Source organism: Bufo bufo, chromosome 1, assembly GCF_905171765.1.
Source record: "Bufo bufo chromosome 1, aBufBuf1.1, whole genome shotgun sequence".
Classification (NCBI taxonomy): domain Eukaryota; kingdom Metazoa; phylum Chordata; class Amphibia; order Anura; family Bufonidae; genus Bufo; species Bufo bufo.
In genome coordinates this window covers 526,660,652-526,732,740 of record NC_053389.1, presented here as the reverse complement: position 1 = coordinate 526,732,740, position 72,089 = coordinate 526,660,652, and the positions used below count along the sequence as shown (strand labels likewise).

General features: G+C 44.0%; 2 protein-coding genes across 2 annotated transcripts; one reads left to right on the top strand and one right to left on the bottom strand.

Moving 5' to 3' along the window:
* The first annotated feature begins 3,322 nt into the window (after positions 1-3,322).
* TMEM229A (transmembrane protein 229A) lies at positions 3,323-4,575 on the top strand. Its single transcript, XM_040411878.1, has one exon. The coding sequence runs from the start codon at positions 3,374-3,376 to the stop codon at positions 4,271-4,273; it is 900 nt and encodes a 299-aa protein (XP_040267812.1). The 5' UTR covers positions 3,323-3,373; the 3' UTR covers positions 4,274-4,575.
* A 35,392-nt stretch (positions 4,576-39,967) lies between these two features.
* LOC120982011 (ADP-ribosylation factor-like protein 8B-A) lies at positions 39,968-63,185 on the bottom strand. The gene is made up of 7 exons (XM_040411865.1): positions 62,894-63,185; positions 62,645-62,725; positions 51,587-51,660; positions 50,359-50,452; positions 47,347-47,414; positions 42,388-42,458; positions 39,968-40,861 (listed from the first exon to the last, which is right to left on the bottom strand). The coding sequence occupies exons 1-7, from the start codon at positions 63,014-63,016 to the stop codon at positions 40,812-40,814; spliced, it is 561 nt and encodes a 186-aa protein (XP_040267799.1). The 5' UTR covers positions 63,017-63,185; the 3' UTR covers positions 39,968-40,811.
* Between the last annotated feature and the right edge of the window lie 8,904 nt (positions 63,186-72,089).

Below are 72,089 nucleotides of genomic sequence, written 5' to 3'. Positions count from 1 at the left end.
GCACATCTTACTGCAGATTATTTAGGGGCATCTACTGAGGCTAAAAAGAAGATATTTTATATGGGGGGCTCTGTATAGGGGCATTTTATACTGGGACACATTATGGTGGGTACTATGGGGAAGGGGGGAGCACTATGGGGGTCATCTACGGGGGCACTGAGAAGGGGTATTTTATGTTGGCACATTATGGGAACATTAGCTCAACTGGGGGCATTACAAAGGGGTATGTTTTGCATATTATAAGGAGAATTATTACTACTGGGGGGGGCATTATGGTGGGCTTTATTACTCCCCCATGGTATGACCCCCTAGTAGCAGCACCAGCCTCTCCCTGCTCTGCTATTCCTCTGCCCCTTCTCCAAATCCTTATTATGAAATCTTTCTCATTAGGATAAAGCACAACATCAGCTCCGCCGAGCCCCCGGCCAAGTGTTGAAGTGGCGTCCGAGATCCCCAAGGGCCAAGTCAAGTAACTGTAAGTTTTTATGGGGGTTCTACAAAAGAGCTATCGTGGGGCAAAGTTCATATTCGTGTTTACACACGTGTTTTAAAATGAATACTTTCAAAGTCCCACAGTCCTTTGTTCTATTGCTTTAAGTATATTCTTGTTTTGAAACAACATTGATTCTTTCTTAAAAACGGGGGGGGCGCAGTTTGCCATCTTCGCCCTGGGCACCAAATGGCCTTGTCCCAGCCCTGACTGTATGTATAAACACCAGCAGAGGTCGCACTACATTTTTTTAAAAAGAGTAAAAATACTCCTCTTAACAATGTTGAGGAGTATTTTTAGCCGAGAAGGAGTAGGAATTTTGCGGTAATTCACATATATAATGCATAGGCCCAGATAACGTTATGAGGCTGATATTTCTGCAGGAAACCAATGCTAGTCTCCCATGCAGAAATAAATGTAGACAATTTTACATTTATCCAACATCATACAATAAACATAAGACCACGGCTGCCATGCACAGTGCCCACCTGACGCTGCCATACACAGCGCCCACCTGACGCTGCCATACACAGCGCCCACCCAACGCTGCCATACACAGCGCCCACCCGACGCTGCCATACACAGCGCCCACCTGACGCTGCCATACACAGTTCCCACCTGATGCTGCCATACACAGCACCCACCCGACGCTGCCATACACAGCGCCCACCTGACGCTGCCATACACAATTCCCACCTGACGCTGCCATACACAGCACCCACCTGACACTGCCATACACAGCTCCCACCTGATGCTGCCATACACAACACCCACCCGACGCTGCCATACACAGCGCCCACCCGACGCTGCTATACACAGCGCCCACCCGACGCTGCCATACACAGGGCCCGTCTGACGCTGCCATACACAGTGCCCACCCGACGCTGCCATACACAGGGCCCACCTGACGCTGCCATACACAGTGCCTGCCTGACGCTGACATACACAGCGCCCGCCTGATGCTGCAATACACAATGCCCCCCTGACGCTGCTGTACAATAGACTGGTTACACTGGCATAGCCCTACTTTAGGCCTCTGTCACACGGGCGTCATGGATTTGGGCCGGATAAGATGCGGGTGCGTCGCGGGAAAATGCACGATTTTTCCGCGCAAGTGCCAAATATTAATGCGTTTTGCGCGCGCCTGAGAAAAATCGGCATGTTTGGTACCCAAATAAAAAAACTAATAAAAAATATAACATGGTTATTAGGGAAAATAACAGGATCTTCCCCCTACCTTCTTGTGCAATGCTCTCTCTAGTCCGTCAGCTCCAGTGCCCAGTATTGTCTCCTCACTGCTGCAGATACCCAGTGTGTGCAGCTGAAGGGGTTAAGAATCCTAGGAGAGAGTCGGCAGTGAAGGGGGCGTGGCCAGCACAGTGACAGACTTGTAATCGACCTTTATCAGAGCAGGGAGAGAAGCTGACATCACAGGTCATGTGACCCTCAGTCAAATCTGAGAAACCAACCACTGGAGATAAAGTGAGTTAATTGGAAAGCTGTTACATTTGCCTAGTTAGGAACATAGAAAGAACAAAAAAGTAACTCGGACAACCCCTTTAATACAGAATACTTAGTAAAATAGGGCTGAAGGGGTTAAAAAAAATAATAATAATTTAACTCACCTTAATCCACTTGCTCGCGCAGCCCGGCTTCTCTCCTTTCTTCTTCTTTGAGGAAAAGGACCTGTGGTGACGTCACTGCGCTCATCACATGGTCCGTCACATGATCCATGTGATGAGTGCAGTGACATCACTACAGGTCCTTTTCCTCCTGGTCATCAAAGAAGAAGACAGAAGAGAAGCCCTATTTTACTAAGCATTCTGTATTAAAGGGAACCTGTCACCGGGATTTTGGATATAGAGCTGAGGACATGGGTTGCTAGATGGCCACTAGCACATCCGCAATACCCAGTCCCCATAGCTCTGTGTGCTTTTATTGTGTCAAAAAAACAATTCTCCACCAGCACAGTCCTATAGGGAGCCTGTGTTCTCCTAACTCCTCCCTTACACATGCCTGATCACATGACCGTGACATCACCACAGGTCCTGTAACCACAATGTGATCTGGATCTGCTCCTGGTGAGAGAGATGTCCGTGAGGGGCGGGGTTTCTTGGGAGAGGGGCGGGGCTTCGTATCTGCCGGACTTGGCATGTTACATGGGGTGTTACATAGGACTGCAGGTAACATCTATTAAATCTGGCACCCCCGCCAATCCGCTGTTTGAGGAGACCGCGATGTCCCAGTGAGCGCCGCAGCCTCTTTGCTCAGCGCTGTCATTTGATAGCACTGTGCTTGGTACTGCCGCTCAGCCCCAATCACTCAGAGCTGCACCTAGACCATGTGAACGATGTCATATGGCCTAGGAAGAGACTTTGGCGCTTACAAAGCACCGCAGCCTCTTCATATAGAAGAAAAAACTAAAACTAAAATGGAGGGTAGACAGTCCCGGGCCTATCATGCACTTAATCTGCCCCTGCTGCCCACCAGTGGCAGAGAGGAGGGCCCTGATGGCTCCCTGGGCAACGGCCAATCCACCCCTGCCGATGAGGATACATTTTGCTTGTGATCTAATTTGTATTGGCAGACATGAGGCCCATTATCGGTAGCAGACCGGTTCCCCTCACCTGAAGGACTAGATGAGACCATTAGGTGACACTAGCATGTCACATCCCTTTAATTAGCTTCTCAGGCTGCTGTAGGTCAACCTGCAACATGATCCCAGATGCAGTAAGAGGCAGAGACTGAGAACAAAGCAGGGTGGTCTGATGGCAGATCCTGGGCTGGAGGTGACTGTGGTGGGGGGTGGGCTTCCTATGAGGAGGAGCGCTGAATGCAGTGCCAGGCGCCGGGTAGCACTATGCGGCTCTGACACTGGGCAGTATGGGCAGGAGGCGGCAGGTGGCGAGAGGCCGGGTGAAGGCTCCTGCAGTGCCCCTGCCAGTATGGATGAGGCTGTATTTCTATGGCATGCACGGCCTGACCCTGGACGTGCTGAGCTCCTGTATCCGCCGCTTCCTTCACAGCCAGGACTACCAACTGCTGGGCTTCTCCTCGCCATACCGCTGCCTGCTGCATGCCCTCGCCCACCTGGCCCTGGAGAAGATCTACCTGCAGAGGAAGAGCTTCCCGGACAATGCCCTGGCGTTCCACTTCGTCTTCTACCCCTCGGTCTTCGTGGGCCTGCAGATCCTGCTCCGGAAGACGCTGCTGCAGGGCTGCCCCCCGGAGCGGGCACTGAGTGCGGCAGAGCTGGGGCTGCAGTATGCCCTGGCCATCTACTTCTCCCAGCTCTTCCTCCGGAGCTTCCTCCGGCTGCAGTACCCGGGAGGAGCGGGGCCCCATGCTGCCGGGCACCGGCTGCCCCTCGTCCTGCGCTTCACCTTCTACGGGATGCACGGCTTCATGGATGAAGTCTTCTTCACGTCCGCCTTCAACCTGCTGGAGAAGCCGGGCAGCCCGGTGAGCGGGCACACGTCCCTGTGGTCCTTCCTCATGTACGGCAGCTGCAGCCTGATCGTGGAGAGGCTCTTCTTCCACCTGTGCTATGGCCGAGGCTGGGGGGCTTGGAGAAGACTCCCTGTCTACATCCTCTTCGTCTACACTTGGGAGTTCTCCTGGGGCTTGGGGCTTCGCACATGTAATGCTTGTTCCTGGGATTATTCTCATTACCCTCTGAACTTCATGGGCCTGGTGACCCTCATGTACCTTCCAGGGTGGATATTCCTTAGCTTCTACCAGGACCTGCTGTCCAAGGTGCTGCTCCGAATACGTTATGTATGAAGCCTGCTGAGGGATCTTGTGGAATGTGCTGGTGGTGGAGACATCAGGTTACAAAACCTCACTTTCTAGGAGTGATAGGCTGTGGAACCTAAGAAACTTCTCCATTTTCATATGGAAGTTTCAGCTAACCAAGTGTTTTCTAATTCTCTGCAGTTGTAAGTAGAAGACCAGAAGACCATGGCAGCTTCTAGCAGCTGGGCCAATGCAGTGGACCACTTTGTCATCTACCAATTCCTATTTTCTTACACAGAAAACTGCTTTATAATGGAAAGTGTTTCCTTCTACATTAAAAGTGGACCAATTCTAAAGGTTGTTTTATTCTTGTGCATAGAATGGGGTGGGATTTTGTTCTTTCTAGGTCACATCCTCTCAGTTTTCAAGACCTCTGCTTGCTGTCATTCTATAGGAATCATCAGTGGGTACGTCCAGGAGATAATCTATCCTGTTCATATGATGGACGTGGGTCTATTGTCCAGTACTCACAATGACGTCTACGATCTGATAGGATATGCAGACAGTTTGGGTCTGGGGAGTCGCGGTGGTCCGGGAGATGCGGCCGACACACGGGCTGAGTTTCCTGGACCGAGTGCGCTTTGTGTGAATCAGGACTAAGGGATTGTTATGGACCCACACAAGAATTAGCCCAATTGTCCTTCAGTATGACTAATCTTTGTGTTGTTCTCCTGGAAAAAGGGGTCATGTCCATTATTTCTGTGGTGGTTTTTCTTTACCTGCTTCACAGAAATCGGTGCGGAAATTTTCCGATGCACAGGGTTGTGGAAACCCCATTCACATGTATGGGATGCAGAATATTTCACGGATTTTGTGAGTGGAACTAGCCTTACAATACAGTTATTAATTGGATGTCACTTTTGTGTATCTTCTCAGAAACTCATTCTGATAGCATGCTCTATCAATATCAAAGACATATGTGAATTTTTTTAGCAAAATTGTAAATATATATATATATATCACATAAACTCTATTTCTATTAAATGTAATTATTATTCCTGCCAGAGGTTTATGAAGAAAGGTCCATGCGGGTGTTACCAGATAGGGGTGTGTCCTTGCACAGTCTGACACTATCCAATCAATGCTGCCAGTATCACCCAGTTTCAGACTTATTTATAACCTTCTAGTAGCAATAACTGAGGAATGGAACAGAATAAGGGCTCATGCACACACCGGTTGATCGGCCGTTCCGTGCATTGGGGACCGCAATGTGTGGTCCCCAATGCACGGGCAACATCCGTGCGGATTCCGCAGACAGATCCAGACCCATTCAGCTTGAATGGGTCCGTGGTCCATCCACACTGCAAAACAGTAGTGCGTGCACAATTTTGTTGCGGTGCGGAGGCACGGACAGAAACCCCATGGAAGCACTTAGGCCTCATGCACCCGTCCGTTCCCGTATTGCGGCCCGCAAACAGCGGGTGTGCAATACACGGGCAGCGGCAGTGTGCACCCCGCATCATGGATGCGGACCCATTCACTTGAATGGATCCCCAATCCTTAAGGTCGGTGTTGAACGGAGGCATGGGACCCACAAAAGCACTACAAAGTGCTTCCGTGGTGTTTCTGTCCGTGCCTCTGCACCACAAAAAAATAGAACTTGTTCTATTTTTTTGTGGTGCAGACGGATCACGGATCCATTCAAGTTGAATGGGTCTGGATCCGTCTGCGGAGCCTGCGCGGATGTTGCCCATGCATTGGGGACCGCAAATTGAGGTCCCCAATGCACGGAACGGCCGTGTGCATGAGCCCTTAGGATGAGTTCACACTTCAGTTATTTGGTCAGTGATTTCCATCAGTTATTGTGAGCCAAAACCAGGAGCGAGGCCTACTCAGAGATAAGGTGTAATGGAAAGATTTCCTCCTGTTCTGTGTCTTTGACCCGCACCTGGTTTTGTCTCACAACAACTAACGGAAATAGCATAGCAAATAACTGATGGAAATAACTGAAGTGTGAACTCAGTCTTAGGGCTCATGCACACAAATGTATTTTCTTTCTGTGTCCACTCCGTTTTTTTTGCAGACCGTTTGCGTAACCATTCATTTCAATAGGTCCACAAAAAAACGGAAGTTACTACACATGCATTCCATTTCCGTATGTCCGCATTACGGACAATGATAGGACTGTTCTATTAGGGTCTAGCTGTTCTGTTCCGCAAAATATGGAATGCACACGGACGTCATCTGTATTTTTTGTGGACCATAGAATACATACGGTCGTGTGCATGAGGCCTTATAAGAATAGATGTTCCAGGATCATTATTACATGAGAAATGTAGTTACTAAAACGGATATGTTAGGAGAGGTGACAGGTCCTCTGTAAAAAAATAAAAATACTGTCCTTTGCTATTTGCTGCAAACCAGAAAAAGGTCAGAGGTCCCTAGTGTCATTAAACCAGGTTATTTTTTTTTAACTGAGCTTATTTTCTGTAAATATGTTAATGTACCAGTCTGTCAGCCGATAGGGTCCCTATCAACCCTATAACACTGCTAACTACACAGTCAAGTCCTACTAATCTGAGCACCAGGTAATATCCAGAGTAACCATCTTGTGCAGAACAGATAGCAGCAAGAGGGGCTGGGAGTGACTCAATGAGGTCCTGGTAGGTTGTCACAGGTATCTGGAGCCATGCTGACTGCAGTGCACCCCACAACTGCTGGAGGGTGTGTGGGGGAAGATCGATGGAGTGAACACGAAGATCAAGGTGGTCCCAATTGGGTTCAGATCTGGGAAATAAGGTTCCAAAGTAGTACTAGCAAATCTTGGTCATGCTGTTCCATCCAATGTCAGACATTTATAGACACGTGACATGTCATTGTCTTGCTGGAGGATCCCATCCACCACAGGGGAGACAATCCGCATGTATGGGTGTGCATGATCTGCAAGGATGGATTCCTACCCAAGTCAGTTGAGAGTGCCTTCTACATGGATGAATGGGCCCAGATAATGCCATGAAAACAGCCCCCAGACCATAACGCTGCTACCACCAGCTTGTGTTCTTATAGCAATGGTGGCAGGGTGTTTCTTCTCTGATGTTTCTTGCCCAGAGAAGGCAACCCCATGGCAATCAGCGGAGGTCCAATTCCAATATTGACGTGAAAATTGAAACCTTTTCTCGCAATGCTACTTTGTTAGAAGAGGTGCAGTGGCCATCTGTCTGCTCTGAGTCCCATACGCAGTAGGGTTCACCGAATTGTGGTTTTAGACACATCTGGTAGCCCTGTTTCATTTTGGGGGTGAGCTGCTTCATAGTAGCGTGTTGGTCTGCCCTCATGCACCTTCGTAGCCAACATTCACCTCTCACATCAATGGCACATGGTGCTCCACAGTTTCCACGTCACTTATTTGCAATGATGCCATTTGTCCACTCACGATACACTTTCACCAAAACAGTATGTGAACAGTTCACAAACTACAGTTTAAGAAATACTGCCTCCCATGGCCCAAAACCAATAATCGTCCCTTTTTGCAACTCTGATAACTCACCGCTTTTACAGCACCAAGGTATATGTGTGCAGACAGCCTATCACACACCTTATATACCCACCAAGCCAGCTCGTGACATGTGATTTCCTTCACGAGCTACACTCAGCCGACGTAGGTGATGAGGTATCCTCATGGAATGTTAAACCAAGCATACATGAGGAAAATATCTTTAAAGGTTATGTACAGCTTTGGAAGTTCTCATTCTGAGCTAAAAATTATTTTTTCAATTGGTCTTTATTAAAAATGTTGAGCCCTTTCTCTATGCTGCCTCGAGATTCTCTAGTAGCATGCTCTGTATTTTTACTGTTTGCCATCAGGCAGCTCAGCTGATGGCTCCTTATTAGAGATGAGCGAATCGAATCCCGCGAAGTGGAGTTCGATCCGAATTTCAGGATAAATTTGTTTCGCCTTGAAGCTGAATTTCCTCGTGCTTTGTGTTAGCGAATCCATTTAAACTGAAATAGTGTAAAAAACAAAAAAATTCTAACCGTCTCCATTTGCTCACGACGTGCCGTCACCCACCATCTTGATTGAAGATCTCGGCCGAAATCCCGTGCATGTATGACGTCGCCGCGCAAGATTTCGTGCCAGATCTTCAAGCAAGATGGAGGCGGCCAGGCCATTGCGAGGAAATGGAGGCAGTAAGTTTCCTAGAATTTTATTTTTATGTTAATCTTACACTGTTTTTACACTCAGATGCAGCGATCATGTATAAACGCGGCATCTGAGGGGTACAATGATGGAGAGCAGCGCTATCGCAGCTCCCTGGCATTGCACCCGCTACTTACAAAAAATGCGCTTCATGATGAAGTAATTCGTCACAAAGCAAATTTTTTTAAAATTTAAAATTCAGCAAATCAGCCGAATCAAACTTTTTAATAATTCGGTCATCTCTAGTTCTTATCTCATAGCTCATTTCTTATCTTACTGATAAGAATGTGGCTTAAATTAAGTGTTTATGACCTTTTAGTAATTTAGAGACACAAAGTGAAAGAACCATTCACACAGCCAGACAGTTAACGCTTTGTGACAGAACGGGTGAATATTTTAAATAAAGACCAATTGAAAAAAAGATTTTTAGTCCAAAATGAGTAAAATGCAATTATAAAAAAAATTGCACCTGTAGGTGTACATAGCCTTTAAGGACTTATTCACACAACCATACTTTCAGTTCGCGTCTGATACGCATTTTTTGCAGATTGCACACATACTCTTACATTTCTATAGTTCAGGTATCTTCTGTGTGCTGTCCGCAACCGTTTGGTCATTTTGCTAATTATAGAACGTATCCTATTCTTGTCTGCAAGATAGGCAGTTCTACTAATGGGAGTTAAACATATTGTGGAATGCACACAGCCAGTATCCAAATTTTGCTGATAAGCAATTTGCAGACTGCAAAATTCATACAGTCATGTGCATGAGCCCTAAGGCAGTGTTCACATGACTGCTATTAATTTCCATTGCTCTGCTTCATTCTAGGAGTAGAACAATGAAAATAATGGAAGTGCCGAAATCGACACCTAACTGACCCTAGTGGCACAGAAAACTTTGTCTATATGGGTTATGGTAGGGGATACAGAATTTAACCTCTTCCCGACATATGACATAATAGTACGTCATGGCGGCAGGTGCGTTCCCGCATTTTGACTGCACAAGACGATCGGCAGAAAAATAAAAAAAATATGGCTTTCAGAAAATGGAGACACAAAAACTATTTTTTTTTTTAAAATGCTTTATTATGTAAAACTGAAACAAAGTAGACATATTTGATATCACCGCGTCCGTAACAAGCTGCTCTATAAAGATAACGCATGATCTAATCTGTCAGATGAACGTCATAAAAAATAAAAACAGTGCCAAAACAGGCATTTTTTGGTTACCTTGCCTCACAAAAAAACTTAATATAGAGCAATTAAAAATGATACTGAAAGATCACGATTGCCCGGTGAACGAGTCTTTGCTCGTTCATCAGGTAATCGACGCCAGTATTAGACTGCCAGATGATCGCTAATGAACATTACTGCGAACACTCAGCGATCATCTGGCAAAAAATCTGGCAGTGTAATACAGGCGTAACCCTTTCACGCATTTTCACGTAAATGTGCATGGGGAAATGTGGTCTTTTGTCGCATCCCTACGTACATGTACGTGTTCTGATTGGATCCGATCAGCGGCACAGGCCCGGCTGTTACTGACAACCAGGCCCCTGCTGTATCCATCGGCATAGCTGAAAAAGCCAAGGCCGGTGGATTAACCCTTAACATGCCACGGTCAGCGATGACTGTGGCACGTGCAGGTTTTACAGAGGGAGAGGGCTCCCTCTTTGGCCCAATCAGCCCCACGCTCTGCATTGCTCCTAGGGGACTGGGTCTCCTAGGCAACTGTCAGGGTCTCACACTGTAATACACTGACAGTTCAATGCAGCACAATACAGCATGTATTTTCCTGCATTGAAACAGGGATTAAACCCTGAATAGCTGAAGTCCCACAGAGGGACAAAAATAAAAATTTAAAAAAGTGTCTTTTATTAACATAAAAATTAGAATTGAAAAAAGTTTCAAGTAAAAAAACAAACAAACTCCCTTTCACTTATAAAATCATGTCCAATAAAAAAAAAAAAATGCAGACATTAGGTATCGCCACATCAGTAGCGACCGGCTCTATAAAAATGTCACATGATCTACCCCTTCAGGGGTAAAAACTGTGCCAAAATAGCAATTTTTTGGTCACCTTGCCTCACACAAGGCATAATAACAAGCGATCAAAAAGTCGTATGCACCCCAAAATGGTACAAATGAAACCCTCACCATATCCCGCACACAAAAAAAAGAGCCCACACATGTCTTATGTCTTGTGATTGTCTTAATCACCATAAAAATAAAAAAAATATATGGCTTTCAGAAAATGGCAACTCAAAAATACACATATAAGGTATCACAGCGTCTGGCTCTATAAAACAGTTACATGATCTACCCCATCAGGTGAACGCTGTTAAAAAAAAAAAAAAAAAAACTGTGCCAAAATGGCCATTTTTTGGTCACCTTGCCCCCAAAAAAGTGTAATATTGAATGATCAAAAAATCATATGTATCCAAAAATGGTACCAATAAAAACATCAGCTCTTTCTGCAATAAACGAGCCCCTACACATGACAATCGGCAGAAAAAAATAAGAAATGTAGCTTTCAGAAAACGGAGACATAAAAAACATGATTTAAAAAAAAATATGTATAAAACTGAAATATCTAAAAAAAAACAGACAATTGTACAAAGGACAAAAGTATGATGACGGATTCACGTAGGTAAATGAAAGTAAAATGTTGTAAAATGACATAACATTAAAATTCTAAAGGAAAAGAATCATGTAGCAACTAATAGCACATGTCTATTTAGCACTTCAAGTAGAGTCTAGGCTGTTAACATAAGCATTCTTAGGAACTGTTTGGAATACCATTCTAAAAACAGCGCTGTGAGATACGTCTGCCCTTCTAGTAAAAATAGGGCATGACTGTATGCAAAGAAGAATGTACAAAAAGTACAATAAAAAACACAAGAATTAAAGAGAGAGAAATAAAAAAATATAACTAAGATTTATTGTATGGGGGGGGAGACAAGAGGAAGGGAACAATTGGGGGGTAGCAATACAAACAGAAGAAAGGGAAAGAGATATATAGAAAGAGATATGTATAGAGGTATACAGATCCAATCATTGAGACAGATTATAATGTCCTGTATGTCCCTGAGGTGCGAAAGTCTTCCCGGGGCCCCAAATCTTCAGGAATCGTGTGTGTTTCTGGGGGGTATGGGCTATCAGTTCCTCCATTCTTTGATATAACATTACTTCCTCAAACCATTCCTCGAGCGTTGTGGAGACCGTAAATTTCCAGTGTCAAGAAATCACTGCCTTCGCCGCTTGGATGAGAAATTTGAGCAGTGAATTTTTATATGCAGGGATAGTGAGGTCGAAAACGTATAGGAGAAAGGCTTCTGGTGTGTTTGGCATTGGGAAACCTGTTATTTTGAGAATAGCCTTAAGGACCGAGTCCCAAAACGCTCGAAGTGCCGAGCATTGCCACCAAATGTGTAGAATCGTGCCTTCCGCTGTCCCACACCTCCAACATCTGTCTGTGACCGAGGTATACCATTTATGTACCCTGTTTCCCCGAAAATAAGACATACCCAAAAATAAGCCGTAGCAGGGTTGCGGCTTATATGCTCAATATAAGACATACCCCGAAAATAAGCCATAGTGATGGGAGTGGCTATGTACCAGCTCAGAGCGGTAAAGAAGACGCGGGCAGCCCTTCTCATCTGCCGCATCGTGACAGCCGCTGTAGGTGCTGTCTCACCTACAGTACCCCATCGTGACAGCTGCTCTAGGTGCTGTCTCATCTGCCCCACATCTGTAGGTGACGGGAGAGTTGCGGGCAGCTCCATCAACATGGTCGGCTCCCTCTGTCAGGTCCCGGTCGTTCTGTGCACAGCACGCTGAGGGAGAAAGTGAAAGTAAAAGTCTCCTTAGCACCAGCATCAGTGTGCAGATTGGACCCAGTTCTCACTGGATCCCTGATAAATAAGCCATAGTGTGTTTTTTTGAGGAAAAATAAATATAAGACAGTGTATTATTTTCGGAAACACGGTAGCAGTGTCGGTACCCTGTACCACCGGGACAGGATCTTATAGCAAGTCTCTTGTGCTCTTGTGGCTAACAGTGCTTTGTGTGAAAAAATTTAACATCTTAGCCAATGAGAAGAGGACAACTGGATACTTAAATCCCGTCCCCATGCTGCACAGAACGGAGGAGGCAGGGAGGATCTCTGCTGTAGTAGTAGTTTATATATAAAGGATATGTCTCGAGACACAGCTGAGGGGCTCAGACAGGCTTGTTCGAAGACTGTAAAATTCCTTGTAAAATTATGCGAAACGAGCAAGGAAGTAAAAAAATGCTGAAGTTGGAGATATTCAAAGGTATGTTTTGGTGTGGGGGGTGTATTACCTAATATAGAGGTTAAAGGTTTCAAGGAAGTCCCCACGAGAACCTGGCAGAATCGAAAAGGGGAGGTTTTTGTGCCTGTGAGAAAGGGGTTAGGGGATGCTCCGGGAAGGGGGGGTGGAATAGATGGTGATCAGAAATGTGAGTGAGGAGTCCCTGCGGATCTATGAGAGAAAGCTCTTAGCTGATACCCCCAAGTATGGCAAATGTATGGTTCGAAGTGAAGTAGAGAGCAGATTGCCCTGTCCTCAGAAAGCTCCGCAGCCACGGGAGAGAGGTCAATGCTAAGGGCGACAAGTCCCTTGCTATGTTAACCCAAGCTTTCTGGGAAGAAAGCTGGAACATGTCCAAAAGGCTGGAGTATGCTGTGGAATGGTAGTATAACCTGCAGTCCGGGAGACCAACCCCACCCAAATCCTTAGCTCGGGTCAGTTTCCCAGCATATTCGTGGTCTATCGGGGGACAATACAAATTTCGAGAAACATTTACGAATCTGGGTCCAGAAAGTGGAGGGGATCCGGATAGGGATGGTCTGTAGGAGGTAAAGAAGTATGGGCAGAAGATTCATTTTTAATATGCTAATCCTTCCGAACCAGGAAAAACTTTCTGGTGCTATGACTCCAGATCTTTTTGGAATTGAGCCAGAAGTGGGGCAAAATTGTCATTAAACAGATGTGATAAAGTAGGACCTATATTAATCCCTTGATATGTGTAAGGCCTTTGGTGGGCCAAGAGAAAGGAAAAGAGGCCTTGAGTGAAGCAACTAAATCCTGTCCTAGAGAGACATTCAGGGCATGGAATTTGGACATGATCGAGACAGTTCCGACTGTAGGCATGGAAGAGAGATGCGGGGGTTGGTGACATACAACCATAGGTCATCCGCAAAGGCCGCACACTTGTACTCCTGGTTACCTGCCTGGATACCCTGGATATCGGGGTTATCACAAATTGTTGCCATTAGATGTTCTATAACCAGGACATATAATAAGGGAGACAGTGGGCAACCTTGGCGTGTGCCATTATGGATGGAGAAAGGGGGAGAGAGAGTCCCATTGATTTTTATCCTTACGTAGGGAGGGCCATGAGATATGGTCAATGGCCTTCTCTGCATCGAGAGATAGAACCATAAGGGGTATATTGTGAGTTTTAGCATAATGAATAATGTCCAAAGTCTTGAGGCTGTTGTCCCTGGCCTCCCTTCCCGGCACAAACCCCACCTGGTCTGAGTGAACAAGAGATGGCAAAAACACCTTCAAGCAATTTGCCAAGAGTTTAGAATATATTTTAAGATCCATGTTTAAAAGAGAAATCGGGCGATAACTCGCACACACCTGGGGGTCTTTATCAGGTTTGGGAATGACCGCTATATGAGCTGCAGTGGACTGTGCCGGAAAGGGAAGCCCAGACTACACCGTATTGAAGACCCGAAGAAGGAAAGGGGTTACTTTTTCTGAGAATACCTTGTAAAACCTTGCCGTAAACCCATCTGGGCCCGGTCTCTTACCCCCCGGAAGAGATTTAAATACTTCCTGAAGCCCCTCAACAGTATAGGGAGCCTTGAGGCTGGCCAATTGCTCTGCCGTCAGCTTTGCGGCAGAAGATAGGGGCAAGTCCCCTGGCTCAGACGAGGACGGCAAGTCATACAAAGCGGAATAAAAAGAATGGGAAGTGGATGCAATGTCTGGGGTAGTATGTACCAGTACACCCTGCGGGGTCTTAATGACCCGGATGTGAAAACTGCCATTTGACCCCTGAGGGCTCTGGCCAACATGCGCCCACTTTTGTTACCAAATTCTTACAATTTGCTACGGCAAGTCTGGATAATTTTTTGGTATGAGCGTTCTAGTAAGCGTTTAGCTTCTAGACGGGCATCCTGGAGATCTAGTAAAATAGCCTGAGTAAGTGCACACCTGTGAGCCAGCTCCAAAGAGGCGACCTTTTCTAGGGCAGTAGAAAGATTATGAGCCCTCTCCTTCTTGATGCGAGTCCCATGTTTGAACAAAACACCCCGTATCACACATTTGAGAGCCTCCCATTGCATAGGCAGAGGGGTGGCGTCTGTCAGGTCAGCCAGAAAATCAGTGATTGTCTGGGATACCTCAGCGGCACATACTGAATCAAGAAGGAGAGTAGATTCGTAGATTCTAATCAAGTGAGAGATTGATGTTGGATCAGGATATAATCTATGCGACTATAGGATGAATGCCGCGAGGAGTAAAAGGTGTAGTCCCTGTCTGCAGGGTGTTGTATATGCCAGGGATCGCTAAGCTGCAGTTGCAGGAAGGCTTTCTTATCCTTCCTTATTGCCTGGTAAGAAATGGCAGCACGTCCTGAGGAATTGTCTAGGGTGGGGTCGAGAGTGAGATTCAAGTCTCCACATAAGATAACCGTGCCTCTTAGCTTGGGGAGGACCTTGTCGACCAGGTCAACTAGGAAGGTAACCTGAATTTAATTAGGGGCATATAAGGTTAAGAAAGTGAATTCCCGGCCACCGATACCTAAGGAGAGGATCAGGTACCTGGCGCCCGGGTCGACCACACAGTCCAGCAATTGGTAAGTCAAGGATGTGTGAATTGCTATGGCAACTCCTTTGGACTTGTTGAGTTTATTATTTGCAACATGCCATGTGCAGACCCCTCCCTAAAATGCGTTTCCTGAAAGCAAACAATATGTACCTTTTGGCGATGAAAATGATGAAGAACCTGATGTAGTTTCTGAGGTGAGTTAAGGCCTTTCGCATTAAATAACGCGATTTTAAGTGACGTCATTGTAGAAATCACACACAAAACTGCAGAATGTAAGAAAGATAGTAACGACAAGAGAGGACAAACAGAGGGGAAGGGGAGATGGGGGAGGGAAAAGAAATAAACGTAAAAAGACCACTCACTCAGGAGAGAAATCCACTCAAGAGAGTGTCTCGGGCTATGTGGGGAAAGTGACAGTCAGGAAAAAGAGGTCCATCTGTCACCCCCATAGACAAATCTAACTACTGTAGAGCAGTATGGAACAGCATCACCTGTAACATAAGACTAAAAAGAAAAAGCTGTCAGGCTTTAAATAATGGGGAAATAACCAACTCCAAATGTGTAACATCTCCAGAATGTCCTCAGGTCAGGGTGGACGCCCTCTAATTTCTCAGTGGACCGTTGACTACGTCTTCTGAGGGGGCGGGGTGGAGAGCCCTGTGTGCCTCTTACAGAAGTTTGTGAACTCGAGAGTCTTTGCTGAGGAGTAGAGTTAGGTGGCGTGAAGGTAGGCCAAGGGTCAATGTCCACAAATGGTAGGTGGAGGCTGTGGAGAAATCCAGGGAGATCTTCGCTACAGCGAAGAGAAGCTGATTGACCTTTATGACCCGCTATCAAAGCAAAAGGAAAGCCCCAACGATAAGTTATTTCTCGATTCCGTAGTAGAGTGAGGAGAGGTTTCAGTGCTGCTCATTGAGCGAGCGTGTAGTGGGATAGGTCTTGGAGGATCATGATGGGCGACCCTTCAAATGACAGAGCTTGCCATTGCCTGGCTTTGAAAAGGATCTGTTCTTTAACGGCATAGAAATGAATCCAGCAAATAACATCTCTGGGCCTTGATCCCTCAGGCGCTGGTGGGCGTAGAGCACGGTGTGCCCTTTCTATTTCAATGGGGGTGGCCATAGGGTGCTCCAGAAGGTTATTGAATATTGAGAGGAGGGTGGGGAAAAAGGTCAGCAGTAGAGATAGATTCTGGGAGACCTCTAATGCGAAGATTATTGCGATGTCCACGATTCTCCAAGTCATCTAAGTGTTGTTGAAGAGCATGTTTTTGAGTCCCTTGGGTCTTAGTGACATCTTGAAGAGCTTTCACTTCAGCAGACACTGCTGTGTGGTCTTGAGCAATAGAGTCAACTTGCTTATTATAATGAAGGATCTGCTCAAGTCAGCTAAGCTGATACCTAATTCTCTTTCCCAATCTCCCAGGTAGGAAGGAACCGAGTCTCCTCTTTTTTCTAAAATCTGACGGTATATTAGTGATAGACCCTTAGTTGGTAATTTTGGTAGTAGTACCATGGTCTCCAACCAAGAGGGGTCAACCTTCTGTAGGCGATTAGAAGAATGAAACTTCCTACATGTAACTTCAAAATCCCATTTCTGTATATCCGAACCAACTCTCGGTGGTTCACTTCTGAGAGATTTATAGAAATCAGAGGTCTACTCCTCTTTCTCCCCCTTTGGGGGAGGGACAGGGTGGGTGAATTATGAGATCTTCTAGTAGGATAATAAGGGAGGAATTAGTTGAAAGGCCATATGACATATCACATACCCCTATAAGTATAAGTTTGGGCGGATGGATTGTGAACCCAAGTTAAAATATAATGCAGTGCTTCTGGCCATAAGCTACAAGTAATAGCTGCTATTGGAGTGAACTTACTCAACTTTTTTATTTTATGTTCTATGACTCAGTGTTCTATGTTTTTCCTTATTTGTGAAGCGACTTTCACTGCACAACTTTTGAATTAACAAATGTATGTAAATCGTATATCTCACAATGCGTGATAAGTCAGGTTGGAAGACCATTTGCCTAAATATGATATAGGTTATATTTGTGACTTGCGATGTAATGCTTTACTGACCAGTTGTACTGGTATGCCCCTTTTTCAAAAGTACTAAAGTATTTGTAAGTGTATGATTTACAGTTGCAAGAAAAAGTATGCGAACCCTTTGGAATGATATGGATTTCTGCACAAATTGGTCATAAAATGTGATCTGATCTTCATCTAAGTCACAACAATAGACAATCACAGTCTGCTTAAACTAATAACACACAAAGAATTAAATGTTACCATGTTTTTATTGAACACACCATGTAAACATTCACAGTGCAGGTGGAAAAAGTATGTGAACCCCTATACTAATGACATCTCCAAGAGCTAATTGGAGTGAGGTGTCAGCCAACTGGAGTCCAATCAATGAAATGAGATGAGATGAGATTGGAGGTGTTGGTTACAGCTGCCCTGCCCTATAAAAAACACACACCAGTTCTGGGTTTGCTTTTCACAAGACGCATTGCCTGATGTGAATGATGCCTCGCACAAAACAGCTCTCAGAAGACTAATGATTAAGAATTGTTGACTTGCATAAAGCTGGAAGGGTTATAAAAGTATCTCCAAAAGGCTTGCTGTTCATCAGTCCACGGGAGGACAAATTGTCTATAAATGGACAAAGTTCAGCACTGCTGCTACTCTCCCTAGGAGTGACCGTCCTGTAAAGATGACTGCAAGAGCACAGCGCAGACTGCTCAATGAGGTGAAGAAGAATCCTAGAGTGTCAGCTAAAGACTTACAAAAGTCTCTGGCATATGCTCACATCCCTGTTAGCGAATCTACGATACGTAAAACACTAAACAAGAATGGATTTCATGGGAGGATACCACAGAGGAAGCCACTGCTGTCCAAAAAAACCATTGCTGCACGTTTACAGTTTGCACAAGAGCACCTGGATGTTCCACAGCAGTACTGGCAAAATATTCTGTGGACAGATGAAACCAAAGTTGAGTTGTTTGGAAGAAACACACAACACTATGTGTGGAGGAAAAGAGGCACAGCACACCAACATCAAAACCTCATCCCAACTGTGAAGTATGGTGGTGGGGACATCATGGTTTGGGGCTGCTTGGCTGCGTCAGGGCCTGGACAGATTGCTATCATCGAAGGAAAAATAAATTCCCAAGTTTATCAAGACATTTTGCAGGAGAACTTAAGGCCATCTGTCCACCAGCTGAAGCTCAACACAAGATGGGTGTTGCAACAGGACAACGACCCAAAGCATAGAAGTAAATCAACAACAGAATGGCTTAAATAGAAGAAAATACACCTTCTGGAGTGGCCCAGTCAGAGTCCTGACCTCAACCCGATTGAGATGCTGTGGCATGACCTCAAGAAAGCGATTCACACCAGACATCCCAAGAATATTGCTGAACTGAAACAGTTCTGTAAAGAGGAATGGTCAAGAATTACTCCTGACCGTTGTGCCTGTCTGATCTGCAACTACAGGAAACGTTTGGTTGAAGTTATTGCTGCCAAAGGAGGTTCAATCAGTTATTAAATCCAAGGGTTCACATACTTTTTCCACCTGCACTGTGAATGTTTACATGGTGTGTTCAATAAAAACATGGTAACATTTAATTCTTTGTGTGTTATTAGTTTAAGCAGACTGCGATTGTCTATTGTTGTGACTTAGATGAAGATCAGATCACATTTTATGACCAATTTGTGCAGAAATCCATATCATTCCAAAGGGTTCACATACTTTTTCTTGCAACTGTATCTTGTTGATAATATAATAAAAAGAGAATTATTAAAAAAAACTTGCTTATTATAATGATTCTATTTATGATTATTATATTATAATGATTATTATAATGATTCTATTTATTTTTTAAAAAAAGCAAAGTAATATGATCGCATAGCGAATTAAACACAGCTGTCTCTATAGTCAACCTTCCTATTTGATTGCTAGAATTATCAAAATTGACGAATATGGAGCAAAACGAAGATGGAGAATACTTAGTTATCTTCGTTTTGAGGAATATGACGAATACATTCGTCATATTCCTCTTCTTCGCTAATTCTACCAAGCCAACCATAGTGAACCAGGTCTAAGTTGAAATCGCAATGCGATTAATTCAAGTTATATTAATCGCATTGCGATTACAACTTAGCACCGCTATATTCCATATTAGGCTAGAATTAACGAATATGGAATATAGCAGTGCTAAGTTGAAATCGCAATGCGATTACTTCAAGTTATATTAAACGAATTGCGATTTCAACTTAGCACTGCTATATCCCATATTCGTTAACTTCGTTAATTCTAGCAAGCAGACCCATTAGAAACCCAGCCCTCAGTTGAAATCGCAATGCAATTAATATAACTTGAAGTCATCGCATTGCGATTTCAACTTAGACCTGGTTTACTATGGTTGGCTTGGTAGAATTAGCGAAGAAGAGGAATATGACGAATATATTCGTCATATTCCTCAAAACGAAGATAACGAAATATTCCCCATCTTCGTTTTAGCTCCATATTCATCAACTTCGCTAATTCTAGCAATCAAATAGGAAAGTTGACTATAGAGACAGCTGTGTTTAATTCGCTATGCGATTATATTACTTTGCTTTTTTTAATAAATAGAATAATTATAATACTTGATAATTATTATAATTATTCTATTTATTATTTTAAAAAAAAGTTATATAATCGCATAGCGAATTAAGCACAGCTGTCTCTATAGTCAACTTTCCTATTTGATTGCTAGAATTAGTGAAGTTGACGAATAGGTAGCTAAAACGAAGATGGAGAATACTTTGTTAACTTCGTTTTGAGGAATATGACGAATACATTCGTCATATTCGCTAATTCTAGATATCAAACCAATAGGAAAGTAGCCTTAAGTCACAATCGCAATACGCGATTATTTAAATCGCATATTAATCGCGATAACTAGAATAATGACGAATATTCGATTTAGACTAATATGAAACAAATATTCTAGCGAATATTCGTGAATTTCGTCGAAATCGAATATGGCACCTCCCACTCGTCACTACTGGTGGACAGATGGCCTTAAGTTCTCCTGCAAAATGTCTTGATAAACTTGAGAATTCATTTTTCCTTCGATGATAGCAATCCATCCAGGCCCTAAAGCAGCAAAGCAGCCCCAAACCATGATGCCCCCACCACCATACTTCATGCAGCAATGTTTTTTTTGGACAGCAGTGGCTTCCTCTGTGGTATCCTCCCATGAAATCCATTCTTGTTTAGTGTTTTACGTATCGTAGATTCGCTAACAGGGATGTTAGCATATGCCAGAGACTTTATTAACTCTTTAGCTGACACTCTAGGATTCTTCTTCACCTCATTGAGCAGTCTGCGCTGTGCTCTTGCAGTCATCTTTACAGGACGGCCACTCCTAGGGAGAGTAGCAGCAGTGCTGAACTTTCTCCATTTATAGACAATTTGTCTTACCGTGGACTGATGAACAGCAAGGCTTTTGGAGATACTTTTATAACCCTTTCCAGCTTTATGCAAGTCAACAATTCTTAATTGTAGGTCCTCTGAGAGCTCTTTTGTGCAAGGCATCATTCAAATCAGGCAATGCTTCTTGTGAAAAGCAAACCCAGAACTGGTGTGTGTTTTTTACAGGGCAGGGCAGCTGTAACCAACACCTCCAATCTCATCTCATTGATTGGACTCCAGTTGGCTGACACCTCACTCCAATTAGCTCTTGGAGATGTCATTAGTCTAGAGGTTCACATACTTTTTCCACCTGCACTGTGAATGTCTACATGGTGTGTTCAATAAAAACATAGTAACATTTAATTCTTTGTGTGTTATTAGTTTAAGCAGACTGTGATTGTCTATTGTTGTGACTTAGATGAAGATCAGATCACATTTTATGACCAGTTTGTGCAGAAATCCATATCATTCCAAAGGGTTCACATACTTTTTCTTGCAACTGTATGTATGGACAGCAGAACCTATCACCCTGCACTGGATCAGGATATAACCTACACTGATTATCTCCCACTAACTATCTGTATTATACACTGCAAGTCCAAAAAAATTTCGCCACCAAAAATAGTTGGACCGCATTTAGCTTTGATTACGTCACGCATTCGCTGTGGCATCGTTTCGATAAGCTTCTGCAATGTCACAAGATTTATTTCCATCCAGTGTTGCATTACTTTTTCACCAAGATCTTGCATTGATGATGGTAGTGTCTGACCGCTGCGCAAAGCCTTCTCCAGCACATCCCAAATATTCTCACTGGGGTTAAGGTCTGGACACTGTGGTGGCCAATCCATGTGTGAAAATGATGTCTCATGCTCCCTGAACCACTCTTTCACAATTTGAGCCCGATGAATCCTGGCATTGTCATCTTATATATATATAGCCACACAGTATTAGCTTGCTAATGATAGCTTGCTGCTTTTCCAAGGCTGCTAGTTCAAGTGCTGCTGTAGAAGTGCATTGGAGATATTCAGGAGACTAACAGTCTAACTCAGAGTTTTTCCACTGTAGCAGATCTTCAGTGCTGTTTCTGGTGAATACTCAGACACTGTATTTCAAGAGGTAAGGAATTTGCTAGACACAGTATCTCTATTGTCTGATTGCAAATGAGCATAGGCAAGTAAGGTGTTAATTTGCTGTTGGGGGAGGAGCCTTTGTGGGAGTGTGTGTGTATATATAGCCACACAGTATTAGCTTGCTAATGATAGCTTGCTGCTTTTCCAAAGCTGCTAGTTCAAGTGCTGCTGTAGAAGTGCATTGGAGATACTCAGGAGGTAATCTGGAGGTGGATACAATCTAAACAAGTAAGATTTGTTTGTTTAAAATCTTTCCCCTCTTTACAATGGCAGATCTGGTTCTGTGCAGGAATTGTTGTGCTTTTATTTCAGGTTCCACTCTTCAAAGGTTTGGATACTGTCTGATCTGTAGACAGCTCTCCATAATGCAGCAGGAAATCACCTTTTTGAAATATGAGATTTTTAAATTAACCACTAAACAAACTCAGGCTAAGAACATTGCAATGCCACTGCCACTGCCACAGAGGCCCCCTAGAAATGGAAGATGGGTTACTGTAGGTTCAGGTAGACTGAGAGTTGTGGATAGAAGGCATGTCCCACAGTCTGTGGCTCTCCATAATTCATTTGCAGCACTTTCAGAGTGCAAGAGCAACATGAAGGATGGCTCAAGCACAGTGGGTGTGAAACAATCATCTCCCATGCCTAAAGTATGCAAGACTGCAGCCAAAGACAAAAAGGAGAAGGTGAGGATTGATAGTAAGCAGCTGTTGGTGGGCGATTCCATCATAAGAGGTGTGAAGTTTGAGGAGAATGGTGTTGTGAGATGTCTCCCTGGTGCTACCGCTAGCAGGGATAGACGACGGATCCTAAATATAGTTAGGCAAGCAAAGCAGGAAAGGGAAGTGGATGTTATTCTCCATCTTGGGACAAACGATCTGGCTTGCAATGAGGTTTCAAAGGTGAAAGATGCTTTTCATACACTTGGAAAGGATATATGGGAGGCTTCATCAACTGTTTCATTCTCTGCAGTTTTGCCTGTGCATAACCTTCAGCATGACAGGAAGATGCGCATTAAGGAATTCAATGTATGGCTTGGTGAATGGTGTCTGAACCAAGGGTTTGGCTTTGTGTCTCATGATAGCTCTTGTTGGAATGGAAAAGAACTGTACAAGAAAGATGGTTTGCATCTTTCTCTCAAGGGAACGAATGTCCTCGGTGAACAGTTCCAAGTATTTGCTAAGAAGCATTTAAACTAGGAAAGGGGGGCAAAAGAGTGATAATCCCGCAGTCCGACTGCCCCCGGAACAATGCCAGAAGAGGCCAGTAGCACAAAGGTTAAGAAATGACAAGCTCAGAGTCTTGTCTACAAATGCTCGCAGTCTAGGGAATAAGATCAATGAGCTTGAGGCAATAATGGCATTTGAGAATATAGATGTAGTGGCTGTTACTGAGACGTGGTTCAAGGGGAGTAATGACTGGGATATATCAATACCAGGGTTCTCTCTATACAGGAAAGACAGAGAAGGCAAGAAGGGGGGAGGGGTGGCCCTGTATGTGAAAGATAGCATAAAATCGAATTTGATACTAAAGCGAGAACAATTTAGAGTCAGTTTGGGTTACCTTGCAGCTTGATAATCATAAGGTAACTCGTGTAGGTGTTATATATAGACCACCTACCCAAGTCAAAAAATTAGATGATCTACTAGTTGAGGAAATAGCTAAAATGACATTGAAGGGGGAAGTTATCATTATGGGAGACTTCAATCTTCCAGATGTAAACTGGAAAACCAAAATAGCTAGTTCTGCCAAGAGTACAGATATTCTAAATTCCCTACTGGGATTATCTCTACAGCAAGTAGTGGAGGAGCCAACCCGGAAGGAGGCCATTTTAGATTTAGTATTCACAAATGGGAATTTGGTATCTGATATTACTGTAGGGGAAAGCTTGGGATCTAGTGATCACCAGTCAGTGTGGTTTACTATAAGTACAGTGACTGAGTCACACCACACAAAAACAAAAGTTTTAGATTTTAGAAAAACTGACTTTTCTAAAATTAGATTAGTGGTATACGAGTCCCTATCAGACTGGAACAGTTTCATTGGAGTCCAGGATAAATGGGACTACTTAAAAGTGGCACTATTGAAGGCAACAGAAGATTGCATTAGGCTTGTCAGTAAAAGCAAAAAAAAGGAAGAGACCACTGTGGTACTCAGCAGAAGTGGCCAAAATCATTAAAAACAAAAAGATAGCATTTAGGAATTATAAAAAAAATCAAATCGAGGATGACAGACAAATTTATAAGATTAGGCAGAGAGAGGCCAAACAAGTTATAAGAGCTTCTAAAGCACAGGCAGAAGAGAAATTAGCTCAGTCAGGGAAAAAAGGCGATAAGGCATTCTTCAGATACATAAATGAAAAAAGGAAACTAAAACAAGGAATTACCAAATTAAAAACTAAAGAAGGAAGGTATATGGAAGAAGATAAAGAACTAGCTGACTGCCTCAATGAATACTTCTGTTCAGTTTTTACAAAGGAAAATGAAGGAGAAGGACCTCAGTTGGGAAAGAAGACTAATGAATCTTTTGACGCATGTGTCTTTACAGAGGAAGAGGTTCTAAGTCAACTGTCTAAAATTAATACAAATAAGTCACAGGGGCCTGATGGGATACACCCAAAGCTATTAAAAGAGCTCAGCGGTGAACTAGCAAAACCATTAACAGATTTATTTAACCAATCACTGGCAACAGGAGTCGTCCCAGAAGATTGGAAATTAGCAAATGTTGTGCCCATTCACAAGAAAGGTAGTAGGGAGGAATCGGGCAACTATAGGCCAGTAAGCCTGACATCAATAGTGGGGAAATTAATGGAAACCATACTTAAGGAGAGGATTGAGGAACATCTAAAATCCCATGGATTGAAAGATGAAAAACAGCATGGGTTTACTTCAGGGAGATCATGTCAAACTAATCTTATACATTTTTTTGATTGGGTGACTAAAATAATAGATGGAGGAGGTGCAGTAGACATCGCTTATCTGGACTTTAGTAAGGCTTTTGATACTGTCCCACATAGAAGGCTTATCAATAAAGTGCAGTCATTGGGCTTGGACTCCCATATTGTTGAATGGATTAGGCAGTGGCTGAGGGACAGGCAACAGAGGGTTGTAATCAATGGAGTATATTCAGACCAAGGTCTTGTTACCAGTGGGGTACCTCAGGGATCTGTTCTGGGACCCATATTGTTTAATATCTTTGTCAGCGAAATTGCAGAAGGCCTCAATGGTAAGGTGTGTCTTTTTGCTGATGACACAAAGATTTGTAACAGGGTTGATGTTCCTAGAGGAATACACCAAACGGAAAAGGACTTAGGAAAACTAGAGGAATGGTCAAAAATCTGGCAACTAAAATTTAATGTTGATAAGTGCAAGATAATGCACCTGGGACGTAAAAACCCAAGAGCAGAATATAAAATCAGTGATACAGTCCTAACCTCAGTATCTGAGGAAAGGGATTTAGGGATCATTATTTCAGAAGACTTAAAGGTAGGCAGACAATGTCACAGAGCAGCAGGAAATGCTAGCAGAATGCTTGGGTGTATAGCAAGAGGAATTACCAGTAGAAAGAGGGAGGTGCTCATGCCGCTCTACAGAGCACTAGTGAGACCTCATTTGGAGTATTGTGCTCAGTACTGGAGACCATATCTCCAGAAGGATATTGATACTTTGGAGAGAGTTCAGAGAAGAGCTACTAAGCTGGTACATGGATTGCAGGATAAAACTTACCAGGAAAGATTAAAGGACCTTAACATGTATAGCTTGGAAGAAAGACGAGACAGAGGGGATATGATAGAAACTTTTAAATACATAAAGGGAATCAACAAGGTAAAAGAGGAAAGAATATTTAAAAGAAGAAAAACTGCTACAAGAGGACATAGTTTTAAATTAGAGGGGCAAAGGTTTAAAAGTAATATCAGGAAGTATTACTTTACTGAGAGAGTAGTGGATGCATGGAATAGCCTTCCTGCAGAAGTGGCAGCTGCAAATACAGTGGAGGAGTTTAAGCATGCATGGGATAGGCATAAGGCCATCCTTCATATAAGATAAAGCCAGGGGCTATCCATAGTATTTAGTATATTGGGCAGACTAGATGGGCCAAATGGTTCTTATCTGCCGACACATTCTATGTTTCTATGTTTCTATCTTGGAATATGCCTGTGCCATCAGGGAAGAAAAAATCCATTGATGGAATAACCTGGTCATTCAATATGTTCAGGTAGCCAGCTGACCTCATTTTTGGAGCACATACTGTTGCTGAACCTAGACCTGACCAACTGCAGCAACCCCAGATCATAGCACTGCCCCCACAGGCTTGTACAGTAGGCACTAGGCATGATGGGTGCATCACTTCATCTGCTTCTCTTCTTACCCTGATGCGCCCATCACTCTGGAACAGGGTAAATCTTGACTCATCAGACCACATGTCCTTCTTCCATTGCTCCAGAGTCCAATCTTTATGCTCCCTAGCAAATTGAAGCCTTTTTTTCTGGTTTGCCTCACTGATTAGTGGTTTTCTTATGGCTACACAGCTGTTCAGTCCCAATCCCTTGAGTTCCCTTTGCATTGTGCGTGTGGAAATGCTCTTATTTTCACTATTAAACATAGCCCTGAGTTCTACTGTTGTTTTTCTTTGATTTGATTTCACCAAACGTTTAAGTGATCGCCGATCACGATCATTCAGGATTTTTTCCCGCCACATTTCTTCCTCAAATACGATGGGTCCCCACTATCCTTCCAGTTTTTGATAATGCGTTGGACAGTTCTTAGCCCAATTTTAGTCGTTTCTGCAATCTCCTTAGATGTTTTCTCTGCTTGATGCATGCCAATGATTTAACCCTTCTTAAACAGACTAACATCTTTTCCACGACCATGTCTTTTGACATGGTTGTTTAAGAAATGAGAAGCAACTCATTGCACTAGTTGGGGTTAAATAACTTATCGCCAGCTAAAAGATAATCGCCCATGCAGTAATCATCCAATTGGAGGCTCATAACTATTTGCTTAAATCCAGGTAGCGACAGGCAGTGTATATGAGCTAACTAACTATCTAATGTAATTACACAGCAAAGCACAGAGCACAGCAATGACACTGCTGTCTCTCTCAGAACGGCAAAAAACTGCATACAAGGGCTGCTGGGGAGGTTCTTATATAGTAAGGGGTAGGCAACTTTCCTATTGGTTGCTAGGGATGTTGCTAAGCTCTGACAAAGACATTGCAGCCTTCTGATTGTCCCGCAAGCAAGAAGCAGGGAGGGATCATGGGTTCAGATGAAAAAAAAAAAATCTAGAATATTCACGAATACGAATATATAGCACTATATTCTAAATCTTCGCAAATTCTCGAAGTGGTGATATTCGCAATTAATCCTCGCAATTTGAATATTCGCGCCAAACACTACCTGTCAGAACTCAGTAAAGAACCAAAAAATAAAAACGGTGCCAGAACAGACATTTTGTGGTTACCTTGACTCACAAAAAGCGTAATATTGAGCGATCAAAAATCACATGTACAACAAAATAGTACCAATAAAATTGTGTTCTTATCCTGTAGTTTCCAAAATGGGGTCACTTTTTGGGGGTTTCCACTCTTGGGGTGCAGTAAAGATCCCATAGACTATAATATTATTCTATTGTTGTCTGTAGTACAAGCGATCAGAAGATCACATAAACAAGTACCCTAAGGGGACTAAAATTACAGTAAAGTGGTTTAAAAACAAAAAATTCCTTCTTGGATGTTTTTTTTTTTTTTTGTTACCTCATTTGCTGTTTTGTCATGTGTCTACTGTCCCATCATGCCTTAGGGCAGTGAGAAGTGTCCTGACATCAGCAGATCATGTGACACTAACTAAGCCCTTTGTTCTTACCAGTGACGCTTCCTATGTCCTACATTACAAGGCTCCAATGCAGGACGTGACCTACAGCAACTGAATCTCAAATCAGATTTGCCACTGGGTGCAATGGTAGCCTAATAATTTTTGATAAATGGTGTTATTTGGGGAAAGTGATATAACAGCAGTATCTGTTGGGCGGAACACATTTATTTTTAATGGCACAACTCCTATAACCACTTACATTTACCTGTATGGATGTCCGTTTAACCCCTTTCCAACCGCCTCACGTAAATTTACCTCAGTGGTCAGGTATTTAAAAATACTGCTCGTGAGCACAGTGGGTGCCATAGCCGCCAGGATATAACTAATCTATGCGATCGACAATTAGGTTAATCACACACATTTAATGCCTCAGATGTTGTGGTCAATGGCCTCTAGGAGGTCAAAAACCAGGAACACGCGAGAATGATCTGAGGCTGCTGAACATAAGTTCCTATGGATAGTGTCACGAGGGTGTCAAGAGCCACGCCTGACTCCGTTATACCCGGGGTCAGGAAGTCGCAGCGGGTGGCTGCGCGCTCTATGTATAAAGGTAGTGCTGATTCTTAATGGTAGCTTTCTGGGTTTGCCTTGCAACCCTTTTTGGCTCACTCAGGGATCCGTAGCTCCTTCTCCTCAGCTGTTTCTTGTGCAGCACTCCCAACCTCCTTATATTCCCCTCTCCCACTTCTCTGGTTGCCAGATATAGAGCTTCCTGCCTGGACTTCTATACTGACCCACTGGAGCTGTGTAGCTGTGTTCCCTGGTTGTTGTTCCAGAACGTTACCCTCCGGATCCCTGTTGGGCCTTGGTGGTCTGCTGTTGTCGCCCACCTGGGATTATATGTTTTGTCTGTGTTGTCTGTCCTCTCCTTGGTGTTTTCCTTTTAGTGTCAGTGGTGTGGACTTGTGTTCCCACCGCCCCGTTCACTACATAGGGCTCATCTTAGGGAAAGCAAGGGTTTAGGCATGTGATCGGCGTACGGGTGAGGAACCCGTCTAGGGACGTCAGGGCAGTCAGGTGCCAGCCTCAAGGTGAGTCAGGGGTCACCACCTTTCCCTCTCCCTTGGACAGGGCCTTCCCTTTTCCCTCCCTTTGCGTTACGCCGGTCATGACAGATAGCCTGTCTGTGGCAGGGCTCTATAGGAACATAGTGTAAGGCCTCATGCACACGACCGTTGTGTGCATCCGTGGCCGTTGTGCCGTTTTCCGTTTTTTTTCGCGGACCCATTGACTTTCAATGGGTCCGTGGAAAAATCGGAAAATGCACCGTTTTGCAGCCGCATCCGCGATCCGTGTTTCCTGTCCGTCAAAAAAATATGACCTGTCCTATTTTTTTGACGGAGAACGGTTCACGGACCCATTCAAGTCAATGGGTCCGTGAAAGAACACGGATGCACACAAGATTGGCATCCGTGGCCGTAGGTTACTTTTTATACAGACGGATTTGAAGATCCGTCTGCATAAAAGCTTTTTCAGAGATGAGTTTTCACTTCGTGAAAACTCAAATCCGACAGTATATTCTAACACAGAGGCGTTCCCATAGTGATGGGGACGCTTCTAGTTAGAATATACTACGAACTGTGTACATGACTGCCCCCTGCTGCCTGGCAGCACCCGATTTCTTACAGGGGGCTGTGATCCACACAATTAACCCCTCAGGTGCTGCACCTGAGGGGTTAATTGTGCATATCATAGCCCCCTATAAGAGATCAGGGGCTGCCAGGCAGGAGGGGGCAGACCCCCCTCCCTCCCCAGTTTGAATATCATTGGTGGCCAGTGTGCGGCCCCCCCTCGATTGTAATATCATTGGTGGCCAGTGTGCGGCCTCCGTCGCCCCCCCTCCTCTATTGTAATTTCATTGGTGGCCAGTGTGCGGCCTCCCCTTTCCCCCCTCCCCCCCCCCCCCCTGCCGGATCATTGGTGGCAGCGGAGATTCCGATCGGAGTCCCAGTTTAATCGCTCTGGGGCTCCGATCGGTAACCATGGCCATGGTTACTTAGCAATATTACAATATTGGAAGCATCATACTTACCTGCTGGCTGCTGCGATGTCTGTGTCCGGCCGGAATCTCCGCTGCCACCAATGATCCGGCAGGGGGGGAGGGGAGGCCGCACACTGGCCACCAATGAAATTACAATAGAGGGGGGGAGGGGGGCCGACGGAGGCCGCACACTGGCCACCAATGAAATTACAATAGAGGGGGGGAGGGGGGCCGACGGAGGCCACACACTGGCCACCAATGAAATTACAACAGAGGGGGGGAGGGGGGCCGACGGAGGCCGCACACTGGCCACCAATGAAATTGCAATAGAGGGGGGGAGGGGGGCCGACGGAGGCCGCACACTGGCCACCAATGAAATTACAATAGAGGGGGGCCGACGGAGGCCCCACACTGGCCACCAATGAAATTACAATAGAGGGGGGGAGGGGGGGCCGACGGAGGCCGCACACTGGCCACCAATGAAATTGCAATAGAGGGGGGGAGGGGGCCGACGGAGGCCGCACACTGGCCACCAATGAAATTGCAATAGAGGGGGGGAGGTTGGCCGACGGAGGCCGCACACTGGCCACCAATGATATTACAATAGAGGGGGGGGGGGGGGGGGGTCTGCCCCCTGCTGCCTGGCAGCCCCTGATCTCTTATAGGGGGCTATGATACGCACAATTAACCCCTTCAGGTGCGGCACCTGAAGGGTTAATTGTGCTGATCACAGCCCCCTGTAAAAGATCGGGTGCTGCCAGGCAGCAGGGGGCAGTCATGTACACAGTTCGTAGTATATTCTAACTAGAAGCATCCCCATCACTATGGGAACGCCTCTGTGTTAGAATATACTGTCGGATCTGAGTTTCACGATGTAACTCAAATCCGATGGTATATTCTAGAGGCGTTCCCATGGTGATGGGGACGCTTCAAGTTAAAATATACCATCGGATTGGAGAAAACTCCGATCCTATGGTATATTAACTCCTGACTTTACATTGAAAGTCAATGGGGGACAGATCCGTTTGAAATTGCACCATATTGTGTCAACGTCAAACGGATCCGTCCCCATTGACTTGCATTGTAATTCAGGACGGATCCGTTTGGCTCCGCACGGCCAGGCGGACACCAAAACGACTTTTTTTTCATGTCCGTGGATCCTCCAAAAATCAAGGAAGACCCACGGACGAAAAAACGGTCACAGATCACGGACCAACGGAACCCCGTTTTGCAGACCGTGAAAAAATACGGTCGTGTGCATGAGGCCTAATTCTCATATAATTTAATGCTAATGCAAAAGTGTAAAAAAAATAAAAATAAAAATATTGCATTTACCGATAATTGCTTAAGCGCATGACAGCACCCATGCGAGCAGTACCTCCCATCCAGACAGGAAACCTGAGAAGGTAAAAAGGTTCACACAGACTTAAAGGGGTTGTTCGGGTTCAGCTCATACCCACATTTTGACCCAGGCAGCCACCCGCATTTCATGCTCCGATGCTCTCCTTTGCCCTGCGCTGAATCGCGCAGGAAAAAGCAATTTTGTGGAGTTCCAGTGACGAACTGGGCTTTTTTTAGGGCTGCCAGGTGGAGGCTTCCGCCCAGCAGTGAGCCCGGTGATGTCACTGGCACTGATGGGCGGGCTTTAGCGCTGCTCTAGCCTGTAAAATGGCTAGGGCAGAACCAGAGCCCACCAATCAGAGCCGATGACGTCACCGAACACACTGCCGTGCGGAAGCCTCTGCAAATAAAAGAGAACTTTTCCTGCGCAGAGCAAGGGAGAGCATCGGAGCATGAACTATCCTGTCTTTGAGTAAAGTATTAGACAGGAAATAGGGTCCCTGCCTGGTTGATTCCTAGTTTAGTCTCGCATGAGTGCTGTCATGGGTGAGGGAAAAAGACAATTCCACTTAACCGTAATTGCTTTTCTTGAAGCCCATGGCAGCACCCCAATTTTTTTTTTAGATGATGTGGTTTTTGAGGCAGGTAGTTAAAGTGGTTGTCCGGGTTCAGAGCTGAACCCGGACATACCCATAATTTCACCAAGACAGCCCACCTGTTCCGTTATTGATTCCATCATAATAGAAGTCTATGGGCTGCAAAACGGATCTGTCCCGTTTCCGTTACGCAGGAGTGGTAACGGAATCCATGACGCAATTCACCTTTTATCATCAAACGAAGTGTGAACGAATTTCAAAATATGAAATTTGCTCATCTCTAGTAGTAACAGAACAGCAAAAAAAAAAAAAAAAGGTTTACTTACAAAGGGAATGGTTTGGTGACATATACAAGTTATGTGCAAAATAATAACAGTATGTTTAAAACAACCGACAAAAAGCTCATTCCCCATAATAGCATTTATTTCCATGTACACAAAGGCACTGGGAGCACTGCACATTCAATTCCAAATGAAAACATGAACAAATGATCAATTTATAAACTGAAAATGAATAATAGGCTGTTCAAAAATAGCAGTGTTTTCATTTTCAGTTACAAACTGGAAGATTTCTACTACAAGGGTCCATTCACACGTCCGTAAGTGTTTTGCGGATCCGCAAAACACGGACACTGACAATGTGCATTCCGCATTTCACGGACCGCACATCGCCGGCACTATAATAGAAAATGCCTTTTCTTGTCCGCAGTTGCGGACAAGAATAGGGCATTTTCTATTTTTTTCGGGAACGGAATTGCGGATCCGGAAATGCGTGCCGGCCACATTGAAAATGAATGTGTCCGCACTCGTTCCGCAAAATTGCGGAACAGATGCAGACCCATTCTGCAGACATGTGAAACTGAAATTTGATTCCAGATTTAGCTTTTCTATTAATCACTGAACTAATATTTAGTTACATAACCTTTACTTCGGATAACTGCTTTACATCTGTGGGGCATGGAGTCAACAGATATTGCAGCCCAAGCTGGCAGGACTACATTCCACAGCTCTTCTGCATTCTTTCATTTGGCAACAGAAACAGTATTTTTGATGTCACTCCACAAATTCTCAATCGGCTTGAGGTCTGGTGATTAGGCTGGCCACTTCATAACATCAATCTTGTTGGTCTGGAACCAGGATGTTGCCCCCTTGCTGGTGTGGTTGGAGTCATTATCCAGCTGAAACACATGACCTCTTCCGGTATTTTCATATATTCAAACTGGCCCATGGTGCCTTGTATGCGATAAGTGTGCCCGACTCCAGAGTATGAAAAAACATCCCCAAACCATTAGGCCGCTTTCACACAGGCGTCGCGTGTGAGGGCCGGATAGGATGCGGGTGCGTTGCGGTAAAATGCGTGATTTTTCCACACGAGCGCAAAGCGTTTTAATGCGTTTTGCACGCACGTGAGAAAAATCGGCATCTTTGGTACCCAGACCCAAACCTGGACTTCTTCACAGAAGTTCGGGATCGGTGTTGTGTCAATTTTATTATTTTCCCTTATAACATGGTTATAAGTGAAAATAATAGCATTCTTAATACAGAATGCTAAGTAAATTAGGGATGGAGGGGTTAAAAATATATATAATTTAAACTCACATCATCCACTTGTTCGCGCAGCCTGGCTTCTCTTCTTTCTTCTTCTTTGAGAACCTGGGAGAAAAGGACCTTTGGTGATGTCACTGCGCTCATCACATGGTCCATCACCATGGTGATGGACCATGTGATGAGCACAGTGATGTCACCAAAGGTCCTTTTCCTCCCAGGTCAACAAAGAAGAAGAAAAATGACGAGCCGGGCAGCGCTAACAAGTGGATGAGGTGAGTTAAATATATTTTTTTTTAACCCCTCCATCCCTAATTTACTTAGCATTCTGCATTAAGAATGCTATTATTTCCCCTTATAACCATGTTATAAGGGAAAATAATAAAGATCGGGTCCCCATCCCAATCGTCTCCTAGCAACCATGTGTGAAAATCGCACCGCATCCGCACTTGCTTGCGATTTTCACGCAGCCCCATTCACTTCTATGGGGCCTGCGTTGCGTGAAAAACACACAATATAGAGCTTGCTGCGATTTTCATGCAACGCACAAGTGATTCGTGAAAACCACCACACATGTGCACCGCGCCATAGAAACGAATGGGTCCGGTTTCCGCACGGATGCAATGCATTCGCCTCACGCATTGCGCCCGCGCGGAAAACTCGCCCGTGTGAAAGGGGCCTTAGGCTTGCACCTCACTGTTTTACTCTTCATAGTGTACTGCGGCTTGAATTCAGTGTTTATGGATCATCTCACAAACGGTCTGTGCCCTTTAGTCCTAATAAGAACAATCTTGCTCTCATCTGTCCATAGTAAGTTGTGCCACTTCTCTTTACGCCAATCAATGTGTTCTTTGGCAAACTGTGACCTACATGTCTTTTTCTCAGCACTTGTACTTTACCAGGGTTTCTTGCAAATAGTTTGGCTTCACATAGGAGTCTTCTGATCGTACTCACAAGTAACTAAAGATATTGGATTTATCTGGAACTGATCATTGGATGCTTCTTTGCCATTCTGTGATCTACGCGGATGTTAGTGTTTCTTTTCCTACTACGTCTTTCGGGTTTTGTTTACCATTTTAAAGCATTTGAGATTATTTGAGCTGAGCATCCAAATATTTTCTACACTTTTTTTTTTTATGTTTTCCCCTCTCCAATAAACATCTTGATCAAAATTCTGACTTCTTCAGTACAATGTCTGAAACGACCCATTTTACTCACTGAGCAAGGGCTAAAACCAGCAGGTCCAACATTTGCTGCCCTCCTTCTTTAAATGAGGGCCATTAGGGCTCTTTCACACGAGTGTGGAATCCACTGCGTGAATGACAGCCAAGCACCGCTCCGGACAGCAGAGACACGGAGCAGTAACATGATTGATAATGCTGTTTGCCTCTCTGTGACCTTCTTACTACAAAATGACAGTGAGATAAAGTTGTCACCGTGATTTTGTAGTAAAAAGGTCAGAGAGAGGCACGGAGCATTATCATACATGTTATTGTACCTTGTCTCTGCTGTCCGGAGCGGGGCTTGGCTCTCTTTCACGCAGCGGATTCCACGCACGGGATCCACTCGTGTGAAAGAGCCCTAATTGACACCTGTTTCTTCACAGAATGAATGACCTCTCTAATTGAACTCCACACTGCTATTAATTTGAACCACTTTCATTAAATGAGTCAATTACACCCAATTAGCAGCGTACATGTCATGATGGTTGATTCATTTGGTTGCCCATTACTCGGCTACACCTACTCATGCATTTTTTTCCCCATGTTGTATTTTCTGCCAAAAACTTTCACACTAGCGGTTTTCTTTTCCGAAACTGAGTACCGTCCTAGGGGCTCAATACCAGAAAAGAACTTATCAGGTATATCCCCATGCATTCTGAATGGAGAGTAATCCGTTCATGATGCATCAGGATGTCTTCAGTTCAGTCTTTTTGCCTTTTCAGGACGGAAATAATACCGCAGCATGCTACGGTTTTATCTCCGTCCAAAATTCCGGAAAACTTGCCGGAATGCCGGATCTGGCATTAATTTACATAAAAATGTATTTGTGCCGGATCTGTCCTTCCAGTCTGCGCAGACCTTTAAAAATTTGGAAGAAAAAAGAAACTGATCCGTTTGTCCATATGACAAACGGATCCGTTCTTGCAATGCATTTGTGAGACGGATCCGCATCAGTCTACAAATGCTGTCCGTTTGTATGCAGATTGCCTGATCCGACAGGCAGTTCCGGCGACGGAACTGCTTGCCAGATCACTCTGGCACAAGTGTGAAAGTAGCCTTAGACTGCTATTATTTTGCACATAACTGCACATGGTTTGACCAATGCTCTATAGTAAGTTTCCAGATTTTGAGATCACCTGAAGGAGGTATCAATCAACAGAAACCTGGTAATTGGAAAGATGTACATACCATAGTACAACTACAAACTACTAACCTGTTTCATCGAGTAATCAACCTCTGAACATAGAAGTAGTTGTCCATTACCAATTCAAAAACTCTCCTTAGGCTACTTTCAAACTTGCGTTGGTAATTACGGTATCGAGATCTGGCAGGGGAGCTCAATACCAGAATTAAAGAGGACCTTTCACTAGTTTAAAAACTAAAAACTAACTATATCAGTGGACAGAGCGGCGCCCAGGGGTCCCCCTGCACTTACCAGTATGTCTGGGCGCCGCTCCGTTCGCGCTGGCCAATCGTAGCGCACAGCCAATCGTAGTCCCAGGCTATGAGCTGTGCGCTACGATTGGCCAGCGCTGCAGCAAGGGACAACCCTAATACAAAAACTCTGCCCCGTACAACAGAGGGAGCTGCACACACCGGAGCCTATACCGAACGGAGCGGCGCCCAGACATACTAGTAAGTGCAGGGGGAACCCTGGGCGCCGCTTTGCCCACTGATATAGTTAGTTTTTAAACTAGTGAAAGGTCCTCTTTAAATAGATCCATTTTGATTTTACACATCAGGATGCAACCGTTCCGTTAGGATGCGGTTGTGTGAAACCAAAACGGAAAAAAATTTATTCAATGTATTTAAAGTTAATGGTTGACGGATCAGGTTTTTTAGGCTCCTAAAAAAATGGATACGTCACCATTGACTTACATTGGTTTCAGTGCCGGATCAGCTTGCAGCGGTTTTGTGTCCGGTCACAAAACGGAATGCTGCTGGAACAGAAGACATCCTGAACAGATCTCTTTCCATTCAGAATGCAAGAGGACTAAACAAACGTGTTTTTTTTCTGGTATTAAGATCCTCTGCCGGATCTCAAAACCAGAAAACAACAACGCAAGTGTGAAAGTAGCTTACTAGCAGCCAATACCTTTTATAACTGACCTGGGGACTGTAGACATCCATCCATGTACATACTGCAGAAAACTCTACTCAGATGTATGGAATATATTTTCTGCAACACATCTTCCAGAAAACAAATATGGTCCATCGGGTGTGTGAGACTCTGTACCAGCAAAGTGTAGATTTCACAAATCCCATGTACACCTTGAGTTTTTTTTTTAATGAATGAGAGGCAAAACCATCTCAAATCAAGTTTTTGGTACGGAAACACAAATCTGCACAGATTTTTTTTGGTTTACAAGCCCGCACCTGTGTGCAGGTAGGGGAAAAGCAGTAACCTCTGAATATTGTAGCCTAGGTCAGTTGTAAAAGGTGTTCCCATCAAGACCAATTTGTTGGCTACCAAAAAGGCTTTAGGCTGGGTTCAGACCTGAGCGTATTTGATATGCGCGTTTTTATCGCACATTTTTATGCACGTTTTTTGCAATAGTAAACGCGCGTTTGTGTGATTGACTGCAGTGTCCTATGGCCACAAACGCGCGTCAAAACGCCCCAAAGAAGCTCAAGAACTTGTTTGAGCGTAGGGCGTTTTTCAGCGCGTTCAAACGCGCTGTAAAACGCTCAAGTGAGAACCAGGGCCATAGGGAAGCATTGGTTTTCATGTGTTGAGCGTTTTACAGCGCGTTTGAACGCGCTGTAAAACGCTCAAGTGTGAACCCAGCCTTAGAGTTGAAAACTGACAACTACTTGTATGTTCAGAAGGTGGGTTACACATCTTCATTTGTCAATGTTGGTGGCTACACAACTGCTGATTCGGTGTTGATTATACACTGTGGGGCAAGGCGATTCATGACACATTGGAAAAACATCTGAATATGTGGTGGAAGCCATAAGCTTGAAAGCAAAAAATAAAAATCTTTTGCCCAAACAACATTTGAGGTAGATCACCATTCTAAGGCACTTCACTGTGGGCAGTGACACTTTAGAGCTGGCAAGATCCCATATAAATAGCAATTTACAGGGCGATCTCTAGCAAGCAGGGTGCAAGCTTCAGATTTCCGCCAACCACCACTTCCAACGGCACACACATAGATACCAACCGCTCCGTGGTCTTCTGTCCTGCCTGCGTATAGTGTCAGGACCTATTGCACTATGACCTGAGGCTGTGCGACATCAGGTCACAGGAAGGGTGTGCTGGATCTTCCCATAGGCAGCACTGTCCAGAGTAGGAGAGGTAAATTATTTTGTGTGATCTGATGTCCGATTAAGGTGCTATTCATATAGCCATATTTTTAGTTCATGTACAATCCACTTTTTTTTTTTTTTGCAGCTTGCATGTGGACCCATTCATTTCAACAGGGCCGCAAAAAATGTGAACAGCACATATCCATATATATGGTTGGGCAGCAATCCGTATTTTGCGGATCTGCAGCCACTAAAATGTAGTTCTGTTGTTGTGTGAATACCACCTAAAATTTGGGAGTCTGATGAAGACTGGGGGATGGGTCTTTTCTGTGGTCTGACCTAGGTGTGATTTGAGGCGCCTTATAAAGCAAGAAAAATACAGTAAATTAATTGCCTTATGTATTTCCCTATAGGGGTTGTCCACTCCTTCACAAGTGATGGCCTAGCCTGAGGATAGACTCTCACTACATTATCGCCAGGGCCCGACGGCCTGCATCCCTGCTGATCAGCTGTTGTATAGCATCTTCAGTGCCGGAACTAGACCGGTCCATCCATTGTGCAGTATATGGACGGAAGCTGTGTAGTTTGGAGCCACTGCAGAAAAACTGATAGGCAGGGGTGTGAAGGGTCGGACACCCCCGATCACAGTGAGCCTATCCTGAGGCTAAGCCACCATTTGTAAAGGAGTGGACAACCCTGTTAAAATACGCCATGAGCTACATTTAATGTAGCCTAGGTCAGGCATGCTTAACCTGCGGCCCTCCAGCTGTTGGGAGTTGTAGTTTGGCAACAGCTGGAGCATGCCTGACCTAGGTAATCCACAATAATGGATGTCTACTTACCTGTACTGTCCATGAGATCAGATGCCAAATCAATATCAGTTAGGTGTACAAAATGCTATTAGTCACCTCTGTATGCTGATCACGTCCTTTCTTTGGGGCAATGGCCAATACAACATACAGGGAGCTGGGCATTAGTATTAATGTTGGATCATGCAGTCTTAGCATTAGGATGTAGCTATTACTTACGCTCTATGGTTTCACATGTATTATTTTGTTACTGATCATTTGGATTTGTAACATTAAAGTCATTATAAAATAATATCCAGTGCACTGCAGTAAAAGTGAATAGAAAAGTTGTTTTATAGCTGTACTGTTTTCAATAGACTTTTTTTGGGGGTTGGGAGAGTCATATGCCTCTGGGCTGGTGCCAAGTGAACTTTCAAGACCCTAGCAATGCCCCTGACCATTTCTTAATATTACATTATTATGGGGGGGGGGGATTGCTTTGGCTACAGAACAATCTAGAGAATAACAAATTCCAAAGTATTAGGTCATCACCAGATATGGGCTTACAAACCTATTGACTGAATACAAACTAAGGCCGCTTTCACATGGTCAGTATTGGTAGGTTTCACTCCTGGTTTTGGCTACAGAGTGAAATTCTAATTCTATACTGATGCAACATTGATATGCCAGACGGTACCTACAAAGGAGAGAGTTACCTGCTCTTTATTTTCCTCAGATCTGGCTTTCCTGGAGCCTGTACCATGAGACAGGGGAAGTGTCTCAGACTACCCCAGCTAAAAAGCAAGCCCGAGGGGAAATACATATTGGGTAACCATATCCATTTCAGTTGTGTTCTAATGATATACATTACATATGTATTTGACACATACAACCTTTAAATGCTATTCGAGAGCAGTAGTGAAGAAACAGTATCAGTAGGGATCACAGAAAATCTCTCCACCATTTTATTGAATCAAAGTTCATCGGAACAGTTGATAGATGTTGACATGCATGGACAATACTTCATAGAGATTCTTCAGAATTTATTACCATGGTATACTTGTGCCTTAGGGCAGCTTGTTATAGGCACAATCATCTTCACTACATTCACATAATGTACTACAACAGCAATACCACAAATAGTAAACTAAAGAACGCACTATCTGGTATGTATTTCCAGGATATTCATTACTGCCTGGAGGACAAAGGAAGGGTCATGGGACATGAAACATGGCCCTCCTAAAGTGCTTATTCCATACTGGTGGCATGTCTGGTGACCCAACAGAAGCAGGTCGCTTTGTGTAGTCCACACATGATTTCATTTAGAATGTACAACAATCTGCAGGAAACAGCCGTAGATGGCAGGGAGTGATTTATAGTTAAAAAAAAGGAAAAAAAAAAAAATTAAAAAAAAATAAAGAGGAAAAAAAATAAAAAATAAAAAAAGGGAAGTGAAAGGAAATGGGCGATATCAAGAGAAAGGGCTTTTTAGAAAGAGGACATCGCTGGAACATTTGCATAGGGTATAAAAAGTTTTAAATCAAACATTTCACATGCAATACTAGTTTTTTGTTTGTTTGTTTTTTACATTTCATTAAAGAAATGTCAAATCTGAAGTTGAAACTGATACTACACCGGCTGTAAACCCAATTAGCTGTAGATTTACCAACAATGATTGAACTTCTTAAGAAAATACCTTTGGCAGACACACATTATTATGCATAATATATTTAAGGCAACCCCGATGAGTTCTAGTAATATTTACAGCAACTGAATTAAAAAGTATCCAAGGCAAATACGTACACATTCATAATCATCTCATCATTTGTTTTTACTACAAAGATAGATATCAGGATTTGGTAAATTGAAGCAAGGTCACGTGTAGCTTACATACATATGCAATACATAAATCCAGAATACATGGTTGTAATGGAGCAGTCATTGCACAAAAGAGTAAATTCAGTATGCACTGGCAGGAAAATGCACTTCTGTGTTAACCCATATTGCATAAGGGCCCTCTTACCGTCGGAGTATAGACAGAAAAAAACTGTACATGGCTAAATTTAACTGTGCATCACATACTACTGAATAGAAGTCGATACATGTCGTCCTATACACAAGTGCTAAAAGGGTCAATAATGCAGACTATAAAAAGATCCACAAACCACATTTCCAATTTTTCGAGAGAAACAAAAACAAAGCATCAAAAACCAGCAGTTAAACCTTGCATAAACTGCTCCAAATGATGTGTGAATCCCAGTAGCAGCCATCTTTCTGCCACCATGTAACAGGCAGAATGGAAAAGATATTGGGAAAGATGGTTTGGCGGTGGATCTTCAGTAATGTCTGGACTTGGAATGCTGAATAAGCCACTGCAATGTGATGTCTGAAACAGAAGACCATAAAGACCATTTTTACTCAGCAGGACAACATACCGCATTTTTCCCTTTATAAGACGCACTTCCCCCCAAAAGTGGAGGGAAAATGGCCGTGCGCCCTTATAAAGTGAATACTAGGGAGCACTTCTATACGGAAGCGCTTACTAGTATCTATTGGGAGCATTGAGCGAAGCGCCGCAAACGCTTGAAATACTCACCCTACAAGTCTTTATTCATGGGGCCGGCGCTTCACTGTCCTGACCACGTACAGCGTAGGCCGGGAAGACAGGGAAGTGCGACTTCTGCTGGAGGTAGAGAGGAGTCGCGGCGCAGGACAGGTAAGAGAAGTTTTTTATTTTAATCTGATCTGAGGTCTGATGGGGGTCTCACTATGTGGGCTGATATAAGGTCTGATGGGGTTCTGACATAAAGGGCTGATGTGATGTCCTGATATTTATGGGGGTCTGATCCGAGGATCTGATATGAGGTCTGATGAAAATTATTTTCTTATTTTCCTCCTCTTAAACCTGGGGTGCGTCTTATAAAGTGAAAAATACGGTACTTTAGCCAAGGTAAAAAATACAAACGACACACAAGGCTCATAAAGGTTAGGGATGAAGAAGATAAGCAGTAGTGCTATGTCACAGGCTTTGCTGCAACTACTTTAGTCACAAGGATAACCAACTATACCTTACATATAAATTAAATGATCATTTAAAAGGGGTTATCCAACCCCTATAATGACCCCCCTAATGCCTGGGCCCCTCGGATTATACTTACCACGCTCTCCGGCACCCGCGTCACTCCTGATGCCCGCACGGCCGCCGATGCATCTCCCACGATGCTAGGGAGGGGCTCATCCCCGTTGCGGACTGCTATTGGCTGCCCCCCACCCCAATCGCCAGATGTTTTGATCAGTGCGATAGGGAGATGCAGTATGAATGAGATACCACTGCCCACCTGAGTGTGCAATGGGTATCCCATTCATATTGGACTCTGGATTGCATCTACTCCACTTAGCACCTCAAATTTCCTTGGACACTGAGTGCAGCCCAGGGAGATGCAATGGAAGCCATGTGGGTATCAGGAGTGACACGGGTGTCAAGGAGCAGCCATTAGAACATTGTCTGAAGACAAATATGATTGGGATTGCAATTCACACCCAGACATGGTCCACAGACTAGATCTGCACAGCTTCTGGAAATGAGGAATTAAAGTAATCCATCCATTTCTTTTCGTTACATCCCCTTCAAGTATATCTGTACCCACAGAGTACCATGTGTTGACTCAATTCTTGCATGCATACATTCCACAGACGATGCCCACCAGAACACTAAAATGAATGTTGTTGGTAAAACAGCTGTGTATTTGTAAAATCGTGCAGCCATTAATCATTTGGATGCCACACAGATCTGCAGTAAAACCACACATCATGGCCTTGGTATTGTGGCCATGTTGACTACTTGGTAGGGCTGTACCCTTATGGTTGTAGGTGAAAAGTATGAAAAATTCTAATTTAATAAGCAAAAAATACCTATATTATCTTTCTCTTTACAGGAAATCGAATAACAACAGATTTCTCGATCTTGAATCGCTGAAAGGTGTCTGAGGAGAAACACAAAGCAGAATAATAAGTATCCCAGGTAAAAACAGTAGATTAGTGAAATTATTCTCTCATAGGTGGTATTGGTATGAACAAACAATATACTGAAACTATCCATCAATTGATATAAGTCTATATACTGTATAACAAGCCTAGAGATCCGAATGCAAGGGGTTGTGCCACGTTATTAAAGTTATCCCCTACCCATAGGATAGAGAATAACTGATTGCTGGGGGTTTGACCATTGGGACCCCCACCGATCTCAAGAACAGGATACCCATTTTGCATTAACCCCTTCATGCATTTGGACGTGACTGTACTTCCAAAATTGCAAGTGACTTAGTGCATTTGGACGTACAGTCACATCCAATCTGCTTACCGGGGCTGTGACACTATAAAGTGTCACAGCCGCAATCTCCGTTCTCCTGGAGAGCAGAGACACGGGGGAAGCCGGCAAGGGACCAATCGAAGCGCTCTCATTGGTTAGTCTCTGCAGAAAGAAAATGCCAGTTTCAGGCTGTGATTTCCACAATGGAGATCACTGCCTGAAATCAGCCATAACCCCCACTGTGCCCCCATTCCCCTGATATCTTCACTGCCCACCATACGCCCACAGATGCTGCAATTTAGCCTCTGATTGCCCCCATTGTCCCCCTGCACCCTGTTCCCTATGTGCCAGCTATAATGGCAGCGGCTCGGAAACAGAGCCTCTGCCATCAGCAGAGAGTATCAGCTGTAACTTATAGCTGACACTCTGCTGCAATGGCCAAAATTGGTGCTGGCACCAATCTCAGCCATTTAACTCCATAGATGCCGTGGTCAGTAGCCACCCGCGGCATCCATGGGGTTGAGAGGGAGGGATCTCCCTCTCTTCCAGCAGGCCGCCGCGGCTGCGATGGCAGCGGCCGGATGGTTAACATGGCAACTGGACGTCTTACAAAGGTGTCCGGGTTGCCATGTACCTAAGGCTGACCAGACCCTAGAAGAGGAAGAAAAAATAAAAATTATGAAATTGCTGTTTTTGTTAACTCACCTCCACAAACAAACAAATAGTTTTCAAAAAGTCACATGTACCCCAAAATGATACAAATAAAAAAAAAAAAAAAAAAAAAAAAAAAAAAGACAGCCTGCCCGCAAAAAAGAGCCCCCTGGATACTTTAGTATATGGTGATGCAAAAATATAAAAAAAATATATATTATATTATACTATACACACACACACAGAATAAAATAATCATAATATTTACCACAAGAGAGACCCAATAAAAAAATTAAACTGACAGAATTGCAATTTTTGCCAACTTTACAAAAAAAAAAAAGCCTTCACACAGCTACATTGGTGAAAAAAAAAAAAAGTTATGGGCCCTAGAAAATCCCAATGATGCTCCTTCCCTTCGGAATGCTGCTGTGACCCCAAACAGCGGTTTATGACCACTTATGAGGTGTTGCCAAATTCAGGAAAAATGCATAAAAAAAAAAAAAATTGTGGGGTGTATTTTCTCCTGTTACCCCTTGTGAAAATAAAAAATTTGCATCTAAAAAGGAACTTTATATTGGAAATAAAAATGTAATTTTCATTTTTACAGCCATGTTTCTAAATTCTATGAAACACTTGTTGGGTCAAAGCATTCACTTCACCCCTAGATTTATTCCTTGAGGGTGTAGTTTCCAAAATGGGGTCACTTTTTGGGTTCTCTTTCTAGGGGTACGTCAGAGTCTCTTCAAATGTGACATGGCACCTGAAACCCATTCCTGCAAAATCTGCCCTCCGTTAACAATATGGCGCTCCTTTCCCTTTGAGCCCTGCCGTGTGCCCATACAGCAGTTAAGACCACATATAGGGTGTTTCTGCAAACTGCAGAATAAGGGTAATAAATATTGAGGTTTCTTTGGCCGTTAACCCTTACTGTGTTACAGGAAAATTGAATTTAAATGGAAAATCTGAACAAAAAAATGAAATTTTAAAATTTCCCCTCCAATTTGCTTTAACCACTTCCAGACCGAGCCATTTACCCCCTTCCTGACCAGGCCTAATTTTGCTAATCTGACATGTGTCACTTTATGTGGTAATAACTTTGGAACGCTTTTTACTTAGGCTACATGCACACGACCGTGCCGTTTTTTGCGGTCCACAAAAAACGAAAGCCGCCCGTGCGCCTTCCGCAATTTGCGGAACGGGCGGCGCATTGTAGAAATGCCTATTATTGACCGCAAAACGGACAAGAATAGGACATGCTATATATTTTTGCAGGGCCACGGAAGGGTGCAACGGATGCGGACCCATTGAAGTGAATGGGTCTGCATCCGAGCCGCAAAAACGGCGGCTCGGATGCGGACCAAAACAACGGTTGTGTGCATGAGGCCTTATCCAGGCCATTCAGAGATGGTTTTCTCGTGACACATTGTGCTTCATGTTAATGGTAAATTTGAGTCAATGTTTTACACACACATACATACATACATACATACATACATACATACATACATAAGAATTTTAAAGTTTTCTAAATTTGACTCTCTTTTAAGACAGATCGTGATGCCTCAAAATATTCCTTCATTAACATTACCCATGTCTACTTTATGTTGGCATAATTTTGGTAATGCAATTTAATTTTTTTAGGACGGTAGAAGGTTTAGAATTTTAGAAGACTAGCTTTTTTAGAGACTAGTTCAGTTCTGAAGTCACTTTGTGGGGCTTACATAATAGAATCAACCCATAAATGACCCCAATTTAGAAACGACACCACTCAAACTATTCAAAACTGGTTTTAGAAACGTTGTTAACCCTTTAGGTATTCCATAGGAATTAAAGCAAAATAGAGGTGAAATTTTAAAATTTCACTTTTTTTTGCAGATTTTCCATTATAATTTTTTTTTTCCTAGAACACATCAAGGGTTAACAAAACAAACCTCAATATTTGTTACCCAGAATCGGAATGCATCCATATGTCTTCCGTATCTGTTCCATTTTTGCTGAACCATCTATTGAAAATGTTATGCCCAGCCCAATTTTTTTAATTACTGTATATGGCAAACGGAATGGAAACACAACACGGAACATCTGTTTTGGCTATTTTTACGGAGTTCACCTGATAGAGCTGGTTGTTACAGACACGGTGATAGCCAATGTCTTTTTTTTTCCCTTCTATTCTTAACATTTTTAAAATAACGGATTTGTGGGGAAATTTTTAATTTTTTTTCCTTCCAAAAACACTTTTATTTTACACTTTGTGTCCCCCATAAGGTCATACAAGTCCTCTGGGGGACATTTAACTTCATTTATTTTTTTATTTTTAACTATTGATTTCTCCTGTAACTGGGGCTGACATAGTAGCCCCAGTTATAGGGGAAATACACCGCCCAGAGAGGCTGTACAGCCTCAGTGCAGGGCTGATCGACAGCTTCTGCACTCTCCTGGCCGGGATAGGAAGCGGCAGATCGCTTCCTCAGCTATATACACACACAGCGCTAATTGAGTGCTGTGTATACAGCGATCTAGAGGGCAGGGGCACACAGGAACGGTCCCTACCTTCTCTCTAGGGTGCCCTGCTGTCACCGACAGCAGGCATCCCCCGCTCGGCAGCTGCAGGATTAGTGTGCAGCTGCCATCTCTGAAAGGATGTGCCAGAACATTCAGACATAAACCCATTCAGGAAGTGGTTAGTTCTTGTGGAACACCTAAAAAGGTTAGTAAAGTTTGTAAAATCAGTTTTTGAATAACTTGAGGGGTGTAGTTTCTAAAATGGGGTCATTTATGGGTGGTTTCTACTAGGCAAGTCTCAAGGTGACTCCATAACTGAGCTGCTCCTTAAAGTGGGTTTTGGAAATTTTTCTAAAAATTTTAAACATTGCTTCTAAACTTCTAAGCCTTCTAACATCCTAAAAAAACAACACATTTACAAAATGATGCCAACATAAAGTAGACATATATGTGAAGCAATTCTAATTTTGAAAATAGCAAATTTTCATCAAATTTTGGATTATTTTTATGCATAAAAGGTAAAACGTATCAACTCAAATTCACCACTAACATGAAGTAAGATGTGTCACGAGAAAACTCAGAACGGCTTGGATAAGTAAAAAAGTGTTCCAGATAAAAAGTTATTACCAGATAAACTGACACATGTAAGATTTTAAAAATAGGGCTCTGGCATTTGGTCCAAATTGGCCACTTGAAGGGGTTAATGCTCTATGGGACTGCTGGAAATAGAGTACATCACTCTGCTATTTCAGTCAGTCGCATAGAGAATAAATGAAGTGGCAGGGTGCATGCTCGGCCTGCGGGACACCCGTTGTCACAATTGGTAGGGGTCCCAGCAGTCAGTTATCCCCTACCCTGTGGATAGGGGATAACTATATAACTTGGAACACCCCCTTTAACATTTGAATCATGTCCGTATACTGCACCTGGAGTCACAGTAAGCATTGTAAAAGTGTACTAGTCATGATAAGATCTTGTGGTAAGAATTTTTTGCACACCAGTATGAAACTAGTAACACAATGCAAATAAAAAGGTCTTCACAATACAGTTGCAGAGAAAAGTGTAAGTTGTACATAAAGGCTGGGCATTACCTTAATGCAGTGCGCCCAGCCTTTCCCTGTGCTGTACACAAAGGATATAACTAGAGATGAGCGAATTTCAGGTTATGAAATTCGTTCACGCTTAGTTTGGTGGTAAAAGGTGAATTGCGTTAGAGGCATTCCGTCATAATAGAAGTCTATGGGCTGCAAAACGGAGCCGTCCCGTTTCCGTTATGCAGGGGATTCCTCTCTTGCATAACTAAGCGTGAACGAATTTCATAACATGAAATTCGCTCATCACTAGATATAACATAGTAAAGTAAATGAGTCTTCTAAACACTTGCACCAATTACCCCGCCATGAACTTACAGCTTCTCAATAAGTTGTTTTTCATCCAGTGCGCCAGGCAGGTCTCTCTTGTTTCCCAACACTAAAACCTGTTAAGGAGAACCGGAAACCTATTAATTAAAAATAAAGTTATACAAGGCGAAAAAAAAACCCGTTCATTTATCAAACTGGTGTAAAGTAGAACTGGCTCAGTTGCCCATAGCGACCAATCATATTCCACCTTTCATTTTACAAAGGAGCTGTCAAAAATGAAAGGTGGAATCAGATTGGTTGCTATGGGCAACTGAGCCAGTTCTACTTTACCCCAGTTTGATAAATCCCGATAATATAACACGATGATGGATTAACTGCTTGGAGAGTATACCTGGAGGCGAATGGGATCGTCTCAGAGTCTGTACTACAACTGACCAAATTCATCCTTACCCATAACCATTTCTCTTTTGACAAGGAGATATATATACAGTGCACTGGGACCGCCATGGATAGTAAAATGGCACAGCAATATGCAAATCTGGAAAATGACTTTTTGGTATCCCACCCCAAAAAACCCTTGGCCTACTTCAGCTTCATTGATGACATCCTAATAATCTGGACCGACTCTGAACATGAACTGATAAAATTTCATGAACAATTCAATAAATTCCATCCCATAAACCTGACCCTTAACTATTCACACACAGAAGTCAGCTTTCTGGACACCACCATAATACTTCAAGACGGCTCAATACAGACATCCCTGTATCGAAAACCTATTGATTGGCCTACATAACTCAAATGGGACAGCTTCCACCCCAAACATATTAAAAAGTCCATCATCTATAGTCAAGCCATCAGATATAACCGAATCTGTTCCAGCCCATCAGACAGGGATGAGCATTTACAACATCTAAAAAGGACATTTTTACACCAGGGCTATCAATCCTGCTTCAATTGAAGATCAGATAACAAGAGCCACCAAGATCCCCAGAAGTCAACTTCTCCAAAACAATAAAAAGAAACAGAACCAGTGTGTACCTCTGGTTGTGACCTACAACTAGAGGTACTGAGGAAAACTGCCAAAAAACTACACCATGTCCTACATAAGGATGACCGACTAAAAACAATCTTCCCAGATCCCCTCTTCCCATGTTCTACATCTAATGTTGTTATCTGATTCTCTGCACTAAATGTCCTGTTGGAGGCCTCTACATTGGAGAAACAGGACAGAAACTCAATACAAGGATAAGGTCCCACCACCACACATTTAAAGAGAAGAAGCTACACTTTCCTGTGGCTAAGTATTTCTGTAGCCCAGGACACAATGAAGAACACATGAAAGTTCTCATATTAAAAAGGTAACTTCAAATCCCAAAGAGCTAGAAGAATTTGGGAATACAAATTTATAACTCTGCTTGACACTTTGAATACTGGACTGAATTTGTCCCCGGGATTTATGACACACTACAAGATCTAAAGAGTCTTCTATAGATATAGTCGGGCACCAGGTCTCTGAGATAACATCAATTTAGAGACCATAAAACTTTCACACCCCTTAACTGTAAGATAATTAAGGACTCATTCTCAAGATCTTTGATATGTTGTTCTGTTGTTTTTCAAATGTCCATTCATCCCCCCCCCCCCCCCCCCATGTCTCTGTTCTTATTGTTTATAACCTGCTGTTTCTTCATATATTCTTGTAGTACGCCTGATGAGGTCTGGAAAGCTCGCTATGTAACATCATTACTTCTATTTTGGTTAGTCATTAAAAGGTATCAAACCTGCAACACTCTTATTTGGTTTCTCTTAATGAGAGCACTGAAATAAAAGTGCCATGGTGTTCTATAAAGCACAACTATGCTTAGTTTTAGTAAACAGCAGGGCTCACAACCTATTGCAGTGCCAAAATTGCAGCACAACCCATCTCCAAATTCTGACATGGTGCCTGGTCACTATAGACCAGGGATGCCCAAACTGCGACCCTCCAGCTGTTGCAAAACTACTCTCAACATGCTTGGGCAGCCTACAGCTATATTAGGACATGCTGGCAGTTGTACTTTTGCAACAGCTGGAGGGCCACAGGTTGAGCATTCCTGCTATAGACCATATTTTCTAGCTATTGGTGGGGTGACCAGCGGTCATTCCCCGCTTGAACAGCCATTAAAGGTGCATTCTTATCTGAGACATTCATGACATATCCACAGCATATGCCATAAATTTCCCCAACCTGCATCTATCATCTGTCCCATTTCTCTCCATCTCACTGGCGACCACATCCAGGAAGTGAGAGGTGGCTGGGTTTATGGAAACAGCCAAGCTCACTAGAATATACCGTTTCTGAAGTGAATAGGAGTTACAGGAACCATGTACAAGAGCAAAATCGGTTGTTTTTGCATTTCCCGAGTTACAGAAACAGCACAGTACACGGACCAGAACTAGAGTTCAGTACACTGCAGTTTCCATAAACTAGGCCACTTCCTGAAGCCTGCATGCCGCAGGAACTTGCATTCAAGAGACGCGAATTGCATCAATCCGAAATTTATGGCATATCCTGTGAATATGAATAACCCTTTAATGACATTAAGGCTCTAGTGACTATAGGAAGAGAATGTTTAACTATAAAACAATAAATGCTTTTATTATACATACGTCTCTCTGGTGTCATCCAGAAAAACGGATCTGGAATACATTTTTTATTCATTTTTTATGATGGATCCGGCACTAATACACTTCAATGTAAATTAATGCCGGATACGGCATTCCGGCAAGTGTTCAGTCTTTTTGGCCGGAGAGAAAACTGCAGCATGCTGCGGTATTTTCTCCGTCCTGAAATGGCAAAAAGACTGAACTGATGCATCCTGAACGGATTTCTCTCCATTCAGAATGCATTAGGATAAAACTGATCAGTCATTTTCCGGTATTGAGCCCCCAGGACGGAAATTAATGCTGGAAAAGAATAACGCTAGTGTGAAAGTACCCTTACTTTAAAAAGGTGGCATAAAGCAGATTTAAAAATAAATAAATAGCATTACCACTATTACATATATACGCACTTACAGGGATTCCATGCAACTGTGGTTTATCGAGCAAGTTGTGCAATTCATATTTTGATGCTTCCACTTTTTCCAAGTCTGCTGCATCTACCATGTACCTAGTGAGAAAAAAAAATAAAAAAAATAAATTACAGCAATTGTAATGTACTGAATGTACTGTATCTGAAGTAGGAAAGGTCTTTGTCAGGGAATACTTGCCCTCACCAATCGCTCGCTGCTTACCGACTCCCTGCTGGTCTCTACTGGGTTCCGTCTCAACTCCCAGAAAATGTCTGGAGACGCCTGCTCAGCCAATCAGTGTGCGAGGTGGATCACCGTTGTGGCAGGATCAGGAAGTAATGACCAGCAGGAATGGCAGCAGCAGAAGATCTAGGAGGGTGGGGTATACCACGCAGAGATTAAAGGAGAAAAAAAGAAAGGGAAAAAAAAACAAAAAACACTGCATCTTGATTGCCTAAAGTAAGCAACAACCTTAAAGGGGTTACGCAGACCCATCCTCCCACCAAATTGAGCTGGAAAAGACATAACTGACCACTGGGCAACCGTCTGATGCCCACAGAGTATCTATTATACGTCTATTCCAATTGATAAGGCACATGCATGATACTAGCTGGGTGTCATGACTGTTTACCCCTCCCCCCCCCCCAAATGTAGCGGTATCTATCCACGCACCATGATAGATCAGGCAGGAAAGTATGCCTGTAAAACCACTTTTAGGCCCCTTGCAGACGAGTGTGCGGATTAGGTCCGGATGCTTTGCGAATGCGTTCTGTGAAAAATGCACGATTTCGCAAACAAAGTAATTCAGTTTTGTCTGCGATCGCATTCAGTTTTTATTGCGCGGGTGCAATGCGATTTAATGCCTTTTTGGCACACGTGATAAAAAACTGAAGTGTACAAACAACATCTCTTAGCAACCATCCGTGAAAAAACGCATCGCATCCGCACTTGCTTGCGGATGCGATTTTCACGCAGCTCTATTCACTTCTATGGTGCCAGCATGGCGTGAAAAATCGCAGAATATAGAACATGCTGTGATTTTCACGCAACGCACAAGTGATGCGTGAAAACCAACTCACATGTACACAGACCCGTTGAAATGAAGGAGTCTGGATCACGCATTGCACCCGCGCGGAATACTCACTCATGTGAAAAGGGCCTTATAGTTTCAATAGTAGCAAGCTAACAAATGAGTAATTTCAACACAACATGAAAAATACCATCTTACTTACACAACTGCATTAACACCTCGACAGTAGCGCTCCCACATACTACGAAATCTTGGCTGACCTCCAATGTCCCAAACCTACAAGAAAAAAAAAATTAAAACAATGACAAGTGTTATTCTAAGAATAGTAGATAAAACTCAGCTCGACCAGTTTAAACCAAATGGCTTCACCATCATTAGTAGGCCAAGGTAGTATTAGTGGCCTACAGAACCAAAAGGTCGAATGCAAAGCAGGTACCAATTTCATTGGGCCGCTACCTCCATCTCTTAGGCCGAATGCACACTGCCGGGAGCGGTCCGTGGTATCCCGGCCTGGCATCCTGCTGAGCATTGGTTGCTATGACGCCGTGCGCTTCATGCCGCCGCTGCACTACAGTAATACACTGGTAGGATCTATACGAGTGTATTACTGTAGTGCAGCGGCGGCGTGAAGCACACGGCGTCATAGCAACCAATGCTCAGCAGGATGCCAGGCCGGGATACCACGGACCGCTCACGTCCGTGTTCTACGGCCGTGTGCATCCAGCCTTACTTAGGAATGGAGTTGTCTCTCCATCCTAATAAAATCGGGAGGGTTAGGGGTTCCTGTCATCTACAGCTATTATTTAGCCAATTTGGCTGAACAGGCCACTGAGTGGTGGTCTCCATCCTCCCTCCAGCAATGGCTCCACATTGAAGAGCACTACACTAGGAAACATTCATTGAAAGCAGCCGCATATGCTCTGAGGCGATTTTCACGCACGCTGCCCTTAAGCACTACGCAAGCCACAGTGTTTATTTGGACTCGTCTTCTGGACTCCGAGAGGCACTTACCATGATTAATTCCTACCTTCCTCTCACTGCCCTGGGATATCACATTCCCACTAGATCTCTTGCAGGTTGGATGTCAAAAGGGATATGAACTATAGGGTGTCTATATGATCAGTCTTCTTTCGAGGATTTTGAAACACTGCATAACAAATTCTTACTCCCACACCATTTATTTTACCATGTCATGCCGGTCCGTCACATCAGGTCTTCCTTACCAGCCTGTGAGTAGACCATTAAATAGGATCTTCGAATCCCAAACAGCGACACGCTCTAAGCTTACTACATTTTATTCCTACCATCATCTGGTGTGGAGAGCAAACAGCCATTTATGTTGAAATGGGAGCAGGAGGTAGGAAAGACCTTTTCAATAGCTCAGTGGCTGTTAGCCTTATCCTGGTCCTTTAAATGCTCCGAGTGTATAAATCATGTGGAACAAGTCAGGAAAATTCAGCCGAATAGGTTGGCCCATATACTCCCCCCTATGCTAGTGTGCATCGACAGGGACTCCGGGACATATGTGGTGGTTTAGTCCATCCGTGGCCGCTTTCTGGACTGAGATCACCACTATTCTTACACAGCATCGTCTATGACTTCCTGGCCTCCCTTCATGTACTCGCTGGGTGGTAGCGCACATCCTTAACCCATCCCGTACAGTTATTGCTCGCCGTTATTGCTAAGGCCTGAGAGGAGCCCCTGTAACAAGACCCGATTCCCCTATACAAGCAGGGTTGCCAACGGTCTGTACATTTTCAGACACTCCGCAAAAACTGGGCGTTTTCTTCTACCGTCCATAACATGCTAGCAGGGGGAAAAAAAACGGATTCTGTGCCCAGAAAGCTGAATTCAGCAGTGCAGGGAGATAATGAAGCTGTTGGCCCCCACTGAGCCTAAAGTCCAGAAGAGGGACATTGTTACTTCTGGGAGCACTATGGGGGTCTTTGTCACTACTGGGGGCACTTTGAGGGAAATTTTACTGCTGGGTCGCTATGGGAGAGCTTTATCACTGTTATTATGGAGGGGGCTTTATTTCTACTGGAGGCTCCATGAGGAAAATTATTTCTAATTGGGGCATTACTACTACTTCCACCACAAGGGATACTACTGGGGGGAGGGGTGTTCTTATTTGGCACAATATAGGAGGGCACTACTGCTAACAGGGTGTACTTTCAGGGAGCATTATCACTATTGGGGTACTGTTAAATTAAATATGTTCCCAAAAAACTATACATCAATCTGCTCAGCTCCTCCTGCTCCGTAACATGCTGCCTGCAGATGAGACACCATGACAGGTTCCCTTTAAGAATGACATCACTCATTTAGTGAACTTCACAGGCCACAGAAAATCGCACACCGTGATTTTGATTAGACCAAACAATTATTTTCCGCTGATATCGTCCTTAGTATTTCTTCTGTTAGTTTCCATATTACACATAACCAGTGTCCACCTCAATTACTCCTGCTAACCTTATTGGAGGAATTATTTTTAAAATTCTTCCTTCATAAAAAGCATTTCTGGTTTTGTCCATTTTTAGATAAAGATGCCCAAAATGCACAACTGGCCTCTTTCAGGACACCAATAAAATATTGCTGATCCGGTATGCAGAAGGTAAAACAAGTAAAGAAAAAGTAAGCTGTCCACACAAAGACACAAGGATTCAAAGAACCCCAAAGAGAGAATTCATGTGTCCTGTACTGCCCCTTCAGGACCTTTATTAAAATTACGTAGGGTATTCGGATACGCAGGGGTGGCGAAACCATAGCATGGTGTAAAAACTAGGACCAACACGCTGTAGCCCCCAGCAAACTGGAAATACTCCACGCCACTTCCCCAGTGGTCAAAGCAGGCCCCTTCTTAGTAAACACAGCAAGGACTCGCCCTCTTCCTTAGCCAACGGCTGCCTACCTGAAGGCAGATCAGGTTGGAAATCTAAGGCTGGGTTCACATGGGCGTTGTGAACTCTGTTCTGGTCACTGAATCTAGCCTGTAAGGTGGCTGGGGGGCGAAAAACACACTACAAGCAGCATTTCTTGGCCCATCCGAAAGCTGCTGGATCCCCGTTCACTATAATATCGGATACCGCTTTTGGACGGACAAAAAAATAAAAATGCTGCGTGTAGTATGTATCTGGCTATGCCGGACACAGTGAACTCTGGCAGTCTGATCCTTCGCCATAACAGACTGCAGGAGTTCGCGGCCTAATGTCCATTGGTGCAGCATAAAGATACACATTCAATAGCAGTCAGCCAAATTATTTTTTGCTTGCTTAGTCTATTGTGTGTGGGCACCTTAAAGAGGTTGTCCCACAATAAAATATTCTACATTTTTCAAACCAGCACCTAGATTTGAATACTTTAGCAATTCCATGTAATGAAAAATTTTGCATAGCCACAGAGTTATTAAATAAAATGTATCTGTATAGCGCCACCTGCTGTTTGTTTTTGTTATTTCTTTGTCCTGCTCACTGAGATGGCCGCACATGCTCAGTTTTATCCTTCAGCTGCCTCCTGAGCTGTGATAGGGAGAGCTGAGACACGCCCCCTTAGCTGAAGCAGATAAGACCCTCCCCTTGAGCTGTCAGCTTGATATAAATCTACCAGAGCAATGAATGGAGAGATCTCTGGATCCATGTGAGGTACAGGGCTGGTTCTAGCTTTGTGAGAAAGAGGGTGTCATGTTCTATATGATCTCTGATTTTCATTTTTTATATTAATCATGGGATAACCCCTCTAACTGTCAAAGATCAGGCATGTTGGATTTCAAAAGATGTGTCTGGCTGCATCATATCCCAGTCTCAGTAAAAGTAGAAAAATACTGGCTTCCCGTCATGCTCCTACTATTTCTGCATACTAGGGATTATGAAGAAATGCACGTGTTGCTTGAGGAGACACTGATCTTTCCATCTGAAAATCAATACCAGGTTTCCTGTAAAAGCCTTATAAACAATAAGTAAGAGATGAGGAGTTTATCTTGGTACAGGCCACACTGCACGTCAGAGCACTGAACTAGCCGACTGCACATGATCACAGCACAATCATATGACGGCTCGCTCACGGCTTCAGATCTTGCCCTCAGCTTGGAACGGTTTCAAACTGCACAGAGCAAATCATATAAAGCTTTATAGATTACTTCATTGCCTGTGAAACATCAGATACACAGATCTTGAAAAAAAAAAATTATATATATTATTATTATTTATTTTTCAATAAAAGGGACATTAGTATCAGCACAGCCAGTGCATGCACATCTTCCACAAATCATGCTTAGTCATACACTGGGACATTCAGTTCTCGGAGGCGTCCGCATATTACAAGGCCTCTATAATCAGATATGGGTTTCTGGTTCATCTACCATAGTCATTGTTTAGCTAGGTAAACATATGCATTGGTAACCATTGTATTCCCCCCCATGCAAATGCTAGTAATACAAGATGTATGCAGTGTGACAACTGTGCAAAAAGCCCTACGGTTTCTTGGACTGTAATTTATGACCAGAAGTTTATGATAGAAGTTTAAAGGGGTTTTCCAAGATTATTATTATTATTTTTTTTTTTTTTTTACTGATGGATGGGGGTCTGACACCCAGGACCCCCGCCGTCAGCTGTTCGAGAAGGCAGCGTCGCTCCTGCGAGCACCACGGTCTTCTCTCTGCTTTGCCTAGACCAGTGACGACACGTTTATTGATCACATGGTGAATGGGACTGAGCTGCAATACCAAGCACTGTCACTATACAGCGCTGTGCTTGACGAGCTGCGAGAAGGCTGCAGCACTTACAGGAGCACCCCTGCCTTCTCAAACAGCTGATTGGCAGGAGTCCCGGGTGTCCACAAGACAGATCATCAGTCCCAAAAAAAAACAAAAAAAACTTTAATCAGATATTGTGCAGCAATACACATGAATGAAGTATACAATAACTGTAAAGATTTTCCCCATAAAAATGAATTTCCTTACAAATATTCTTTGGTGTACACCCCTTTAACAACGAAGCTACATTACACATTTGGACGGATACTCACAGGCTTGGGAGTCTCGGAGACATCACGTACACTGATACCAGGCCTCTGGTACATATCACAATCCATTTTGCAGTCTATATGGACTTGTTGTTAGGAGTATCAGTGAAACACCACATTGTTAGGCCTCATGCACACGGCCGTTGTTTTGGTCCTCATCCGAGCCGCCAAAACTGCGGCTCGGATTCAGACCCATTCACTTCAAAGGGGCCGCAAAAGATGCGGACAGCCCTCCGTGTGCTGTCCCCATCTGTTGCTCCGTTTTGTGGTCGGCAAAAAATAAAATAATAACATGTCCTATTCTTGTGCGTGCTTTGCGGACAAAAATAGGCAGTTATTTTAAAGGCTGTCCTTGCCGTTGCGCAAATTGCGGAACGCGCATGGACGCCATCCGTGCTTTGCAGATCCGCGATTTTTGGACAGCTAAAAACGGAACGGTCGTGTGCTTTACATTGTGTCAGAGCCACAAACTACCAAACCAGCCAGCAATAATGGAACAGATTACAAAGACGGAAAATACTGCCAAGCAAAAAGATGGAAAAAGCATAAGTAGGATTTACTAAAGGGACACTCCCATCAAAAACATTAACCGCCTTCATCTATGTATTTTTGTGGTAACAAAAACAGCCAGAAAACCATCAATTTTTTAAAATCATTTTTTTTAAGCTCTTAGGCTAGTTACAGATGTGTGCGTACAATGCGAAAAACACGCTGCATGTGTAATTGTGATTTCCTGTTCTGACCTCTGCTCCTCTGACAGGATAGCACGCCATTATAATGATGTTGTCCCGATCAGTGTTGGGGAAGGGGGGAAATCCACACTAAACACAGGAGGGAAGGGGAACAGTAACTGGGCCTGGAAACTAGGGAAGGAACAGGACACCTCCTATACAACCCTAATCCAGGCCCTAACTACCTATCAATATGAATAGACTTTGAAGGTAGGAATATTCATATGCTGGATACCTAGGCCCTTATATCCCTATAAGGCCCTGGAATGAGGTTAGGACCAGAGACAACCCATTCCTTTCCAGATGGGGAATGGAATTCTCTGTCTCAGTCCCAGATACAAACAGGGAATATAACAAACACATAACAATAAGAAAAGACAAGGCTTATCTGAAAGTAGAAAACTGACAACTCCAGAAGCACCACAGAGTACAACCGACCAGCTAGTTAGAAGGCAGGAATAAAATCTATAAACTGCACCTCCAAGGCTGGGTTCACACGAGCGTGTCCGGATTAGTTCCGGATGCGTCCCGGTGTGTTGCGGCAAACCCGCGCGAGTAGGAATGCAATTGCAGTCAGTTTTGACTGCGATTGCGTTCCGATGTTTAGTTTTTATCGTGCGTGTGCAATGTGTTTTGCACGCGCGTGATAAAAAACCGACTCTGGTACCCAGACCCGAACTTCTTCACAGAAGTTCAGGTTTGGGTTCGGTGTTGTGTAGATGTTATTATTTTCCCTTATAACATGGTTATAAGGGAAAATAATAGCATTCTGAATACAGAATGCTTAGTAGGTGATCAGTTGAGGGTTAAAAAAAAATTAAAAAAATTAACTCACCTTCTCCGTTTGTTCGCGTAAGTCCCGGTCTCTTCTTTACTTCTCAAAAGATGAACTATGGGCTAAAGGACCTTTGATGACGTCAGATCACATGCTCCAATCACAGGGTCCATCACCGCGGTGATGGACCATGTGATTGGAGCATGTGATCTTACGTCATCAAAGGTCCTTTAGCCCATAGTTCATCTTTTGAGAAGTAAAGAAGAGACCGGGACTTACGCGAACAAACGGAGAAGGTGAGTTAATTTTTTTTTTTTTTTTTTTAACCCTCAACTGATCACCTACTAAGCATTCTGTATTCAGAATGCTATTATTTTCCCTCATAACCATGTTATAAGGGAAAATAATACAGTGTATAGACAGTCACCTAGCAACCGTGCGTGAAAATCGCACCGCATCCGCACTTGCTTGCGGATGCATGCGATTTTCACGCAACCCCATTCACTTCTATGGGGCCTGCGTTGCGTGAAAAACGCAGAATATAGAGCATGCTGCGATTTTTACGCAACGCATAAGTGATGCGTGAAAATAATCGCTCATCTGAACAGCCCCATTGAAATGAATGGGTCCAGATTCAGTGCAGGTGCAATGCGTTCACCTACCGCATTGCACCCGCGCGGAAATCTCGCCCGTGTGAACGCAGCCTAAGAGTGAGAAGCGGCTACTTATGGGAAAAGTAAATTACCAACAAGCAACACCTGAAGCAAGGGGTGAGGCATTTACCAAAACACAGACACAATAAGGCTACGTCTACACAGCAACATTTGTCGCACCAATGTCGCGCGACAATTTTTATAATGGCAGTCTATGGTGTTGCACTGCAACATACGACATGCTGCGACGCCAGAAAAATCCATCTCTAATAGATTTTCTGCGACTGTTGCGTCGCAGTGTCGCATGTTGCAGTGCGACACCATAGACTGCCATTATAAAAATTGTTGCGTGACATTGGTGCAACAAAATGTCGCGCGACAAATGTTGCAGTGTAGTTGTGCCCTATCTGTCGCGCGACAAATGTCATCGTGTAGACCTAGCCTAAGATCCACAGTGAACTTGTCAATTTAACCCACGAGTTGCCAGTCTCTCCAATCTCCTGGTACCTGCCACGGGAATGTCCGTGACAAATGTGTTTCCCTGCGTGACCTGGAATCTACTCAACTTTTCTGACATAGTTCCGGCAATGTAATTTAGTAAATAATTACATTAAAGGAGTTATCAGAGACTAAAAAAAGTCACCCTTACGCCTGGGCCCCACACTGAATATACTTACCTGGCTCCCCGCACGCGGATGAAAACATCCGGTGTCGGGGGGGGGGGGGGGGGGGGGGAACAGCCAATGGCAGGCGGGGAAGGGGATTAGTCTCGGATAACTTCTTTAAGTGCAGTGCTCTTCTGTAGGCTTATCAAGAGAACAGTAGAGCCATCATACTGTCATCCCAATTCTACAAATACAGTTATCATGAGCACTACCTTTCAAAAAACCTCTTCCCCTCACTCTACCGGCAAACGGACAATTGGTTACCCATCTATGTAGGAGCTTTATCTCCCTGTGCTGACTGCTACAGAAAATTTTTTTTTATATATATCTCTAAAAAAATAAAAATAAAATAAATACCCCGATGGAAGTGAAGCTTTAGCTAACTGGCATTTGTCATAAATGACCTGTAAATAATACCCTAAATGGATACAGATTCACATCTATGGTCACTAGCAAGGAGGCTTGACATGTTTATGGTAGACCTACCCAGCAATAGGGCTCATTCACACGAGCATACTGTAATTCAGTGCAGAAGCAGTATATCTAGGTTTCCTTCATTCGTATGCCTGCATCCAAGCCACATTTCTTGGTATAGCTCCAGCACAGATCTGTAAAGTATAGCTTATTAACCCTCTCTTGTATGCCTATGTATTCCAGCAAAAACAATCCTCTACATGATGAAACGTTAACATCAACATGTAAACCCTGTAGCACCCCCCCATTTTGGGGTTTGTAAGGCCAATATACAGTCTATGTAAACAACATGGGGGTGTCAGTCGGATTGCCATGTAGGTAGTCATGGTTTGCCTATCAGTCTACACACCAAACCCAAATGGAGAGCAGCTGCAGGAGCACTAAGCACATTTTACTTAGATGCTCCGAGGACCAGATATGGCAGTTGTGACACCAATGAATGAGGCAGTAGACCATACAGCCAACACCATTCTGTCGATCCAAGCTGCGGCTTCTCTTCTCTGAACTGGTGAGCAGGACTGCAATCTTCCACCAAAAAACTGTTATTACAATACAGAAAATGCTAATGTTGACAGCCATGACACGTAGGGGTACGATATTGTACTAGGGCTCAGTCACACAGCCGTGGTTCGGCCGAGCCTGTATAGTGGCCCACAAACAGTTGAATGGGTCCACAATCTGGAAGGTCGGTGCGGAACCCCACGGATGCACTCCGTACCACGGAAAAATAGAACATGTATTTTTTTGCGGTGTGGATGGATGACGGACCCATTGAAGTTGAATGGGTCTGGATCCTTTGCGGCAGCTGCACGGATGGTACCGTGCATTGGGGGCCGCAAATGGCCGTTTGAATGTGCCCTTAGTCTGCAACTAACAAATCTCTTCCTTGTACAAGCAGCTTGGGTGCTACAAACAAGAAGGCAATGGTGAAACGCGTTGGGCAAGCGATCATCTTGGTAAATGATGCATCAAATACAGCTAGTGTACAGAAGATGGCGCTTTTAGTCACTGCCTGGTCTACCAAGTTCTCTCTCCAACAATAGGGCAGAGCTGTGACTGGCATCTACAGATTAGCTGAACTGTCCAATAGGAGTTGGAGATAGTACGAGATCCACATGTCACCCGAGGCTCGAGCTGCTGCTCTGCCCGTCCCTTGTACAAGTGCTGCTTGTTTGACCGCAGGATACAACTACAAAGTCATCAAAACAGCAGAAGGAGGAAGTAATTGCAAGGGTGACCGTTTTCCTTCACAGCGAGGATGGAAGTATTAAGGTTCCTTCAGCCCGATGAAATACATGTCGATTGGTGCTTGTTGGAAGGGCCTTTCATAAGGCCTGTTGCAAACTGAACGGGGGAAGAATGAATGTGACCACGATTCCTCTCCCATCCAGTAGGTATACTGTCAGCAGCCCGTACCCAGTGTACAGAAGCAAAGTGCTGCTGACAAATGTCGATTTTTGGTGCCAACTAGGCAAACTATGCTCAGCAAGGAAGCCTGAAGACCTCATTCACCAAGAATGGCATTACATCTGCACATTTCTCCACTTAATAAATTTGCCCCATGTTCAGGCAGACCGTGCGCCAGAGATTCACGCATGAGCTGATGCACATGTGAACTGTATAGGTAAGGGCCGCACCCTCCCACTTTTGAAGGATTGCAAATGATGCTATATGTACAGCGTGTGCCATGATTTGTGACTGTTTTATGCCATAAAAGTAAATGATACAATCAATATGCCAGTCAGTTCACATAAGACTATAATCTTTCCTAAAGGGGTTGGCCAGTTTATATTACCAGCTGCAGGTGTGCTGGGAACAGTAATAAGCATTATTATACTTTCTTCACCTACGTCCAATCCCAGGTCTCCTGAACGGCATGCCCGGGCTGCCCACAGAACATGGCTCCATCTATCAGCAGCCTCCATTCACTTACACTGGGGACGGACAGTGGATTTAGCGCATGTATATGTCAATGGAGGCTGGTGATGGATGGAAGGCTCCCTCAGAGGCCATGTTCTGTGTGCAGCCCCGGCAGCGAGGTCAGGGAGCCTGCATGTAAACAGGAATTATTCATGTTAAACTACCAGGCGTTGGTGACGATAGTTTATTACAGGGGGGTTATCCAACCCCTACAATACCCACTAAAAAGCCTGGGCCCCTCTCCCCGGCACCCACATAGCTCCTGCTCCCCGCACGTCCACCATTGCACCTCCCCATCAAAACATGAAAGGGAGGGATGGGGTGTCAGGATCTGCCAATAGCACGCCACGACGGGGATAAGCCTCCCTAGTATCACCTGCGATGCTAGTGAGGCCCGTTACCGTCACGGCCTGCTATTGGCTGCAGCCCCCTCCCACCCTAAAATGTTTTGATCCGCGCGACAGGGAGATGCAATGGCGGACGTGGGTGCTGGACATTTTGGTGGGGCGTTATAGGGGCTGGATAACTTCTTTAATGCTTATTACTACCTGCATGTCTGTCCCAGAACATGTGCAGCTAGTAATATAAACAGACCAACTCCATAAAAATAAATCATTAACTGTAATTATATTACTTATGTTATGATCCCGATTTACCATTATTTCATAGTTCTATGGGAAAAGTGAGCGCTGGTTGTAAAGTCAGTAACTCCGGCTTAGTACAAGATAAGTAATGGCATGTAAGAGCGGTGATCAGAATAATGGAGCCTCTGCATTAACACAAAAACACTGCAAGTATATGCAGCTGACGAGGCAGACTCAGGAACTCATCCGGCCCTGGGCTGAAGAGCTTGCAGCAGAGGCGGCAAGGGACAAGTACGGACAGAACGCTCTTCTGCCAGCACAACAGAAGCCAGAGAACCCCTTTAACTGACAGCTGGTGGACCCACACCCATGTCTCAGAGGAAGGTGACTGATGACAGGACATGGGGCCCCACCGACCCTGTAGAAAACAAAGACTTACCTTGATGGTCACGTTGCCTTTCGTAACTTTTCTCATATTGAAACCCACAGTGGGAATCATGTCTTCTGTGAACTGTCCAGACTGCAAGAAAAGAGGAAGAGGCACATGAGTATGTGACAAGGAGGACATGGACCTGCAGTGATCCAGTAGGTGTGGTCACTAGATACTATACCAGGCCCTAATGGGACCGGGTCCACAGCAGGGGGCGAGCCTGGGCGTAGGCCGGCCGCCGAGTATCACAGTCTTTACCGCAATAACGTTCACGAAGGTGGTCTTCCCGGAGTACTGCAGCCCGACCAGCGTCAGCTCCATCTCCTCCTTCCAGAACAGGGACTTGAACCAGTCCAGCAGCTTGTTGATAAGGGCCAGCATGGTGCCGCCGTGGGACGCGGAGGTAGAAGAGCGGTATACTGGTGAGGTCAGCGAAACGCAGCCGCTCCCGGAACCCGACGGCTACTGAACACTGCTGAGCGGCCGCAAGTCATATGACAAGCGTGACGTCACACCACCGGCTTCGTAATGGGAGCTAGGAGCGCGGGGAGGCACATGATTCCGTCACGTGACTGCCATATCATCACATGATGCTAAGTTTACGTTCGGGCCTGGGAGGGGGCGGGGCTTGGGGTTGACGCACGCCGTCAGTGAGTCATGTGATAGGATTAGGCTTGTTTTTCTCACTTGTGGTAATAGGAAGGTGGAATGTGCCTCCGCTGTTCACTTGTTACTATGCACAGTGGGCAGATCACGATTGCATGTCACGTGACTGGGAGGTGGCATCACTGGGGGGGGGAGATATATAGATAGATATATGTACGGGATATATATCCCCCGTTGTGATGGCACGTCCCAGTCACGTGACATTTGGAGCTAGATATATATATGGATGGAAGGAAATTGGTGCAGATTTATGAAAATACCAATTCTGCCATATTTTTTTTTCTAATCATTTCCTTTTGTCCAGCATTGACCATGTCATTTAAAGGGAATGTGTCATCTCCAAAATCACTTTCAGAGTCAGCGCACCGCCATGTAGAGTAGGTGCCCCCTTATATAACCATACCTTTCTTATGAAAACCCAGTCCTCTAATCCCGAGGAAAGCTTCTTCATATATGTATGCACATAAGGTTCCTGGTGGACCATGAGTGGGACTGCTCCGTTTGGCCACCTGGCTTCCTCTGTGTCGTGGCCACTAGTCTTGAGCGAAGCAAGCTGAAGTCGCTTCGTTCAAAACTTCGGATGAATACTGTACAGAGATCTGTCTCCGTACAGTATTAGGATGTTTGGGCTCCGATGAGCAGAAGTTAGCTATTCGCGAAGTCGCGCGTGACTTTGTTGAATAACTTCGGTATTTGATTTTTGCAGTGGAAAACCACTTTAATATTTGGAAGCGAACTCGGCTTCGGTTACGACTGGTACCTCGGAACCAAAGCCGAGTTCGGGTTCAAGTGGTTTTCCATTTTAAAAATCAATTACTGTATTTATTCAACAAAGTCACGTGCGACTTCACGAATAACTAACTTCCAGGGCCACTTTAACCCATTCCGGACCAAGCCATTTTTCACCTCCGTGACCAAGCATGATTTTGCAAATCCTTGTGTCACTTTATGTGGTGATAACTTTGGAACGCTTTTACTTATCCAAGCCATTCTGAGATTGTTTTCTCGTGACATATACTTCATGTTAATGGGGAATTTGAGTCGATATGTTTTACCTTTATTTTTTTTTAAAAAATCAAAAATTTACAGAATATTTGGAAAAAAATTGCAATTTTCTAAATGTGAAATTCTATGTGTTAAAGAGGACCTTTCACTACAATAAAAAATCTAAACTAAGCATACAGACATGGAGAGCGGCGCCCAGGGATCTCCCTGCACTTACTATTATCTCTGGGCGCCGCTCCGTTCTCCCGGTATAGGCTCCGGTATCTTCAGATTTTCGGCTCAACTGGGAGGAGCCTGCTCTTGTTCTCCTGGGCGTCTCCTTCTCCCAGGCTGTAGCGCTGGCCAATCGCAGCGCTCAGCTCATAGCCTGAGAGTTCTTTTCTCCCAGGCTATGAGCTGAGCGCTGTGATTGGCCAGCGCTACAGCCTGAGAGAAGGAGACGCTGGCAGGTTCCACCCAGTTGAGCCGAAAATCTGAAGATACCGGAGCCTATACTGGGAGAACGGAGCGGCGCCCAGGGATAATAGTAAGTGCAGGGAGATCCCTGGGCGCCGCTCTCCATGTCTGTATACTTAGTTTAGATTTTTTATTGTAATGAAAGGTCCTCTTTATGTTTCAATGGGGTATTTATTGATGAAAGCATAGTAAAAATGTATAACATTTTAATACAGAATAATTCAGGTATTAAACTTGAATATACTTCAAATGAAATAACAGTACATGTTGACATTCCTATTGCAGTACACAATTTAGCATAGTCAGTGCAATATCTGTGGCTTAAAAAATAAAGACAGAGTACAAAGCCAGACAGTGAGTTGAAGATGTACATCTCGGCATTTCACTACCAATCATAAAGTAATACAGTAACGTATGTCTGAGGAATGAGGGGATGAAAGCCAGGGTTCCCAGAATTTTTCAAAGGTGGAGAAAGTATCCATCCTAATGGCCGACAATCTTTCATTTAATAAGATCCTGTTAACCCTATCTAGTACCGCTTGATAACTTAGGTCAGGTGACCTCCATTTATAAGCTATATGTATTCTAGCCGCTAATAGTATAAACTGAGATAGCTTAAAGTTGGAGTATCGAAGCCAAGTAGGTTTATCACCTAGTAGGCATAGTTGTAGAGATGTCGGATAAGTACATCCTAGAGTGGAGGATAAAAGATTGCTAATCTTGCTCCAAAATCTCCTGACTACTGGACAAGTCCACCAGATGTGGAGCATTGTACCAATATCTTCACATCCCCTAAAACATCTGGGAGAAACTTCAGGGTAGATATGGTGTAGTCTGGATGGTACTAGGTAGGTTCTATGTAATATTTTTATGGAGGTTTCTGCTAATGTTGTTTGCCATGACCCTTTAGTGAGTGTTTGTGAACGCTGGTGCCATCTGGATGTAGAATAACTCTCGTTCATATCCTCCTCCCAAGCCCTCATGTAAGGCAGCTTAGCTCCCTCTTGGGGTGCGTTAAGTATTCCATAAATCTGAGATAGTAGGCCTTGTTTACACATTGAGTAGGTAACAAATCGCTCGAACTGGGTAAAATCGATAGACTGGTTATTTCTACAAAGTTATTGCAGGAAGGAGAAAATCTGCCTGGTCAAAAACCTTTCCCGAACAGGGGGGGAGTATTTGTCTTCAAAGTCTGACATAGAAAGTAGTTTACCCCTAGTCAGAAACCTGTAAAGGGAGCACAGCTTGTTAGAAACCCACCAATCCATGGAGGGTGTTTGGATGCCTGGGAGGAAAGCAGAATTACCTACTAAATATGTTAGCGGTGGGGTTTTGGACTGTAGTGAGTACTTAAATCTAACTGACCTCCATAATATAAGGGAATAGTGTGTTAGTATGGAATTAGTGCGAATGACACCCGGTAGTAGAAGGTTGGACCAGGTCAGAGCTCTCCAGGTGTATGGGGCTATCAAAGACTGTTCCAATGGTATCCACAGCGGATGTGTTTTAGGGTATAAATGAGTTAAGAACAATTGCGCCAGCCTGGCTGCCTTATAATATTTTATAAGATCTGGTACCGAAAGACCTCCTTGGGATTTGTGGCGGCACATCGTCGCCCTAGCAATTCGGGGGCGTTTGTTAGCCCAAATGAATTTCATAATGACAGCCTGGAGAGCTCTTAGATCCCTGCTAATAACTGGAACTGGGAGTGACCGAAACAGATAAAGGAGTCTGGGGAGGACCACCATTCTTATGATATTAATCCTACCGACCCAAGACACAGGTAATGTATTCCAAGACATAAGATCGGCTTTAAGTTTACGGTATAGTGGGACAAAGTTGGTTTTATAGACCAATTCAATTGAAGTGGGTAATTGTATCCCTAGGTAGGGGATATGGTGAGGCTTGTGTTGAAACGGGAAGTTATCTAGAATAAGAGATTTCATGTGGGGTTTAACATTACATAATAGGAGCTCTGATTTGGTGTGGTTCATCTTAAGTCCCGACACTAATGAAAAGGAGTCCAGCATCTTCATCAGTGAGGAAAGGGATACAACCGGGTTTGTAATAGTCAACAATATATCATCTGCAAAAAGGCTCAATTTATATTCTTTCCCTCCAACCGAGATGCCAGTGATATCAGGATGTGATCTTATGTGGGAGGCCAATGGCTCCATAGCAAGTGCAAATAATGCCGGGGATAAGGGGCAACCTTGCCTGGTACCTCTATGGATTTGGGTAGGTGAGTAACTAGAAGCAGGCAGTTTAAGGCTGGCTTCAGGTGAAGAATACAAGGACTGTATAGCTGCTATAAAAGGGCCTCTGAAACCCATAGTGGAGAGCACTTTATGTAGATATTGCCATGTCACAGTGTCGAAGGCCTTCTCTATATCTAGTGCCAGCACCGCCAAAGGGGTGTTAGATCTGTTGGCCTTCTGTATTAAGTTTAGGACTTTCCTGATATTTCCTGGGGCTTCCCTCCCAGGTATAAACCCCGTCTGATCCTTATGTATAAGGTCGGGGAGTAGCCCGTTGAGCCGGCGTGCCAGAATGGAGGTAAATATTTTGTTGTCTAGACTTAGGAGGGAGATAGGTCTGTAATTGGAAGGTGATAGAGGGTCTTTATTTGGTTTGGGCAATACTGTAATTTTAGCCAATAGAAACTCTGGCGGAGGCCTAGAGCCCTGTAGTAGGCCATTACAATACTTAGTAATATGAGGGATTAATGAAGTCGCAAACTTCTTATAATATACGGCAGAGAATCCGTCAGGACCCGGGGCTTTTCCTATTTTCAGATTCTTGATCGTATATTCTACTTCATCCCCTGAGACTTCTACCCCTAACCCTGCCGCTGCTTCTGGGGTGAGTTTTGGGAGTGGGACAGAAGACAAAAAGTCTTCCCCTGTGGAGTCATGGGCCTCCCTAGAGTTGGAATAAAGTTTTTTGTAGAAAGAGTGAAATGTATCGTAAATAAGGTCCGGGTTTGAGGTGGTCTGACCCGAGCTAGTACGGATTTGGAACACCTGATTAATTCTCTGTCTAGCCTTGAGCTGGCTGGCCAACATCCTATCCGGTTTGTTGGCGTATTTGTAATAGTAAGAGGCTGTCCAGCGTAGGGCCTTCTCTGTGTTATTGGAGAGCAGCACATTCATTTGAGCCTTAACATCTTTAATCGCTTTCAGAAGGTAAAGTGAGGGGTTTTGTTGATGAGCTCGAACCAACCTCGTCAATTTAGCCTCTAAAGCAAGTAATGTTGAGTTCCTCTCCTTTTTCAGCCTAGAGGCAATCCCTATTAGTCTCCCTCGCATGTAAGCTTTGTGCGTTAGCCACAACATCATGGGGTCAATATCAGGCGTAGCATTCTCAATAAAGAAGTGTCTCAGATCATCTTGGAGCTGACCATGTACAGCTGGTCGTGTTAGTAAGGATTCGTTTAGTCTCCATGAATATGGAATGCTGAGTTTGTTTGAGGATAAAATTTCCACCAATACCATATCATGGTCAGACCAAGATGAAATAATGTGCCTGGAATAGGAGACATGAGGAAGGTAATTAGTAGACACCAATATCATGTCGATACGGGTATATACTCTATGAGCAGGGGAGTAATAAGTATAGCTTCTCTGTGGACCATTATGCTCTCTCCAAGAATCAGCCACTGATAAAGATTCCAGAACTTGTTGAATCTTGGTGGAGTTGGTACGAGAGCGGGGTTGGTTAGGTGGGGAGGAGCGGTCTAGTATGGGGTTAATGACAAAATTGAAGTCTCCGCACCATAGGAGTTTATGATAGGAGAGAGATTCAATAATGTGTCCTATGTCTTGAAAGAAGGCAATGGGGTCTGTTGTTGGAGCGTACACATTGACTATACAAAGGGTTTCACCTTTATATGCGCCCACTAATATTACATATCTCCCATCAGGATCTGTGATGGTCTGGGTTGGCACAAATGGGAAGGAGTTTTTAAGCAAGGTGATCACCCCCCTACTTTTGGTATGATAGGTAGAAGAAAAATACCTAGTATAGTGTCGGTGGAAATATTTTGGATGCGATGTCGGTGTAAAATGTGATTCCTGTAGACATATAACATCTGGTAATTGTTTAAAATATGTGATGAAGGCTGTCTTACGTTTCCTGGGGGAATTGAATCCCCGCACATTATGGGTTAGTAGCTTACACATAAAATGATCATAAATGGTTGATTACATTTGCACTGACAATGCTGAGGATTATAAAAGCAGCAGTGAATGCCCCCATGAATAACTATTGGTTCAGAGAACCTTAATAAAGTGCTTATTAGCACAACATAATAAACAAAATGGCTGAGCCTAACGTGGTCAGCAAATAGAGGTAGGCAAGTGGAAGTAAGACGGCGCCCTAGAGGGGCAGACGGCTCAATTCCAATCAGCCTAAAAGGAGTGGGCAACATGGAAGTCCGTCACGCCGAATCCCTGTAGTGCAGTACAGGTCCGAAGAATCTCCAGGTGGTTACTAGATGGAGGGTGAAACTTGTGTCCAGAACTATAGCCCATTTTTCTTGTAATGAAGGAATCGTTTCCTAAGCACACGGTCTTAATTGACCGCTGACCTGGTCGCTCGAGGTGAAGAGGATGGCACCTTGGTCCAGACTCTGGCTGGCCTTTGTGGTCTCGGTGGGGCGGCTGTGGTTTCAGGACGTTCAATCGAGATTCCCGCCCGTTGCAGAACATCTATTCCTTCCTCTGGGGTGAAAACCGTATGTGAACGGGAATTCAATTGGAAAGTCAGATTAAAAGGGAAACCCCACCTATAGCTAATCTGAGCATTTTGCAAAGCAGCCGTTATCGGTCGCATTTCTCTGCGCTTGCAGAGAGTGGATGGAGCTAAGTCCGCATATAGGTGAAACTTAAGAACAGTGAAACTTAAGAACAATGTCCCTTGGCAGGTCTGCTGTTCTGGGTTTACCCAGGGCCCTATGAACCCTGTCCATCCGCAGCTGTGACGGTTCAGCCTGGGGTAAAAGAGCCCCAAATAGCGTAGTCATGGTGGCCTGTAGCTCCTGGAACGATTCAGGGAGGCCTCTGACCCGCAGATTCCCCCTTCTGGATCTGTTCTCCAGGTCTTCTACTTTAAGTTCCAGGGCTGCCAATTAAGCTGTGTGCGAGTTAATGTCCTCCCGGTTAGCGCTAATGGCGTCTGTTATGTCATCAGTGCGGGACTCTAACTCAGAGACCCGGTTCCCCAGGTCCTGTATTTGGTGGGAAAATTCTTCTACCGCTTGTGAAAGCTCTGCTTTAAACAGGGAGGCTATGTTTTTATATAAAGTAGCCTGACCTGAATCAGTGAGGCTTGTAATCGGTGGTTGTCCTCCCTCTGAGGATGAAGCCGGACTGGCCGGAGGTGAGGAGGTGTCCGTCATGATGGTCTCTCTGGACTGCCGGAACATCTCCGGTAATGTCTGCGACGGGGCAGGGGTATTCGGAATTTTGTTCCTCCCCTTGTTGCGGGTCATCTTCGGTGTCCCCTGCATTCGGTTTTGTGAGCTGGTGGAGCCGTGAAGACGGCGCTATTGTGGGATTTCTCCTGCGAGCGGAGCTCACCAAGCCATGTCTTCTCGGCAAGTCTTGCGCATGCGCCTCGAAAGGTCCTCTTTAAAGACGGATAGTGATACCTCATAAAATAGTTAGTAAATAACATTCACCATGTGTCTACTTTATGTCAGCATCATTTTGTAAATGACATTTTATTTTTCAAGATGTTAGAATCTTAGAATTTCAGAAGCAATTTTTCACATTTTCTGTAAGATTTTCAAAAATGACTTTTTTTTAAGGACCAATTCAGTTCTGAAGTCACTTTGAGGGCCTTACATAACATGAACCACCCATAAATGACCCCATTTTAGAAACTACACCCCTCAAGTTATTCAAAACGGATTTTTACAAACTTTGTTCACCCTTTAGGTGTTCCTTAGAAATGGAAGCAAAATGAAGGTGAAATGTAAGATTTTCATTTTTTTGTGCATATTTTTTATTTTAATCCATTTTACCTGTAACACAGAAAGGGTTAACCACAAAACGAACCTCAATATCTATTACCCTGATTCTGCAGTTTATATAAAGCCCCCATACATGGGCACATGGCAGTGCTCAGAAGGCAGGGAGCGCCATATGGTTTTTGGAGGGCAGATTTTGCTGGAATAGTTTTTGGGAGCTAGTCACATCTGAAGGGACCCTGAGATACCCTAAAAAGGAAACCCACGGAAAATAACGCCATTTTGGAAACTACATCCCTCAAAGAATTTATCGAGGAGCAAAGTGAGTGCTTTGGCCCAACAAGCGTTTCATAGATTTCTGAAATACTTGGCTGTGTAAATGAAAAATTAAATTTATACAAGAAAATGTTGCTTTATGCCTCATGCACATGACCGTTGTGTGTTTTGCGGTCCGCAAAACACGGATGGCGTCCGTGTGCGTTCCGCAATTTGTGGAACGGCACGGACAGCCGTTAATATTACTGCCTATTCTTGTCCGCAAAACGCGGACAAGAATCTGACAGGTTATATTTTTTTTGCGGACCATGAAACAGAGAAACGGATGCAGACAGCACACGGAGTGCTGTCTGCATCTTTTGAGGCCCTATTGAAGTGAATGGGTCTGCATCCGAGCCACCAAAACTGTGGCTCGGATGCGGACCAGAACAACGGGCGTGTGCATGAGGCCTTAGTCTCACACTTTTAATTTTCACAAGGGGTAAAAGAAGAAAATGCACCCCACCAATTGTGTGTAGTTTATTTAACTTTTTCATTTTTAATTAATTATAAATGAGCAGATATGGGAAAAGGCAATTTATTATTATTATTTTTTTTTTTACTGTTTGTTACACTTTTTTTTATCAAGTCCCACTTGGATCTTGAAGATCCAGTGGACCTGATGGCTATACAGTGCATTGCAATGCACTGTACTGTCAGTTTTACACTGACACTAAGGGCTCATGCACATGACTGTATGTATCTTGCGGTCCGCAAAAAACGGATCCATAAAAAATACGGATGACGTCTGTGTGCATTCCATATTTTGTGGAACGGAACAGCTGGCCCCTAATAGAACAGTCCTATCCTTGTCCGTAATGCGGACAATAATAGGACATATTCTATTTTTTTGCGGAACCGACATATGGAAACGGAATGCACACGGTAAAAGTTTGGGCATAACTGTACGCCCATGTATGCAAACGTAGTGCTCACCTGGACGTACAGTTCCGCCCAGGTACTCGTAGGGGTTAAAGGGAATCTGTCATCAGTTTTCTGTTGCCCTCACTTTTAAATCCTAACAGCTCCAGCGCCTGCCAA

Bases quoted from the DNA above. Each gene is read 5' to 3' on its own strand.
- TMEM229A (XM_040411878.1), top strand. From the start codon at position 3,374: ATGGGCAGGAGGCGGCAGGTGGCGAGAGGCCGGGTGAAGGCTCCTGCA.
- LOC120982011 (XM_040411865.1), bottom strand. From the start codon at position 63,016: ATGCTGGCCCTTATCAACAAGCTGCTGGACTGGTTCAAGTCCCTGTTC. The intron at 62,726-62,893 runs GTAAAGACTGTG...CTTTTCTTGCAG, and splicing joins CCTTCGTGAACGTTATTGCG to TCTGGACAGTTCACAGAAGA. The intron at 42,459-47,346 runs GTAAGTTCATGG...GTTTCTCCTCAG, and splicing joins AAACAACTTATTGAGAAGCT to ACACCTTTCAGCGATTCAAG.